The sequence below is a fragment of the Pongo abelii genome, chromosome 9 (genome assembly GCF_028885655.2).
Source record: "Pongo abelii isolate AG06213 chromosome 9, NHGRI_mPonAbe1-v2.0_pri, whole genome shotgun sequence".
Lineage (NCBI taxonomy): Eukaryota > Metazoa > Chordata > Mammalia > Primates > Hominidae > Pongo > Pongo abelii.
In genome coordinates this window covers 138,099,221-138,171,309 of record NC_071994.2, presented here as the reverse complement: position 1 = coordinate 138,171,309, position 72,089 = coordinate 138,099,221, and the positions used below count along the sequence as shown (strand labels likewise).

The window sequence follows — 72,089 nt, the reverse complement described above, 5'->3', positions numbered from 1 at the left end:
AAACTTCTTGTGGCACAGGTAGCATTTTTATGACATTGCAGAGTTGGAGCTCAGGTCTGTCTGGCTTAAGTTCAGGTGTTTTTACCTGTCCCAGGCTGCTGTCAGTGAAGAGAGCATATACAACTTCCCGGTCCCTACACTTCCTTTATCACACTCAATAAAGTCAATCTGATAGTCTAAGCGTGAGCCAGGTATGCATTCCAGTGGAAGGTGGCACTCATCATTAAAGACTTACCATTGTGTGGATTCAGCAGGAGCCCTAGAGAAACTGGTACAGGAACAATTTGGTGTCATTCTGCACCAGATGTGGATCTCTCTGACACACATGAATTGTGCTGCTTTCCCCCAGTTTCTGTCTGTTTAGGGACAGGGCTGGGCTCTCCAGGTTGCCATGTAATGAGGAGTGGGTTTCAGGGCAGACTTCAGAGGTGTAGGGAAGCCAGAGACCCCCTCCCCATCCTCCCTTAGCTATGATGTGGGCTCTTTGGCTGGATCTAGAAAACAAATTGACACTAAGTAGACTTTACATGTATGTGGGGATCTTCACAACGGATCCAAAGAAGTGGCCAAAGCAAGATGCTTTTATACTTTTTAGGCAAAAATGATGCGTTTGAGAAGAAACGACAGGACACAGGGGATCTGGCTAGGGGCAGCACATTTCCAGGAGAGTCACGAGGAGACATATATGGGGGTGGACGACTAGCGGAAGGTGAGGGTTACTTCAGCCAGCGTGTTTATTCAAGTCCATTGCAGCCCCGATGCCTGGCCTCTGGTAATTCGGGCTATTTTCTTGCCTTGGTGTGGACAGGGTACCTCTCCCAGAGGAAGCTGTATGGCTTTCCATGTGTAGAAAGAGACAGGTCAGTTCACACTTTCTGAAACTACAATTTTTTCAATGTTTTCCACTGGAAATAATCAGTATCCCAATCCAGCATATTTGGGATGGCAAGTCCTTCATGCCTTCAGAGGCTTTGCAAGTGCTGGTCGCCATTGGCCGCCCTGTATCCTTGCTCAGAGCTGCCAGGGAGCTCACTTCTCATGCTGCTCCAGGAGCCCTCCCTCCTCCTGCTTTCTGGCCAGGTTGGCCTTGAGCAGGTGCACAGGGAGGACAAGGGGGTCTTCTCCAGGCTTGGATTCCTGGAGCCCTGGAGAGAGGTAGCCATTAGTGTGAAATAAGACAATGTGGAAAAGGCCCAGAGAACACAGATCTCCTCTGCCCAGTTTTCCAAACCAGCTCCAAGAGACAGCATCTGGATGTTGTCTGCTCACATGAATGGCCCAAATGGTGACTACCTTGGGCCAGGCAGGAAAAGAAGGCAACTTCATGACATGTTAGTGAAGGGCAGGTGGGGGCTGCGTATCATTGAGGTAGGGGCACGGGCCGGGCCCTGCACACAGTAGACTCCGTGTTTGCAGAGGCCTCATTCAGGTGGCAGCCATGCACACTCAGGTGCCAGGAGCAGATGCGGTCTAAGACCCTCCTCAGAAGGGCTGCCCCTATGGAGCACTGAGGTCCCAGCCACGCTCTGCCTGCACTGACCGCCCAGGGCAGCAGGAGGACTGGATGGAGCACTGAGGTCCCAGCCACGCTCTGCCTGCACTGACCGCCCAGGGCAGCAGGAGGACTGGATGGAGCACTGAGGTCCCAGCCACGCTCTGCCTGCGCTGACCATCTCGGGCAGCAGGAGGACTGGATGGAGCACTGAGGTCCCAGCCACACTCTGCCTGCACTGACCACCTCAGGCAGCAGGAGGACTGGATGGAGCATTGATGTCCCAGCCACGCTCTGCCTGCGCTGACCACCTCGGGCAGCAGGAGGACTGGATGGAGCACTGGGGTCCCAGCCACACTCTGCCTGCACTGACCACCTCGGGCAGCAGGAGGACTGGATGGAGCACTAATGTCCCAGCCACGCTCTGCCTGCACTGACCGCCCGGGGCAGCAGGAGGACTGGATGGAGCACTGAGGTCCCAGCCACACTCTACCTGCACTGACCGCCCAGGGCAGCAGGAGGACTGGATGGAGCACTGAGGTCCCAGCCACACTCTACCTGCACTGACCGCCCAGGGCAGCAGGAGGACTGGATGGAGCACTGAGGTCCCAGCCACGCTCTACCTGCACTGACCGCCCAGGGCAGCAGGAGGACTGGATGGAGCACTGAGGTCCCAGCCACGCTCTACCTGCACTGACCGCCCGGGGCAGCAGGAGGACTGGATGGAGCACTGAGGTCCCAGCCACGCTCTACCTGCACTGACCGCCCGGGGCAGCAGGAGGACTGGATGGAGCACTGGGGTCCCAGCCACGCTCTGCCTGCACTGACCGCCCGGGGCAGCAGGAGGACTGGATGGAGCACTAATGTCCCAGCCACGCTCTGCCTGCACTGACCGCCCAGGGCAGCAGGAGGACTGGATGACCCACTGAGTCATCGAGCTCACCGCGACCAGCAGGAGGGCTCCCTGCTTTGCAGGGCTGTCACCAGCCATCTTGCAGGCACAGACCCAGCCTACCCCACTGCCAGGAAGCATTTTCCAAACTCCCTGTGCCTTGCTGGGCCTAGAGCACACTGATGCCCTTGGCTTTCCACTGGGATTTCTCTGCCAGGGAAGCTGCCCGCTCTGTGGCCTCAGTCCCTGCATGACAGCAGGTTCCCTTCACCACAAATTCCTTTTCCCTGATTGAAAGTCTCCTCCTCCTGCCAGGTCAGTTGAAACACTGCCTCCTCCGTGGAGCCTTCCCGACACGTGTTCTCTCATCCTGAAGTAATTGTTTCTTCCTCTTGGCTCCACTGTACTTTGTTTATAACATTTTTATGGATTTATCTTTCCTGGCACTGTGTCACTACCATCTGTATACACGTATTAGCTCCCCATAAGATTGTAAACCGCCCATGTGTAGGGATTATCTTTGACTCTTCTTTGCCCCTTCCATATTATCCTGTTGAAAACTGTTTCCTCCTAGGGCCCAGCACAGTGCCCGGCAGATAAAAAATGCCCAGGAAGTGTTTGTTGAGTGACTAGTAGATGGGAGAGAGGAACCTGAGGCACACAGCACACAAATATCAAGAGACAAGTAGTCAACTCTATAGGACTGTGAACCCAGAAAGTCTGAGACAAGTCTCAGTTAATTTAGAAAGTTTATTTTCCAAGGTTGAGGACACGCCCGCGACAGCCTCAGGAAGTCCTGATGACATGTGCCAAGGTGGTCAGGGCACAGCTTGTTGTTTTACACATTTAGGGACACATGAGACATCAGTCAACATGTAAGAAGCGTTGTTCGGTCTGGAAAGGCGGGACAACTTGAAGCAAAGGCGGGGAGACTGGAAGCAGGGAGGGAGCTTCCAGGTCACAGATAGGTGAGACACAAATGGTTACATTATTTTGAGTTTCTGATTAGCCTCTCCGAAGGAGGCAACTCAGATGTGCATCGATCTCAGTGAGCAGAGGAGTGACTTTGAATAGAATGGGAGGCAAGTTTGCCCTAAGCAGTTTCCAGCTTAAGTTTTCTTTAGTGATTTTGGGAGCCCAAGATAATTTCCCTTTCATAGGACATACCCACACTTGGGCCTTCTGACTCTGAGTCTGGTACTCTTTTTACCAAAAGAAATCCACTTAAAATTTTCGTCATTATTTTAAAGCCAGAAATGTTTTCCTGGGACCCCATCATCATTAACAAACATGATTTGTTTCTATTGAGGCTTCTGGTCACCTCTCTACCCTAAAGCATTGCTGCTCACCTTTAGGGAGGGTGCAGAACCTGACATGGGGCTTTGTCTATGCCAGGCTGTGTGCCTTTTCTGAGAATGGGGCCCGGGTACCCAGTTATTGATCCTTCCAGGCTTCCAAGGGGTTGAGCAAAGCACAGGTGGCTGGGACCATGGGGACAGTCACGCCCAAGCACCCAGGCCCAGTCTTAATGTTGTCTATGCTTGTATAATGTGAAAATGGCCAGGAGACAGTGACAAACTCTCACCAACAATCCCCCACCCCACCTAGCGTGCTCTTGTGCACTCACACACACCCGCACACACACACATACAAGCACCTGCCCCTTGAATTGGCACCGGCTCCCAGAATACCTTTCCAAGCTGGGTCACTAAACTCCATAAGAAATCTGTCAAGATGAAAATTAGTAAGATGCCCCATCATCATAGCTTTATCAAAGTTCCCTTGATAAAATAGTACAAGAGCAAACCTTCCAAGAGGAAATGCTCACCACTGGGAGGGAGACCCACTGAGGGGCTAGGAGCAGGCCAAGCCCCCTTTCATACTGAACAGGTCCGGCAGGGTTTTAGGAACTATGGATATAATAACTCAGGCCTGTCCAGTTCTCCACTCCCAGCCCCAGCGCATTCCTACCACACACTAGATTTGCAATCCTGAGATGGCTGCCTAATCTCTCCATTTCTTGGATTCTCACCTCCCGCGAGAGAAACGCCCACCTGCCTGGGGCTGTCCCAGCACATTCTGCACACGGGAGATGCGTTTCAGCTCCCCTCCCGCTCCCGAGAGTCTCCGTTTAGATAATCCCTAACAGCACCAGACGGCAAGACAGCCAAGGCATTTGATGACTCTGTAAGTGTCAGACAGAGCTAAGATTGAAGGTGAGGCCAACCTGTTCTCTTTGGTATTAGATCAAGCTTGAGTGTGATCAGGGGTCCAGCCACCTTTTCTTTCCTGTGGTTCAAGGTGTTAGAAATGTACCTTTCTCAGGCAAGAAGCAATTCTACATAAATTCAAGAATTTTTGCCTGTAAAAGTTCATGTTGGCCAAGAGATGAGAAATCTGAGCCAATTTAATATCTTCCTTCGAACATATGCTGTTTTTGGTTCCAATTGTCCCTTGCCAGCTTTCTCTGGCTCTGAAAAGAAGCAAACCAAAGGTTCACATTTGGACTGATTCGTGCTCAGGTCCAACCAACCTGTGCCGACCCAGGAGCCAGGCGCTGTGCCAGACACGTTGACAGTGTTTGATCTCAGAGACTGAGTTTAGATTTTAGAATCAATTGAGTGAAAGGTGTATTAAATAACCATATTTTGTCAAGTTTCTCTATTAATTTTTTGAAGCCTGTCTCCCTCTCTATTCCCACTGCCTCTGCAAATTTGAGGCCTTTATCATTTCTGTGGGCAATTCACAGGGGGTCCCCAGCCACTGGGCTCACCCCATTCACACCATCCTTCACACAATACCGACCATCCTTCTCCAAAATGCAAGTCCCCCTCTAATAAAAGCCTTTGTGGCTCCGAATTGCCTGCAGAATCCAGGCCTTCTGGATGCATCTTCTCAGCAGAGAAAGGGAGCTTTATGAGTTCAGACCGACACATGATTCTTGCTCCTTCTGCAGACCCTTCACCCACCCCTGCTCCCACTGTTACCAGTCTGTTTCCTCTCTTCAGGTGGCACGCACTTCCAAGTCCTATCTTCATGTCCCTCCTTTCCCTCGAGTAGCCTGGCCTCATCATTCACCCAGTCAAGTTCAACACATTTTTTTTTTTCCAGACGGAGTTTTGCTCTTATTGCCCAGGCTGAAGTGCAATGGTGCAATCTCAGCTCACCACAACCTCCGTCTCCTGGGTTCAAGTGATTCTCCTGCCTCAGCCTCCCAAGTAGTTGGGATTAGAGGCATGAACCACCACACCTGGCTAATTTGTATTTTTGATAGAGACAGGGTTTCTCCATGTTGGTCAGGCTGGTCTCAAACTCCCGACCTCAGGTGATCCACCTACCTCAACCTCCCAAAGTGCTGGGATTACAGGCATGAGCCACCGCACCTGGACAAGTTCAACACATTTTTTAAGATCAACTAGAAGGAATGACGGCCCTAACCTGAAGCTCTCCCCAGCACCCTCTCACACCCTGCAGGCTACACAAACCCCCTCATCCCCATTCCCACCGCTCTTTGTTCCTCCCCCTACTGCAGCCCTCTCCACCGGGCAGGCAGACCCTGCAGGGCAGGACCTCGGTGTGTTTCTCTTGATGTTGTATGAGGCATAACCTTGTTCCCTCTTTGCACTGCGAGAGACCTCAGAGATGAGTTATATGGAGACCTTAATTTCTCAGGTTAAGAAGCTGTGACCCAGCTATGTATTCATACATTCATTCTCTAATTGAACTGTGACATGGTAAATATTTATTGAGAACTTTCTACGTGGCTGTTTCTTGGTGCTGGGGATGCAGGCATTAATAAGACAGGAAAGGCTCTGCCCTCATCGGGCTAACAATCTGGAAGCAGTGGTCTCGAGTCATGGGAGATGAGTTGACAGAGACCCAAATGCAATAACTTTAGATAGCAAGGAGTGCACAGTGTCAGGAGAGAAAGTGCCTGGCTTTGGGTGACTTGAGTCTTCTTAATCCCAGGTGGTCAAGAAAAGGTTCTCTAATGCTAAGATCTCTGAGCTGGGATCCAGCAATTAGAAGTTGCCAGCCACATGAAGTGAGGGACTGGCATTCTGGAAAGAGAGACGTGCAGGTGCGCAGGTCCTGAGGGTGAGAAGGGTTTGGCTTGTTCTGAGACGCTGGAGCTTCATTAAGCGAAAAGGACAGAGAGGGTTAGGGGAGAGAGACCAAGGCCGGACTGCAGAGGTCCTTGCAGACCATGGCAAAAATTTTGATTCTATGACCAAGTCAACTGAAAAGCAGTTGAGAGCGAAGGCATCTGATAATTTTTTTGTAATCCTACAACTTTAGGAAAGACCGTTGCTTATCCATGGTTACAAGTTGCCCACAGAACTAATTTTAAATTGGCTCAAGCGGACAAGACCACAATCTTCAGTGAACACATCTCTGCAAGCCGACCAGGGTCAGGCCCTCCACTCAGAAAGTTGGGCCTGGAATGCCTCCAGTAAACACGCCTCCCAGTGCCAGCCAATGACAGCAGTAACCCCGCGTCTGCGGATGATAGCAGCGCTCTTTCATCCACTGAAAACCTTTGTGAGGTCACCCCTTACGCCACTCAGAATCCTCTCCCCTCTTCCATTTTCACTGTACTACTCAAGTAGCTCCCCGGGCTCCTCAGAAGACAGATGACTTTATAAATTCTTAAAAGCGCATGTGGAAATATCAGAGTAATCATTACTACATTACTCAGTCAGTTAAGAGTGCTTGGGGAAAAAATAACATAAAATAAATCTTCATTGTAAGGGCATCTTTCATTTCCTACAAGGGATTAGCTGTCACTGAATCCTCAATTTCATTTTGTTGTGTGGCTAAGACGAATTTTCTAATCAAGGCCCTTGCATGGTGCCAAACAGGCTCGCCTAACTCTGGAAGGGGCTCCGGTCCTGCTTTGTCTAATAATCCTGAATGAGCCGGGCAGGCAACTCCCAGGAGTGATAGGAGTCAGGATAGTGGGACAGGCATGTGGGGGTGGGTGAGCTCAATCCCACCCCTGTAGGAAGCTTCCAGCCCACCAGGACCCCCAGCCATGCACGCCTGAGTTCTGCCGTCCCTCCCCAGCCTGCTGCGCCTCTGACCCCCCAGAGAGGAGGCTGCAAAGAGAGCCCTGGCATCTCCTGTCCTGCTCTGCAGTGCAGACCACTCAGGGGACAGCAGCAGGCCCCACGGTAGGCACCTTGGGTTCTGGGCCACTCGGGAGCTGGAACTGCAGGGACCAAGGGCCTGGAAGGAGGTGGCTCCTGGGACTGGAATTCCTCCCTAGAGATGCAGGCTCAGCCCAGGCCTCCTCTCCTGGGCTCCAGGTACAGATGGGGAGGGGCAGTGCTGGGAGATTGGGGCAGGGGAGAACTTTTATGAAGAGGCTGCTTGTGAGAGAATCAGAGGTGACTGGGAGAGGTGAGAATGAGCTCTGACAAGAGGCATTATAGCTTTGCCCTGAGGCAGCCTCAGCTCTGCAAGTCCACCAAGCTCAAAAGGTGGGGAAAAAGCATAAATGGTTGTGCTCTTTGCCCAGGAGGAATCTGCAGCTGAGTCTTCACAGAAATGGTCCATCTCACTGTCTCCCTCTCCTCTCAGACCTAGGGTGGCCGCAACCTGGAGAGTTATGGGGGGAGCGGGTGGACAGGAGGAGCCCAGGCCTTAAGCAGAAAGCCTGTGAGCAGCAGGGAGCAGCGTGAGCCAGTGATGCCAGGCAGACACAGCTGCAGTCATGCAGTGGCTGTGAGCAGCGGGGAGCGGTATGTGCCAGTGATGCCAGGCAGACACAGCTGCAGTCATACAGTGTGCGCATGCGGGGTGGAGCCATCTAGACCCTCCTGGGGCTTTTCACAGACAGGACTGCGCTCAGGGCCCAGTCTTTACTGGGATCAGCCGCTCTGATGGGAGATTTGAATGAAAAATGTCTATGTTACTGAGCAAGGGGCTCATGCTCTGCATGCATAGAAGCCAATACCACGGCATGGGTTTCTGAGGAAAGAAAGGGCTTCACTGTGAGGTTGACTGTCAGGGAGATAAGAGATGCAGCTCAAATCTGATCTCCCAGATCTGGGGTCCGGGGTGAGTTTTAATGGGCTGGAGAGCAATGGAAATGATTTAGGAATGTTTGCTTGCGGGGTCTGATTGGGGCTTCAAATTTGACCCATGATGGTAAGGAATGGTGAGGTGGATTTCAGCATGGATTTTCCTAGCCAGCAGACCCCCTGCCTCTGGAACGGTTCACACAGTCAGGTCATGTCCAGGCTTCTTGGTTCTGCAGGGAGGAAGCACAGGTTCCAGGCATGGCTAGAGGCCAGAGCTCTCTGCACTGGATGTGTTCAGGCCACAGGACTTGCCGTTTGGGCTTTGTTACACCTGCGAGGCAGCTGGGCGTTCTGAGATCAGCAGAGTGGGGCCAGATAGGGGAGTCCTGTGGTGACATAGACTTACTACTGTGTTTCCCTGGCTTTTATCAAATGCCTCTTGGCAAACCCAGAACTTCACATAAGGAACCTATTTTTCCCTCTCAATGGCTTTGAGTGAAAATCTGGTCCATTGTGGGGCCATTGTGTGCAGGTCTGCTCCACACACCAGCCTTTGGGCTCCCAGATTCCTCCTTACAACCATGGTGACTTCCTTGACATCTCTACTGGGAGCGCCGTGACAGAGAACACGGGGACTTGGGTACAGATTTTATACACCAGGAATGGGGACTAGTGAGGATGCCACTTCCTGTGATTCCCCCGCCTGTGTGTCTGTGTGGGGGCCACATTTAAGGGGTTCCTTTTTCTAACCTCTTTAGAAGGCCGCTGTGATTGATTCCAGCCTGTCACCACCTTTCCCCTCTCTCTTCCTGCCACAGTGTGACTCGATTGGGCCCTGGAGTCTCAGTGCACCACCGGCACTGACCTCACCGCAGTCTCTCGGTGAGAGGAACATCTCGTCAGAGCTGATGTGGGAATCTGATCCCTCGATTCCACAGCAAACTCTGCCTTCGCTGGAAGCTGGAGGACCAGGTGGGAGCTCAGAGCATCTTCTCACAGACCTGGGATCTGAACCCTGCCTGGGGAGCCCCTCCCCAGCTGGGTGGGAGGAGCCAGTCTGTGCCCACAGCCCTGCTCTGGGGTGAGGAGCCCTTTGAAATTGAGAGGGAGGTCTCGTCACCCTGGACGCCTTCTTGTTTGGGAACCAGAAGGCATCTGGGGAACAAAGTTGTTCATCTCACTGAAGCTTTCTGCTGCTCTGGGGAGAAATGGGGAAGGAAGGTAGGAAGTAGCAAGGAAGAGGGACAGGGAAATGAGAGTGACTGTTGCACGGAGACCGCCTCTGGCTTCATAGAGGCCACATTCACAAATGTCATGGGAGCTGAAGGGGTGTTTGGATCGGATGACAGACTCCTTGCTGGGGGAACCAGCTGCCTACTCAGGCTGCAATCAGGATCACTCAGTGCCCAGGCAGCCGGCTGAGGGGGACAGAGGATACTTTGGGTGTGGACCAGAGACGGAGGAGTATGAAGCATGCTGAGGCATTCTGTCTGCAACGATGTGACACTGTCGTCATCTTGTGCCAGGTTCTTGCAGAGTAGCCCTGTTTCTGAACAGAGAAAGGTGTCCTGGGAAAGCTTCCAAAAGAAAATATGCTAATTAGACCTGGGATGCCAGAGCGGCTGTGGTCCCCAGGCCCCTCAGCCCTGCGGCACTGGGACTCGGGGGTTTATTTCCATTGCTCGCCACCTGCATGCCTTTCGTGACTGGGTTAACCCGGGGCAAAGAAGGCCTGGGCACACTTTGGCGGCCAGTAAAGAGGCTGCCTGACCATCCTGTCCCAGATAGGCTGCTCTGGAGTGGCTGCAGTCCTGCAGTTAGGTGAGAAAAGTTTGGGGTGGTGATGGTTGTGGTTTTAAGTCAGCACACAGAGGCCTCAATAGCACATCCTGACCACCATGGAGGGTCACCTTCCCAGGGCCCTCAAGATCCCTGCAGGGCAGGGCTGTGCACACTCAGAGCCCGGCTGAGGAGGGATGCCCTGGGGCCTGGTAGGCAAACACTGTCCTCTGTTCTGGCCACACTTCTTTCTTCTTGAAGTAGAATAAAGTGTGCATGCGTGTGCATACACACGTGTCTATACGTGCATGTGTGTTCACACGCAGGGTGTGTGTGCTCACGTACACAGGCCTTGCAATCTGCCATGTCTGCCTTATTTTCTATACTTTGATGCACACAGAATGAGGTCATGTTTGACATTAAGAGAAGAGCCTGAGAAACTCAGTGTGAGAACTTTGCGTCCCTCTCTCTGCTGCAAACATACACATTCACGGTACTTCACCTAAACACCAGTATTTGAGGGATGGGCCTTTTAAACGAAGCCAGCCTTGAAGGAAAGAAAGGGAAGCTGTCTGTTGTTCTGCCATGGCAGCCAGAGATGGAGACAGATGGGCTGGCAGGGAAGGGGCATGTGGTGAAGCCTGTTCTGGACTTGGCGAGCGGAGAGGCAGGACACATTGGGATGCAACGCGCCCACACTAGGCAGCGAGGGGAGGGCCCACAGGGCTGGATCCCTTGAAGGGCTCCTCCTGCTTCTCACCAGCTTATGGCGTGAGAGGGAGGGATTCCCTCAGGAGCTTGAAAAGTCAGCAGGCGGCAGATGACTTTATAAAGTTATTAAACCCATAAATCTCACAGCTTCAGAAAGCAGGAGGGTCCTGAATAGGGTCCTAGGAGTGTAAGCAAATCTCCTCTGAGTCTACCCTTCATTTCTAACTTATTGTGCTTCCTGGGATCACAGTACTGGGGTCACACACTGGAGTGTGTGTGTGTGTGTGTGTCTGTGTGTGTGGTGTGTATATGTGTGTGGTGTGTATGTGGTGTGTATATGTGGGTGGTATGTGTGGTGTGTATATATGTGTGTGGTGTGTATGTATGTGTGTGGTGTGTGTATGTGTGTATGTGTGTGTGTCTGTGTGTGTATGTGTGGTGTGTGTGTGAGTGGCATGTGTGTGTATGGTGTGTGTGTCTATGAATGAGGTGTGCGTGTATGTGTGTGTGTCTATGTGTGAGTGGTGTGTGTGTATGTGTATCTATGTGTGTGTGTCTATGTGTGGTGTGTATGTGTGTATCTGTGATGTGTGTGTGGTATGTTTATGTGTATGTGTGTGTGTCTCTGTGAGGGGTGTGTGTGTCTGTGTGAGGTATGTGTGTATGTGTGAGGTGTGTGTATATGTGTGAGGTGTGTGTATGTATGAGGTGTGTGTGTGGGTGTGTGTGGATAGACCCCCAGCACCAAGCGATAACTTCACAGAAAAAAAAGCGTTAGCTCTGACATGCGATAAATAAATAAGACACAATTCCTGTCCCCCAAAAATTTGCCATCTAATGTGGAGTACAAATATAAAACAAATAAAAACACATAGACATAATTAAAAATCATGGAAGCTATTTTGATGTAAAAGAACAGGCACTGTGGAATCACAGGGCAGACCTAGTTTAGTTTAGTTTAGCTTAGTTTAGTTTAGTTTTTCCTAGAGGGTAGGGACAACTAGTAGGGTTGACCTCTTTAAGGAAGTAGCATTTATTCACTCTTAAACATTTAGCAAATGTCTTTGAGCATCTATTCAGGGGCTGGGATGTAGCTGTGAACTAAACTTATGAAATTTCTTGACCTCAAGGAGCTAAAAACAAATACTATCATAGTAGAAGGTGGCAGCTGCTATGGAGAGAAGCCAGTCAGGATAGGAAGGGATTCACGAAGACAGGGTCTCAGTCTGACATAGGAGGAGTGCACTGAGGGAAAGGACTTTGGTGGCTGCCATGACACGTCACCCCAGCGCCTCTTCAGGGATGAAGGACTCCTGGCCCCAGCTCCTGGGAGGATGCAGCTGGCAGCCTTCAGTTCCCGGCCCTCTGGGGGCTGCCTCAGCTGCAACTGCACGACAGCCACTCGGGGCAGCCTTGAAAGAGGGTGGTGGCCAAAAACCTTCCCAATGAGAGAGCTTCAGGCAGTGCGCCTGGTCCTCCGTTCTGTACCAGAAGAGAAATGGCCTCAGGACAGAACAGACATGAACTTAAAGGCAGGTGTGAATGATGTGGCCAGCTGTCCAGGAACTGGGAGGGAGAAAGGCTGGATGACCCAGGGCACGTGGGCAGACATGTGGGAGAGCCTCTGTATCCCACGTGAATGCCCATCTGAGAACAGGTGATGAGCAACTAGGTGATGCGGGACTGTGCCCCGTGATGTCACTCAGCCTCTGCTGCTGGCCACCTGGAACAGCCGTTATGGTAGCAGGGATGGGGAAAATTTGGGGTTTGGCACTATGGGGCCCCACACACCAAGGCTGATACAGCCGGTCCTACTGCCGAATGCCTATAGTGCTAACAGCCAAGACTAGCACTGAGTGGGACCAGTTGGCCAACTGGTAGCAACACTGGACCCCTTCCATCCTAGACAGGCCAGTAATTCATTCAGGTAGAACGGACACACATTCTAGCTACAGGTTTGCCTCTCCTGCCTGCAGGAACTAGAGAGCAACATTGCCTGGGTAGGTATGGGATGCCAAATTCACTGGCATCAGATTCTCATACCAAGAGACTTAATTTCCAGTAAGGAGATGTGGGAGCAGACGTATGACTGTGGAGTTCAGTACACATCCCCCGACCATGCCTCCCAGAAGCGACCACAGGAATGGAATGGAAAAGGCTGCTGAGCGCACACTACTGTGTCAACTCAGAGCCAATGTCTATCATATAAGAGGACAGGGCATCATCCTCTGGTACCTTTAAATGGTACTGTGACCCCAGGAAGCACAATAAGTTAGAAATGAAGGGTAGACTCAGAGGAGATTTGCTTACACTCCCAGGACTCTATTCGGGACCCTCCTGCTTTCTGAAGCTGTGGGATTTATGGGTTTAACAGTCCTGGTCCCTAAAATGAGCAGGCTTTTCCCAGGGGACATAACAAGTATCCTCTTGGACTCCTTGTGTTGAGGGACTAGCAGGCAAGAAGAGTAGCCCGGCTGTAGGCCATTGAGGCTGAGCAGCAGAGGGAGCTGTTACTGCACAGCGGGAGATGAACTGTCTTTCACACAGGTGATCTGCCTCCCTCCTGCTGATTGTCCCGTCATCAGCAGCGGAAACATGGAAACTCACGTTCAACTTTCCTGACGTGTTCCTGTGGACACTGCAGGCTCTGTGGCAGATTCCCCAGTGGCTTGGGAGCCAGGGAGGGAAAGTTTCTACACCTCAGAGCCCTGCCCCAGGTGCAGGGGATCTCTGTGAATCATTTCCCTGGCTGCTGTGACTCACTCTAAACCAGAAAAAGTGCTGCTTAGCCTGGCATGGCTCAATCTGTGCTGCACCAGAGTGCTGGGAGAAGTGCAGGACGGGCTTTACTCAAATTGGGCAACCGTAGGTTAAGATCCTTCCTGAAGGTGTTGGGCTGGCAGGGACAGCAGCCGGCAGGCTGTAAGGATGAAGGCTGGAATCGTCCACCAATGTAAAAGATCTTGAATCGCATGGCCAAGGTCGGGGGTTTCAGATTCTACTAAAGAGTCTACATTTGGTTTATAAGAGGCCACACATCACTGAGAATCAAATACATAGTTTAATTCAGGCAAGTAAACATGCCAAGTGGAAAACAAATGGAGAAAGATGCTGTAGACAGTCCTCGGGCGGTAAGTGGGAGGGAACGGTCCCCAGGCGGTAAGTGGGAGGGAACAGTCCTCAGGCGGTAAGTGGGAGGGAGCGGTCCCCAGGCGGTACGTGGGAGGGAACAGTCCTCAGGCGGTAAGTGGGAGGGAACAGTCCCCAGGCGGTAAGTGGGAGGGAACAGTCCTCAGGTGATAAGTAAGTGGGAGGGAACAGTCCCCAGGCAGTAAGTGGGAGGGAACAGTCCCCAGGCGGTAAGTGGGAGGGAACAGTCCTCAGGTGATAAGTAAGTGGGAGGGAACAGTCCCCAGGCAGTAAGTGGGAGGGAACGGTCCTCAGGCAGTAAGTGGGAGGGAACGGTCCCCAGGAGATAAGTAAGTGGGAGGGAGCAGTCCTTAGGCGGTAAGTGGGAGGGAGCAGTCCTTAGGCGGTAAGTGGGAGGGAACAGTCCCCAGGCGGTAAGTGGGAGGGAACAGTCCTCAGGTGATAAGTAAGTGGGAGGGAACAGTCCCCAGGCTGTAAGTGGGAGAGAACAGTCCCCAGGTGATAAGTAAGTGGGAAGGAACAGTCCCCAGGCTGTAAGTGGGAGAGAACAGTCCCCAGGTGATAAGTAAGTGGGAGGGAACAGTCCCCAGGTGATAAGTAAGTGGGAGGGAACAGTCCCCAGGCTGTAAGTGGGAGAGAACAGTCCCCAGGTGATAAGTAAGTGGGAGGGAACAGTCCCCAGGCTGTAAGTGGGAGAGAACAGTCCCCAGGTGATAAGTAAGTGGGAGGGAACGGTCCCCAGGCAGTAAGTGGGAGGGAACAGTCCTCAGGCAGTAAGTGGGAGGGAACGGTCCCCAGGTGATAAGTAAGTGGGAGGGAGCAGTCCTTAGGCGGTAAGTGGGAGGGAGCGGTCCCCAGGCGGTAAGTGGGAGGGAACAGTCCCCAGGCGGTAAGTGGGAGGGAGCGGTCCCCAGGCGGTAAGTGGGAGGGAACGGTCCTCAGGCAGTAAGTGGGAGGGAACAGTCCCCAGGCGGTAAGTGGGAGGGAACAGTCCTCAGGTGGTAAGTGGGAGGGAACAGTCCTCAGGCAGTAAGTGGGAGGGAACAGTCCTCAGGTGATAAGTAAGTGGGAGGGAACAGTCCTCAGGCGGTAAGTGGGAGGGAGCGGTCCCCAGGCGGTAAGTGGGAGGGAACGGTCCTCAGGCGGTAAGTGGGAGGGAACAGTCCCCAGGCGGTAAGTGGGAGGGAACAGTCCTCAGGTGGTAAGTGGGAGGGAATGGTCCCCAGGTGGTAAGCGGGAGGGAACAGTCCTCAGGTGATAAGTAAGTGGGAGGGAACAGTCCTCAGGCAGTAAGTGGGAGGGAACGGTCCCCAGGCGGTAAGTGGGAGGGAACAGTCCCCAGGCGGTAAGTGGGAGGGAGCGGTCCCCAGGCGGTAAGTGGGAGGGAGCTACCCAAAGTGATTTTTAGGATTTCCTGCGCCCTTGAGATTCTATGACCACATGAGACTTTTGCTGAAGGGGCCCGTGTTGGAGCAAGCATTTCACCTGCTGCTCCACTGGCATGCCCAAATGCTTCATCTGCATGCCCACATCCTGCCCTCAGACATGCACTGTGGGATACATACAAGGGAAATCCTGACGAGAAAATGCCTCCAGTGTCTGCTAGCACTTTCCCGCATCTAGGAAAAAACAAAAACACAGCCGAATGCCCTGTGATTTTAAAACCATTCAATGAGGCTGCTCCAAATGTTGGCCCACCTTCAACTGACACACAATTTTAATTTCAATACAATTTTCCAGTGATCTAGTTCAGTGGTTTTCACACTTGGTTGCAGCAAAATCAAGTATGGATTTTCTGAACAGGCCTCTGAATTACACCCCTGACCTTCTGAATCAGAATTTCCCAAGATGGAGCTTAATAATATAATTGTGTAAATCTCCACGGCTGACCCTGAAGCACAGCTAAGGCTGAGAGTCAGTGATCTCATCTACATCCGTCTTCTGTAATGCCATGCCATGACACTCGTTCTGTCCTTGGAGAAATGGAGCTCAACTCAAGAATCCTGACATCATGTCTCCTTGATATTAGCCTGCTCAGCTCTGGTGCCCTGGAGCTCTCCTCGGAATCCTTCTAACCAACAGGTGTAGGACTGAGAGGAGGAAGCTTGGAGGATGGTATGAAGGGGATGAAAGGGGTGTCTAGAAGGAGGCTCGCTGGGCCATGAACAGAGAGGCTGAGGAGCATGGAGATGGAGTACACACACAACTGCTTCACTCATTCACATTGTTGATGGACACTTAGGCTTTTTCCATATCTTGGCTATTGTGAATGGGGCTGCAATGATACTGATTTCAAGTCCTTTGGATATATACCCATAAGTGGTATTTCTGGATCATATGGTAGTTCTAGTTCTATTCTTAGGTTTTTGAGGTACCTTTGTACTATTTTCCATAATGGCCATACCAGTTTACATTCTCACCAGCAGGGTTCCCTTTTCTCCACATCATCACCAGCACTTTCTGCCTCTTGTCTTTTTTGTACTAGCCATTCTAACAGGTGTGAGGAAATATCTCACTGTGGTACACACACACACCCACATACACACATCCACACAATGGAATATTACTCAGTGACAAAAGAGATCCTACCGTTTAAGACAACACGGATGAATCTGGAGAACATTGTGCCAAGTGAAATAAGCCAGGCACAGAAAGACAAATGCCGTATGATCTCAGTTACATGTAGAACCTAAAAAGTCCAGCTCATGGAAGCAGAGAGGAGAAAGGTGGCTGCCAGGGGCTGGACTTGGGGGAAATGGGGAGATGCTGGTCAAAATGCTCAAAGTTTCAGTGGTAAGATGAACGGGTCCTGGGGCTCTAAAGTACAGGATGGTGGTGATGGATGCTTTAATTACTGTGATTGTGGTGATCACTACACAATCATTACACAATGTTTACACATATCAAATCATCACATTGTATGCACTGAATATATTCATGCTTTATATCAATCAAACACTGTAAAATTTAACAAAGTTAGAGTACAAACAGAGGTGTGCTAGATATTGCTCTGAGAGTTGTGTATTGTTTTCTTTAACTCATTTCTTGAAACGTACCCTTTCAAAGGAGGCTTGGATAGAATTGATTCAGCAAATTAAGTCAAAAAGTCCATATGAGTTCACATTAATGTTAAAAGTCCTCCTCACATCCTGGGATTAGAGAGTAGCCAGAAAATGCTCCTTGTTCAGCTGGCAGCCACCACTCAGGTCACTGCCTTGGCCCATGCAATAAAATCAAGCATTCCTTAGTGGATTCGCCAACCTAAGCCCGAAGTAAGAAAATGAGCATCCAGTTCTGGGGTGTGCAGGCTGTGCAGAGCCCATTCCTGGGGGCTCCAGCCCTGCATCTCCACACAGAGGCGTTCCGTAGGCTTCCTGGGATTTTGTGGAAAGTCTGAAAGTCATCACCACATGCCTGGGCTCGTTACCCCTGACAAAATTGGCAAAATGTATAGAATTTTGAAAAAACAGGAGAAAGCTTAAGAATCCTTCCTCAAAATGCTCCAGCAAACACAGGGGGACACCTGTCCCAAGAGGGCATCTCATGTTTAAAAGAACAAAGCAGGCAGGGTCATTGGCAAAGGCTCTGAGGAAGGAGTACCTGCTTTCAGATGGTTTTGGGTATTTTTTTTTTTTTGCGGGGAGGGTGGGGGCAGGGCAGTATTTTATTTTTATTGGTGAGGTGGTAAATTATTGTCTTTTAAACAGACATATTTAGACCATTGCATATTTGCGTGGCCTGTGATAATTTGAAAAAAGATCATTTATTACTGGTTTGTACGTCTTGGAGGATTTCTAGCAACACAGGGAGGAGGCCTCCTGGTCTTGCTTGGGGCCCTCCCCTGTGGGTGTCAGGAGCCCTGACCCATGCTTGACTCCTCCTTTCTGCTTTGAGGGGGCGCTTATCCCTGAAGACATATCCCTGGAGGCCCAAGAGCTGCAGCTTCGTGCCCCTCTGTGAAGGGCTCAGGAGCCTGAGTGTGCGTGAGCCTCTTCACAAGAGTTTGCTGCTGGGAACTGAGAGGTCGCTGCCAAGGGAGCACGGCTTCTGCCCAAGACTTTGATGCCCAGGCAGCTCCCCATTGGTCCATGTGAAGCCCTCTCTGTTTTGCAGCCCCTGTTCGGTGGGACTGTGAACACAGGTGATTGGGCTTGGGGACTTCATGGCAAGTTCCTGGGTGGTGCTGACCTGGGTGCCAGGCTCTGATTGGACCCACTGAAGAGGGAGGACAGAGAGGGTGAGGTTTGGGGCATGTGAGCCACCTCCAAGCCCTCAGGCCAGGAAGCCCCTGGCAGGAGGCATAACCCTGGCTTCCACTGTTCCAGGGACACAAACCTCCCAGCTCCCGGGCTTGGAGGAGGAGGAGCTGAAGGAGTTTCTCCTCCTGTCCATTTCAGTAACTGGGGATTCAGGCCTCTGGGGTGCAGCTTCCACACAGAGTTGTGGAGAAGCCAACTAACCCACTTCTCCCACCACCACTGCTTCGGACCCACCTCAGGTTTCCTCCCCACAGCCAGGGAAGACCCAGACTCTAGGGGTGATGTCATGGGGCAGAGGGGTTAAGGTGTGAGGAAGCAGTACTTTAACCTCCTCTGACCCTCACCAGCACTGACTGGGGCACCCACTTCCCAGAGAGGGACACTGAGGCCCAGAGAAGAAAGTTTGCCAAAGATGACAAAGGCAGTCATTAGCAGCCCTTCAGTTGACTCACATGCCTCACTTCTGAGCTACATCATCTTCTCACTCCCCACCGCCAAAATGCCCCTAGCAGAGGATCAGCGCTGGGAGGCAGGCGGGCACCTTCGCTTTGTAGCTCTTTCCCCCAATGTGTCTGCACTGGGCCCAGCCCCTGAGTCTTGACGCTCTTACTTCAGCCCCTCGTGTGCCCCCAAGGACTTGTACAATGGGAAACATTCTGAGGGAAATTGCCATTTCCCTCAAAAGTTCTGAAAAGGTCCAGGCAGAGCCACTTTAGTGAGCGACAAGCTTTATATCAAATTCTAAAGGGGGTGAAAAGGGCAAGGGAGAGAAGGGTAGGATCGGAGAAAGAAATGGACAAAGGGCTCTGCTGGAAACCTGAGGCTATTCCTGAAAACACCAAGTCCACTGAGAATTTTCCTTGAGTTGCCCTTTGCTGCTGGAGTTAATTTTAGTGCACTCAGACTCCAGGGCTCCAGCTGCAGTTAGAAACACATGCTTTTGACTCTTCTTAATCTGATGGTTGAGAATGGGGATTTCTCAATGGGCCTTCAGTCCTGCCTCACTCAGGACCTGGGTTCAACAGGCCGCCCTGGTAGGCAATTGTGCAGGCTAACGCAGATGATGCCCTAGGCGGCAGTGGCCTCTATGCAATGATTAAAACAATTGCAGCAGCTGCAGCTGCCATGTACTGAGAGGACGCCTGCTGTTTTCCATCCATTTTCTCATTTAATCCTATACCAGCACTTTTCTCATGAGGAAACATTCCCAGAACCTGCCAAGGTCTCCCAGCTAGTCATGGAGGAGGTGGAGCCGGGAACAGGCCTGTCCAGGTGCCCACCACTCATTGCACCGCCCTGGGGACCAAATATAGCTTCTAACCCAAAGGGCTGCTGTGAGCACCATGGAAATCATGTGGGTGCGTGTACCAGCTACACTAAGCAGAGGTCTTGTGATGGTTTTTTGTTTGTTTGTTTGTTTTTAAATTTAATTTTTTTATTATACTTTAAGTTTTAGGGTACATGTGCACAATGTGCAGGTTAGTTACATATGTATACATGTGCCATGCTGGTGTGCTGCACCCATTAACTCATCATTTAGCATTAGGTATATCTCCTAATGCTATCCCTCCCCCCTCCCCCCACCCCACAACAGTCCTCAGAGTGTGATGTTCCCCTTCCTGTGTCCATGTGTTCTCATTGTTCAATTCCCATCTATGAGTGAGAACATGTGGTGTTTGGTTTTTTATCCTTGCGATAGTTTACTGAGAATGATGATTTCCAATTTCATCCATGTCCCTACAAAGGACATGAACTCATCATTTTTTATGGCTGCATAGTATTCCATGGTGTATATGTGCCACATTTTCTTAATCCAGTCTATCATTGTTGGACATTTGGGTTGGTTCCAAGTCTTTGCTATTGTGAATAGTGCCACAATAAACATATGTGTGCATGTGTCTTTATAGCAGCATGATTTATAATCCTTTGGGTATATACCCAGTAATGGGATGGCTGGGTCAAATGGTATTTCTAGTTCTAGATCCCTGAGGAATCGCCACACTGACTTCCACAATGGTTGAACTAGTTTGCAGTCCCACCAACAGTGTAAAAGTGTTCATATTTCTCCACATCCTCTCCAGCACCTGTTGTTTCCTGACTTTTTAATGATTGCCATTCTAACTGGTGTGAGATGGTATCTCATTGTGGTTTTGATTTGCATTTCTCTCATGGCCAGTGATGATGAGCATTTTTTCATGTGTCTTTTGGCTGCATAAATGTCTTCTTTTGAGAAGTGCCTGTTCATATCCTTTGCCCACTTTTTGATGGGGTTGTTTGTTTTTTTCTTGTAAATTTGTTGGAGTTCATTGTAGATTCTGGATATTAGCCCTTTGTCAGATAAGTAGGTTGTGAAAATTTTCTCCCATTCTGTAGGCTACCTGTTCACTCTGATGGTAGTTTCTTTTGCTGTGCAGAAGCTCTTTAGTTTCATTAGATCCCATTTGTCAATTTTGGCTTTTGTTGCCATTGCTTTTGGTGTTTTCGACATGAAGTCCTTGCCCATGCCTATGTCCTGAATGGTAATGCCTAGGTTTTCTTCTAGGGTTTTTATGGTTTTAGGACTAATGTTTAAGTCTTTAATCCATCTTGAATTAATTTTTGTATAAGGTGTAAGGAAGGGATCCAGTTTCAGCTTTCTACATATGGCTAGCCAGTTTTCCCAGCACCATTTATTAAATAGGGAATCCTTTCCCCATTGCTTGTTTTTCTCAGGTTTGTCAAAGATCAGATAGTTTTAGATATGCAGCATTATTTCTGAGGGCTCTGTTCTGTTCCATTGATCTATGTCTCTGTTTTGGTACCAGTACCATGCTGTTTTGGTTACTGTAGCCTTGTAGTATAGTTTGAAGTCAGGTAGCGTGATGCCTCCAGCTTTGTTCTTTTGGCTTAGGATTGACTTGGTGATGCGGGCTCTTTTTTGGTTCCATATGAACTTTAAAGTAGTTTTTTCCAATTCTGTGAAGAAAGTCATTGGTAGCTTGATGGGGATGGCATTGAATCTATAAATTACCTTGGGTAGTATGGCCATTTTCACGATATTGATTCTTCCTACCCATGAGCATGGAATGTTCTTCCATTTGTTTGTGTCCTCTTTTATTTCATTGAGCAGTGGTTTGTAGTTCTCCTTAAAGGGTATTCAATTAGGAAAAGAGGAAGTCAAATTGTCCCTGTTTGCAGATGACATGATTGTATATCTAGAAAACCCCATTGTCTCAGCCCAAAATCTCCTTAAGCTGATAAGCAACTTCAGCAAAGTCTCAGGATACAAAATCAATGTACAAAAATCACAAGCATTCTTATACACCAATAACAGACAGAGAGCCAAATCATGAGTGAACTCCCATTCACAATCACTTCAAAGAGAATAAAATACTTAGGAATCCAACTTACAAGGGATGTGATGGTTATGTATTAGGAAGGAGGACATGAGTTCTAAGCTCACTGGCTTTCCTTTCTCCCAATGCAAACCCCTCCCTGATTCACTTGGTTCTTCAGTTGGAAATGTTTGCAATGGGAGTTGCTGATGAAGAAACTTGCTTTTGTGGTGGGCTGGCTGATTGATCAAAAAGACCATACGGGATTCTGTTTTCCCCAAGTAGGAACTGCCCCGGCTCTTCAAGCTTCATTAAGTTTTAATTTAATCATTGCCACTTTGCACTGGAATTGTGTTTTATGAGCACATTACCAGAAGTTGAAATCTTGTAAAACAGAAGCTTTTGAAATAAAAATAAAAGGATACTGAGGTCCATTACTGTTGGCAAAATGGGAAATGGAGGCCACTTGGTAGCAATGTGCATGCTATAATGTGATTGTGCTGGCTGCTGGTTTTCATCCAGGCCTTCATCTGCAGCTCCAGTGTGAGCCCCTTGGAAAGGGGTCACCTGGGGTGCTGGCTGCTGGTATTCATCCAGGCCTTCAACTGCAGCTCCAGTGTGAGCCCCTTGGAAAGGGATCACCTGGGGTGCTGGCTGCTGGTATTCATCCAGGCCTTCATCTGCAGCTCCAGTGTGAGCCCCTTGGAAAGGGGTCACCTGGGGTGCTGGCTGCTGGTATTCATCCAGGCCTTCATCTGCAGCTCCAGTGTGAGCCCCATGGAAATGGGTCACCTGGGGTGCTGGCTGCTGGTATTCATCCAGGCCTTCATCTGCAGCTCCAGTGTGAGCCCCATGGAAAGGGGTCACCTGGGGTGCTGGCTGCTGGTATTCATCCAGGCCTTCATCTGCAGCTCCAGTGTGAGCCCCATGGAAATGGGTCACCTGGGGTGCTGGTTGCTGGTATTCATCCAGGCCTTCATCTGCAGCTCCAGTGTGAGCCCCATGGAAAGGGGTCACCAGGGGTGCTGGCTGCTGGTATTCATCCAGGCCTTCATCTGCAGCTCCAGTGTGAGCCCCATGGAAAGGGGTCACCTGGGGTGCTGGCTGCTGGTTTTCATCCAGGCCTTCATTCGCATCTCCAGTCTGAGCCCCATGGAAAGTGGTCACCTGGGGTGCCGAATGCTGGTATTCATCCAAGCCTTCATCTGCAGCTCCAGTCTGAGCCCCATAGAAAGGGGTCACCTGGGATGCTGGCTGCTGGTATTCATCCAGGCCTTCATTTGCAGCTCCAGTCTGAGCCCCATGGAAAGGGGTCACTTGGGTTTGCCCCAGCCACATGGAACTGTGGAGTGATTTTGGAAGCCTACGTTGACAGACATAGCCCACCTGAGCTTGCGTGGCCTTCTTGAAGTGTGCTGAGCCTCCAAACCATCAAATGAAGCTTCTAGCCCCTGGGGCTCTGGTCTTCAGCCCCCTGCTCACTTCCCACTCCTTGTTACCACAAAACCACAAAAACAGACCAACAAACCTAAATACTGGCCACCTTGTGTAAGCCAACGAGGCCTTCACCTCTCTGAACATTCTTGATGTATGTGAGGAGATCAGTGTGTGGGACTTGAGCAGTCAGGAGATGCCATGGACAGAGGGGACCTCGGATGGAACTGTGGGTGGCCATGCGGCTTTCATACCCAGAGGGTAGGTCAGGGGTCCAGGTCTGTGCCAGGTGGGGAGCTGGAGGTCAGAGCTCTAGATCTGGCCTCCATCCTCCTCCTTTGGGGCTTAGTTTTTCCCCCTGCAAGGGCATCTTCAGGGGGAGTTGGGCTCATTGTACCCATTGCTGATCCTCATGGTTCTTTATTGCCCTCTTAAAATGCTGTTTCAACGGGGAGGCCTTTAGACTGGGGTGGCTGCAGCACTGTGAGTTCCCATGTGAACAAACTGAAGTCCAACGTAGACAGCAAAACAAAACTAGAGACTTCACCAATCACAGACCACCAGAGGCTGAGGTGAGTGGTGACTGCAGCCAGTGAAAGGAAACAGAGAAGAAGATGGGGAGCTGGGGTGAAGGTAGGAAAGGGAAAGCCAGAGGCCCCGAGGGCCCAGCACCAAGAGTTTCCATAAAGGGACTTAGGTGGGGAAGCCCCAATTTCCCATAAAGTGTATAATTTGGCCAGGCATGGTGGCTCACGCCTGTAAGTCCCAGCACTTTGGGAGGCTGAGTTGGGAGGATCGCTTGAGCTTGGGAGTTTGAGACCAGCTGGGCAACATAGTAAGACCTCAGCTCTACCAAAATCCAAAAAATTGGCTGAGTGTGGTGGTGTGCACCTGTAGTCCCAGCCATGTTGGGGGCTGAGGTGGGGGTATTGCTTGAGTCCAGGAAGTTGAGGCTATGATGAGCTCCGATCATGCCACTGCACTCCAGCCTGGGCAGGAGAGTGAGACCCTGTCTCAAAAAAAAAAAAAAATTGTGTATCACTCAATGTTTTGTAGTATATTCACAGATGTGTGCAACCATCATTTCAGTCTATTTTAGAACATTTTACCACCCTCAAACAGAAACTCCGTACCTTTAGCCATCACCCACTGCTCCTCTATTCCCCACTCCACCACCAGCCCTGAGCAACCTTTAATCTACCTTCTATCTCTGTATATGGCCTTTACTGGCTGGCATCTTAGCATACAGTTTTCAGGGTTCATCTCTGTTGTAAACTCTGTCAGTACTTCACTCCTTGTATGGCCAAACAAATTCCATTGCAATAATAGATCACAATTTGTGCAACCACTCATCAGTTGATGAACATTTGGGTTGTTTTCCTCTTGGGTACTATGAAAAATGCTGCTATAAACATTTGTGTGCAACTTTTTGTTTAAACATGTATTTTTCTTTTTCTTGGGGATGTACCTAGGAGTGGAATTTCCGGATCTTATGGTAACTGTATGTTTAATCATTTGAAGAGCTGCAAGACTATTTTTCAAAGTCGCTGCTCCACTTTACCTTCCCAGCAGCTCTGTGTGTGGATTGCAGTTTCTCCGTATCCTGTCTTTTTAACTCTAATCATCCTAGTGAGTCTGAAGTGGTATCTTATTGTGGTTTTGATTAGCATTTTCCTGATGACTGATGATGTTGAGCATCTTTTCATGTGCTTTTTGGCCATTTATATATGATCCTTGGAGAAATGTCTATTCAGTTACTTTGCCCATTTTTAATTAGGTTGTCTTTATCACAGAAATGTAAAAGTTCTCTATAAATTCTGGTTACAGGTCCCCTGTCAGTTATGTGATTTGTAAACATTTTCTCCCATTCTGTGCATTCTTTTTATTTTCTCAGTGGTGTCCTTTGAACCATAAAGTTTTTTTTTTCATTTTAATGAAGTCTAATTTTGTTGTTTTTTGCTCATGTTTTTGATGTAATATGTGGGAATATTTTGCCAAATTTAAGTTTCTGAAACTTTACTCCTCTGTTTTCTTCTAAGGGTTTGGTAGTCTTAGTCCTTACTTTAAGTTTTTGATCCATTTTGATATAATGTTTGTATAGGTGTAAAGTCAGGCTCCACCTTCATTCTTTGGCATGTTGTTCTCCAGTTTTTCCAGCACTGTTTATTAAAAAGACAATTTTGTCTCCATTGGATGGTCTTGGAGCTTCGTCAAAAGTTGTCTGATGGTAGATGTTTAGGTTTACTTTAGGAGCACCAATTCTATTCCCTCGGTCTGTGTGCCCATTGTTTTGTCAGTACTGCACAGTCTTGTATAAAATTGCTTTGTGGTAAGTTTCAAAATTAGAGAGTATGATTACTTATACTTTGTTTTTCTCTTTCAAAGTTGTTTTGGCTATTCTTGCCATTCCATGTGGATTTTAGAATCAGCCTGTCAGTTTGTATAATAAAGTCAGTGGAGGTACTGATGGCGATTGTGTTGAATCTATAGATCACTTTGGGGAGTATTGCCGTCTTAGCAATTTTAAGTCTTCTGGCCCATAATCCTGGGATGGTTCACCAATTATTTAGACCTTCTTTAACATCTTTTAACAATGTTTTATGGTTTTCAGAGTTTGTATTTCCCTTTCTTTTGTTAAATTTGTTTACAATACTGTAATATTTTAATAATACTGTAAATAGATGTTTTCTTTATTTTTGGATTGTTCATTGCAATTGTATAGAAAAGTAATTGATTTTTATGTATTGTTCCTGTGCTCTGCAACCTTGTTGAACTTATCTGGTCTAATTTTTAAAATAAACTTTATTTTTTAGAGCAATTTTAGGTTCACAGTAAAAGTCAGCAGGAGATAGAAAGATTTCCTACACACCCTCTTCCTCAGCACATGCATGGCCTCCCTAATATCTACATCCCCCACTAGAGTGGTCCATTTGTTACAATTGATTAACTTACATTGACAAATTATTATCACCCAGGCTCATAGTTTATGTTAGAGTTCACTCTTAGTGCTGTTCATTCCATAGTTTGGACAAACATATTCACCATTATAGTATCACAGAGTAGTTTCACTGCCCTAAAAATCCTGTGTGCTCTCCCTCCTCAACCCTCTTGCCCCCGAATCCCTGGCAACCATGATCATTGTACTCAACACATAGTTTTACCTTTTCCAGAATGCAATATAGTTGGAATCATACACTGTGTTGCTTTTTCAGATAAGTTTCTTTGACCTGGTAATGTACATTAAATTTTCCTTCATGTCATTTCACGGCTTTATCATTCATTTATTTTTAGCTCTGAATAATGTTCCATTGTCTGGATACACCACAGTGTATTTATCCTTTCATCTAGTGAAAGACATCTTGGTTACCTCTAAGTTTTGGCAACTATGAATACAGCTATTATAAACATCCATGTGCAGGTTTTGTGTGAACATAAGTTTTTACCTCCTTTGGGAAAATACAAAAGAGCGTGATTGCTGGACCATATGTTAAGAGTATGTCTGATTGTTAAGAAATCACCAAACTGTCTTCCAAGGTGGCTGTACTATTTTGCATTCCCACCAGCAATAAATGAATGAGGTTCCAGTTGCTCCACATTCTTGCCAGCATTTGGTGTTGTCAGTGTTCTGAATTGTAGCCATTCTAATAGGTTTATTGCATTGCTGTTTTAATTTGCATTTCTATGATGTGGTGCATTTTTTCATCTGTTTCTTTGGCATTTTGATAATTTTCTGGTGAGGTATCTGTTAGAGTCTCTGGGCCATTTTTTAATTGGGTTGATTTTGCTGTTATTTTTGAGTTTAACAATTCTTTTTATATTTTAGATAACAGTTTTTAAACTAACTTGACTTTTGCTCATATTTTCTCCCAGTCTGTGGCTTGTCTTTTCATTCTTTTGACAGTGTCTTTTGCAGGTCAGAAATTTTTATTTTAACAAAGCCCAGCTTATCAATTGTTTCTTTCATGTACTGCTTCTTTGGTATTTCATTAAAAAGTCATCATCAAAGCCAAAATCATCTAGTTTGTCTCCTATTTTATCTTCTAGGAGTTTCATAGTTTTGCATTTTACACTTAGGTCTGTGATCATGTGAAGTTATTTTTTGCAAAGGGTGTTAGTTCTGTGTGTGTGTATATATATAGTTTTGTGTGTGGATGTCCAGTTGTTCCAGCGCCATTTGCTGAAAAGACTATCTTCGCTACACTGTATTGTCTTTGCTCCTTTATCAATGATCAGTTGATTAAATTTATGTTGGTCTATTTCTGGACTCTCTATTCTATTCCATTGATCAACTGTCTATTCTTTTGCCAATATCGCACTGTCTTGATGACTGTAGCTTTATAGTAATTCTCCAAGTCAGATACTGTTAGCCCTCCAACTTTGTTATTCCCCTTCAATATCGTGCTGGCTAGTCGGGGTCTTTTGCCTGTCTATACAAACTTTAAAATCAATTTGTCAACAGCCACAAAATACATTGCTAAGATATTTATTGGTATTGTGTGAATCTATAGATCACATTGAGAAGAATTTGTATCTTTACAATATTGAGCCTTCATATCCACAAATATGAAATATCCCTCCATTTATTTAGTTCTTTTTTGATTTCTTTCAACAGGGTTTCATAATTTTCCTCATATAGCTCTTCTGTATATTTTGTTAGATTTATACCTAAGTATTTCATTATTTTGGATGCTAGTGTAAATGGTATTGTGTTAGTAATTTCAAATTTCATTTGTTCATTGCTGTAGTATAGGAAAATGATTGATTTTTGAATTTTATCCTTGTATTCTTCAACCTGCTGTAATTGCTTATTAGTTCCAGGAATGTTGTTTTTGGCAGTGTTAATTCTTTTAGATCATCTACCTAGACAAAAAGGGAGTTTTATTTCTGCCTTCCTGATTTGTATATATTTTATTTCTTTTCCTTGTCTTATTGCATTAGCTAGGACTTCTAGTATAATGTTGAAAAGCAGTGGTGAAGCTGGGTGTGGTGGTTCATGCCTGTAATCCTAGCTCTATGGGAGGGTGAGGCAGAAGGAGTACTTGAAGCCAGGAATTCAAGACCAGCCTGGTTAACATAACAAGAGCTTGTCTCTAAAATTTTTTTTAAAAACTTAGCCAGGTGTGGTGATGCATGCCATTAGTCTTAGCTACTCAGAAGGCTGAGGTGAGAGGATTGCTTGAGTCCAGGAGTTCAAAGTTACAGTTAGCTATGATAGTGCCACTGCACTCCAGCCTTGGTGACAGAGAAAGACCCTGTCTCAAAAAAAAAAAAAAAGGAAAGGAATGAAGGAGGAAAAAGGAAAGGAAAGGAAGAGGAGAGGAGGGGAGAAGAGAGGAAGGAAAGGGGAAAGGAAGGGGAAAGAAAGGGGAAGGGAAGGAGAAGAGAAGGGAAAGTGAAAGTAAGGGAAGGGAAAGGGAAAAGAAAGGGAAGGGAAGAAGAAGAGAAGAGGAATAGGAAGGGAAGGAAAGGGAAAGGGAAAGGAAGGGAAGGAGAAAGGAAGGGAAAAGCAATGGTGAGAGGGGACATCCTTGCATTGTTTCTGACCATTAAATATGATGTTAGCTGTAGGATTTTTGTTGATGTTCTTTATCAAGTTGAGGAAGTTCCTCTCTATTCCTAGCTGGCTGAGAATTTTTGTTATGAGTAGGTATGAAATTTTGTCAAATGCTTTCTCTGTATCTATTGATATAATCATGTGATTTTTCTTTAGCCTGTTGATGTGATGAATGACATTATTGATTTCCAACTGTTGAACCAGTCTTGCATATCTGGAATAAATCCTACTTGATCATGTTGTATAATTATTTTTATATGTTTTTGAATTTAATTTGCTAATATTTTGTTGGGGATTTTTGTATCTATGTTCATGAAAGATGTTGCTATGTATTTTCGTTTGTTGCAATGTCTTTGTCTGGTTTAAGTATTAGGGTGATAATGGCCTCACAGGATGAGTTAAGAAGTATTCCCTCTCCTTCTGTGTTCTGAAAAAGATTATAGAGAATTGGTATAATTATTTATTAAGTGTGAGGTAGAATTCACCCATCTGGGCTTAGTGCTTACTGTTTTTGGTTTTTCATTGTTGGTTCCATATATTTAATACATATAGGCCTATTTAGATTGTCTGTTTCTTCTTGTGTCAGTTTTGGCAGGTGGTATTTTTTTTAAGGAATTGGTCCATTTCATCCAGGTTATCACAGTTGTAGGCATCAAGTTGTTCATAGTATTTCCTGATTATCCTTTTGATGTCTATGGGATCTGTAGTGATGTCCTTTCATTTCTGATATTAGTAATTTGTGTCTTCTCATTTTTTTCTTAGCCTGGCTAGTAGCTTATTGATTTTGTTGATATTTTTGAAAAAAAAAAAAAAAAGCTTCTGGATTCATTGATTTTCTGTGCTAATTTCCTGTTTTTAATTTCATTGATTTCTCTAAACTTTTTATTATTTAGTTTCTTTTCCTTGCTTTAAATAACTTTGCTTTTTTTCTTAAGGTGGAAGTTTAGGTGATTGATTTTAGATCATTCTTCTTTTCTAATATATGTGTTCAATCCTACAACTTTCTTCTAAGCACTATTTTTATAGCTTACAAATTTTGATAAGCTGTACTTTAATTTTGATTTTACCATTTTCTCAGCTTAATACAGTTTGCTTTCACCTGCCTCCTTTATGCTGTTATAGGCAAACATATTACGTATATATTACACTTCTTTATGTTACAGGCACAATGATACATTATATGCACACTATTTAATATAATTGCTTTTTATTATTCATTTTTTATTTTTTGATTTTTTAGATGGAGTCTCATGCTGTTGCCCAGGCTGGAGTGCAGTGGCACGATCTTGACACACTGCAACCCCCACTGCCTGGGTTCAAGTGATTCTCTTGTGTCAGCCTCCCAAGTAACTAAGATTACAGGCTCACACCACCATGCCTGGCTAATTTTTGAATTTTCAGTAGAGACGGGGTTTTACCATGTTGGCCAGGCTGGTCTCAAACTCCTGACCTAAAGCAATCCACCCACATTGGCCTCCCAAAGTGCTGGGATTACAGGCGTGAGCCACTGCACCCGGTCACAGTTGTTTTTTAAATAAGAGAAGAAAGGAGAAAAACACAGATTCCTGCCTTCCCGTAACCTCAGATCAATTCACTAGGATCATGTTACTCACATGGGTCATATGTCATGTTTGTTACATGTGATTCAAGGGCAGAAGGGTGGCCACCTTTGTATGAGTCTTTGAGTTCTACATATTTTTAGTCATCATCTCATTTGGCTCCTGTGCATACATGTGTTACAGAAATTGGTGTCTGTGTCAATCAAGTCTGGCAAGAGAGAGATTGCACACTCAATGGAGGTAATTCAAATGACTTTAACAAAGGGGATATTTCCAAAATAGGGAGAATGTGTCAGAGAACAAAAGGATAATGCCGTACTCTGTGACTAGAATATTATGGTGTCTTTACCTCCTCCAGTCCTGAAGAGGTAAATGTAAGAGAAGTTTATTTTGATGTCTGAAGTGACTCCATTGATTCTGCTTATTACATTGGTCCCTATATGCTACTTTTTGAGAATTTCAGGAGTCGAGAATTCAGAGGCCTGTACCAGGAGTCCACAGACCTGGGTCTTCATTTCATTCCAACTACTGATCTTCATCATGACCCCAGAAAGGCTGCTCACCTCTCTCCCTTGGCAAATCCAAGGCATCTTGAGAAGCTCCACACAAGAGCCGCAGGGTTGGCGACGCTTATACACACACACGTATATATTATGTAAATATTTTTAAATATACGCTTATATATATTATAAATATGTATTATTCAGGAGACTCAAGTCCATAGACTCAAATCTATACTCACTCCTCTCCCCAACACATACAAACACAACTGTGGGAGTTCAGAAAAAAAGAAAAATTCACTTTATTTGAGGAAAGTAGCCATTTTGGCAGGACTTGAAGATAGTTTCTGAGTGCACAGAGAAGGGAAATTTGCAGGCAAGGGGATGGGAGGTGATAAGTAGGGTGACCACACAACTCACTCTAAAACCTGAGAGTGAAAGGGGCCACTCTAGGTAATCACACTCAGATGCAGTCTGGACTGTCAGGAGCCTAAAGGGGCACATGTGTGTTCCCTGTAGTGGCAGCTTTGTTTGTGTGGTAGAGTGTGAGGGAAAACAGTATCCTCTCTGTTGAGAAATATTCTTGATCTCCATCTTAGAAGAGGCTGTGCTTCTTTCAGGAAAAATAAATAATCTTGTGGACACTGTGAAAAATATTCAGATTCGCATCTTTGCTATAGCTTCTAGAAATCTTGGAGCCAAAGGTGGGCCAACACACAGGAAATACACAGGAGTATCCAGATACGAGCTCCGTAGGCTTTGCATTCCACACCTAATTTCCCTCCTACCCTTCCCTTAGGTTTCCTACCCTCATTTTCTCTATGTACATCTTTTTTATCCCAATAATTTAAATTTTAATTTAACTCGTTGAACTATGTGCATGTTTATTGGCTGCCTTAAATTGTTTCATGAATAAGTCAGGCTATAAATAAGTACATAAATGAGGCAGACAGGCTAGTGGATAAATTATAAGACTAATAATGGATTTTGACCTCATTTTACAAGGTTGCCACAATACTACCTTGTGGATCTGTCTACAGTGAAGGACAGACAAAGAATTTTGACTTATTAAGTTCTATAATCAAGGAACTGTGCTTGCCGTTTTTCTCGTTATTCTGCTTAATCCCCACATTAACCCATGAGTTGGATATTCATTTCCCTAAGTTACAAATGAGAGCACCAAAGCAGTATATAATCTGGTTAAAAATAGCAGGCTTTGGAGTCAAAGAAACCTGGATTCAAAACCCAGCTCTTACACTCATTAGCTTGACCAGCCTAAGTTACACTCACTTCTGTGAGACTCAGTTTCAGTCTGCATAAAATGGGGATACTGTTCTACCTATTCTGAGGATTGTTCTGAGAGTTTAATTGCATGCTAAGTTTTTTCTCCCTTCCACAAGATCACATCACTAACTGATGTCAGGATGTGAGTCCACTCTGTGCCCCCACCCTCCCTTTCCATAATTGCACTAGATTCCAGAAATTACGCCACAGCAATTAGACCCAGGACCAGTGAATTGTAAGTGCCAGCCCTACTGCATAATTGATGAATTTACTGCAAAGTATTTATGGGGCACGTACTATGTGCTGAGCAACACTGGCTGACCTGACTGTCCTAACTCCCTCAGTGCCAGATGTTTTGCACATCCTCCCCAAAGAGGCATAGGGTGGGCAGTGACACTAACATAGGACTTTGCTTCAGCAAAGAAATGATCCCTCCTAATTCCTAGGGGAAGCTAGACTATTTTCCAATCCAGAACCTCAGAAATCATATCATAGGCCAGTGGATTGTCAGCTCATTTATTGCACCTGTGGTGGTTAATACTGTGTCAACTTGATTAGATTGAAGGATACAAAGTAGTGATCCTGGGTGTGTCTGTGAGGGTGTTGCCAAATGAGTTTAACATTCAAGTCAGTGGGCTGGGAAAGGCAGGCCCACCCTTAATCTGGTTGAGAACAATCTAATTAGCTGCCAGCGCGGCTAGAATATAAACAGGCAGAAAAATGTGAAAAGAGAGGCTGGCTTAGCCTTCCCACCTACATCTTTCTCCCCTGTTGGATGCTTCCTGCCCTCGAACATCAGACTCCAAGTTCTTCAGTTCGGGACTTGGACTGGCTCTCCGTGCTCCTCAGCCTGCAGATGGCCTATTGTGGGACCTTGTGATTGTGTGAGTTAATACTTAATAAGCTCATATATATAAATATATATATATTCCATATATATATATAAATATTCCATTAGGTCTGTCCTGCTAGAGGACCCTGACTAATACAACCTGCATTTGTACACTGAGTAGCAAGCAGGCCCGTTGGGAGCAGGTGTAAGGGATGTGCCCTAAATCCAGATGCCTCCTGGACTACTTCCCACTTCACAGCTGCAGGAATAGATGTTTTTCCAGGGAGAGTTTATGGAGGAGCAAAGATCTGAGGACTCCCAAGGGTATTCCTCACTTCTTCTGGGCTACTTCGTTCTGATCATTAACTCCTCCAGGTCATGGCATCCCGCTCACTCCATGCTTCCTGCTCGTTACCTCCCTTCTGGGAGGTGTGTGTGTTTCTACCTCAGAGGCAGCTGGAATAGTCACTTACAGCCTCATTTGGTGTGGTTAATTGGTGAAAATGATGATGCCTCTCATTAGTGAGCACTCGGCAGCCCTGGAGTATCAGAGGAGAGGGGCAGGAAAGTCTGAGGCTGAAGCAGGGGCACCTGGCACTGGGTCATGTCTACAGTTGACTTGTTGCTAGAAGTAGGAGAGGATCCTTCATCTCTGCAGTCTCCCAGTTACTGGGGAATGGCTGTTACCAACTAGCAAGAGAGTGAAGATTGGAGCATGGAGTTTAGTTAGGAAATCCATTGGAATAGTTCTCACACATGCCAGCCACTCAGGAGTCTCTCTGTGTATCTTCCACTCCCTACTCTACCTGTGCACCACCTGCACTCAGAAACCCCTTTCTGGGAAAAGCCTCGGTGCTCTGAGTAGAATGCAAAGGGGAAGATTCAGAGACCGTAATCCCCTCAACTGCAGAAGGGCTGGAGTACACAGAGCTCAGCTGAGGATTCAACAAGGTGGGAAGGAATGGCCTGTGTGTGTGTATGTGTGTGGATGTGTGCACATCCCTGGTGGTGAGCAGCCACTCATGCCATGCCTGGACCTTGCAGAGCTCAGGCTAGGTCAGAAATGGTCAGCAAACAAGATGAATGCACAGAACAGGCACAGGTGTAGCTCCAAAGTGTGCATTTAGCCAATTGCTTTGTGAGGATCTGTGAGCACAGAGAGAGAAAAAAGTCATTCCTTGATCAAGGGATCCCTCAGTTCAAGTACAGGAGATGGACCTGTCAACTATCACCACTCATGCCGTGCAGGAAGTTCCAGGTAATGAAGGCAGCATGGAGAAGGGAATCATTACATAGAGGGTGGGAGAAGTCCAGGAAGAACAGAGGGAAGGGGATGCTCCATGTGAGTTCCTGGGGGAGGAGAGGAGAAAAGGGCAGCCTGGACACAGATGAGGGGCCTGATTTGGGGGCAGGAGCCTCTCATTACAGCTGGGGTTCAGAGTGGTCCAAGATAAAACTGGAAACATCCCCAAGTATGAAGAGGCCAAATGACTCATTTAAAATATTTTCGACTTTCGTTTTTCAGCCACCAGGTTCACCTGAAGTGGCCTCAGCCCTGAAAGCAGGGATTTGCTCTCTAGCCTGAGTCATCCTTCAGCTGCTTCCAGATCACTGTGGGCTCAACCTCAAAGGAAGATGCTCATGGCTGTTGCCACCAAGACCAGGAGGGAAGCACGTGTCCCAAAGTCCCTAAGTGGTTGGCAAGCTTGCAGGTGGCAGGGCAGCCTTCCCCATGGGAAAAGAGCCCCCCAGGGCAGCATCTGTAGCTCCAGGGCTGCTGACCAAGGGCTGGAGATCACTGCAGTGTCCTGAAATGGACATTGAGGAAACCCTCTACCCCGTTGTCCCTGGGGAGAGGGGCTGCCGGAATGCTGTGGCATGGGTGGGTGGGGGAGAGGCTTCTCAGCAAAGCTAATGAAATTTCAGAGGAAATTTCCCCCCACGACTGTATTTTGTTCCAGAGCCATTAGGATGACACTGCCATTCTTTCTATGCCAGCGGCACCTCTGCCTCATTTGCATGTCCTGCGAGCTCCTCCACTCTGGTGCTGAGAAATTGCTCTGTCAGTAAAAGACGCTTTGAAAGGAATCAGCATAAAGCCCATTTGCCAAAGCCAGACAAGGAACCGTCTGGTTCCTCTTCTCCACTCATCAGGGCCCTCCCCAGGCAGGGAGCTCTTTGAGAAGTCGAAATGCTCACCACTCACACCAGTTAACCCCGGACTGATGTAAGATAGGGTCACTTTTAAATACATCAAACACAATCAAAGCACAGAGATCCAAAAAGGCCCACAGCTGGGAGCTGTGTACCTAGGGAGGCCCCTGTAAGGTCAGACTTAGAAGAAGGAGCTCAGGCTTGGTGTCAATTGTCAGAAACAAAATGAGTTCAAGCCCTACCTCAGCAACTCACTGGAGGTGTGAAATTCCCTGATTCTTCCTTTCCTCATCTATAAAGTAAGAGTGGCCATTTCTGTCCCCTTTGCATTGCAGAATTACTCTAAGTATCAATTGAGAGAATGTAGAGCTGAGTAAACTGCAAATTCTGAGACAAATACTGAGTATCAAATGAGTTTGAATCCTAGGTGTACCACTGGAGGGGTGTGTAATCTTAAACGATTGCTTTATTTCTCTGTGCCTTGGTTTTAATGCAAATAAACATTACTAGTATAAATATTTGATAAGGATAACTGCATAATATATGTGGTACCTGATTCATGCTCAGTGATTTGTACATATTTGCTGTTGTCACTGTTGTTGTCATGGTCCTGAAGACAGAAATTCCTGCCAGCCCCTCCCTCTGGTAGCCTATGGTCCCCAAGTCATCATGGGTGCAGGATCCTAGAACTTCCTTCCTGGTATATTGATGGCGTCACACGATGCTGGAATTGGAAGGGACAGCAGTAAGCTACCACCTGCTCTGTGCCAGGTTGTGTGCTAATCCTCTCAGCAACATTTTGAGATCGGGTGTTATCAACTCTGTTATAAATGAAGAAACTCTCTCAAGAGGATCAACAAAAGACACAATGACCTAGTGCAGAGACACAGAGATAAGAACTGCAGAAAGTAGCTTCCATCTCCAGGGCAGAGAATAGCATAGAGAGAAGTTGGGGTGACTAGAACCTAGAAGGGTGAAGGAGGCACGTCGCAGAGCTGGCTGGGCTCTGCCTTCTGAGGCGGGGGCTGTGCCGCACCTCTGGGGCTCAGAGGAGGGACCGTGAGGGTTGAAACCCACCTCTGGGGAGGGTATGCTCGTCCCTCTGAGGAAGGGTGAAGAGACTGGCCCTGGGAGAGCTGGTAGGAGCAGGAGACCAGGACCCGTGGCTACTGCAGGCAGCCACTGCTGAGGGACCACCTGCAACTCCTGGAGGGAAGAATTACCTCTCGGCAGAGCTGGCAGGGTGGCAGCTGAAAAGGAAGGACCAAAAGCAAGCTAGCAAAGGAGGAAGGTTATTGGCAGAGCTCTATCCCCAGCATGACATCACAAAGCAGCCTGGAGCAAGGTTGGTTTAAAGCTGCCAGTTGATAGCTTAGCAACTGCAGGCTCACCCTTTCGGCTGCATAGCGGCCAGGCAAATCAAATGACCACTAGGAAGTTCAGTGAGCAACAGTAACACCCCGAGGCATTCTCCAAGCAAGATGCAATATCCCTTCATAAAATGAAGATGCACTGATTCTCACCTCAAAATGGGACTTAAAAGGCAAAATAATCATCGTATTCATATTTGATGACAGCTAAGGTATCCATCTCTGAGTGATGTTAGTTATTCCCAAATTTAGTCAAAATAACCTGAATATCATTTAATCTATAGACTAAATTATGAAAAAAATAAAAACTTCTAACCCAAATGCTTATTTAAAATAATTAGGGAAGAAACAGGAGAGGATGAGAAATTTGTAAATAAATACATTGTGTACACACAAACACACACACCACTCAAATAAGGTGTATGTTGCTTCCAAAATGCAAAAATATTACCAAGAGCAGTCTGCCATGTGTACTGGTCTCTTTATGGTTTTTTGTTCGTTTGTTTTGAGATGAAGTCTCGCTCTGTCGCCCAGGCTGGAGTACAGTGGCGCGATCTTGGCTCACTGTAACCTCCTTGAACTCCCAGGTTCAAATAATTCTCCTGCCTCAGCCTTCTGAGTAGCTGGGATTATAGGCACGCCACCATGCCCTGCTAATTTTTGTATTTTTAATGGAAATGGAGTTTCACCATTTTAGCCAGGCTGGTCTTGAACTCCTGGCCTCCAGTGATCCACCTGCCTTGGCCTCCCAAAGTGCTGGGATTACAGGCGTGAGCCACTGCACCCAGTGTGCCCATTTATGTATTTTTTATTATTATTATTATTATTATTTTAGTAGTAGGTCATGCAAAGTGATCTAACTTGACTCACCTTGGAGAGGAGGCGACAATGTACTTCAGCACTATAGACGCTCAGGAAGTACATGCAGTGTCAGGCCCATGATTTTTTTAAGCCTTCTTATTTTGAGATAATTTTAGACTTTCATAAGAGTTGTGAAAACAGTAGACAGAATTCCCATGCATTTATCACCCAGCTTCTTCTTATGTCATCAGTTTACATAACAATAGGAGAAATATCAAACCTAGAAAACTAACCTTTACCTAATACTGTTGTTTAAACTAAAGAACATATTTAGATTTTATCAGCTTTTCAGTTTTCACTGTTGTCAGTTTTTTCCATTTCAGGATCCAAGATCACACATTTCACAGTTGTTATGTCTCTAAGTGTCCTCCAATCTGTGATGTTTTCTCAATCTCCCTTTATTTCATAACCTTGACACTTTTGAAGAGTACTGGTTAGTTATTTTACAGACATCCCTCAGTTTGAGTTTGTCTGAAGTTTTCTTGTGATTAAATAATGTGGTGTGCAGTTTTTCTTAGTGCAATGGTATCAGGGATACCTAAAGTCAGTATGTCCTTACTAATGATGTCGACCTTGATTGCTTGGTTAAGACAATGTCTGGTAGGGTTCCATGCTGTAAAGGTGTTATTTTTTTCTTTTTAAGTTGCTAAATGTTCTGGGGGAGATAGCTTCAAACCATGTAAACACCAGTTGTATCTTAGACTTTTGCCCACTAAATTTGGCATTCATTGGTGGATCTTGCCTGCAGCAATTATTTTTCATCCGTCCCTCCTCTTGTAGCTGAAGATGGCACTGATAGAAGATGCGGAGCTCGGAACTGTTTTCTCCCCTTCCTCTCAGGGTAGAGGATTTCTCTCTCTCTCTCTCTCTCTCTCGCCCTTGCTCACTCTCGCTCTCGCTCTGTCTCTCTCAACAATGAGTCTTTACCAGTACCTTGAGGGTGACAAGATTGGAGAGAGGGGTCTGCGCAGGGGGTCCAGGCTTCCAAACTCCCCACAGCCAAATTGACACCTCTTCCACACCTGCACCACTGCAGGAGGCTCTCTCTGTGCCTCCACCAACTCCTGTCTTTCTCCCGAAAGGCGAGATCCATGAGAAAGAGCCTGCGGTTGTGTGGGTTCCCAGGGCCTTGAGGCTCCTGTGCTAGCTCACACTCAGCCTTTACAGGTTTATTAAAACCATCGCTGATTTCTAACGCTTTCCTCTTGGCTGCCACCCCTTCCTCCCAGGTTGCACCTTCCTGTTCACCTCTTTTTGGGACCAATGGAATTCTCCTCCTTTGCATTTCAGATGAGTTTGTTGCCTCACACCCTCAGCTTTCTGATGGATTTAACACAAGTTTTGGTTCCACATACAGGCTTTCCAGCTTTCCCTTAAGGCTAGGGTGGGAGAGAGACTCCTTCCACGTCTGCATCTTGGCTCTCCAATGGCACATGAATTCATTTCACATGGCTGCCATAAAAATTAGCACACACTGGATGTATTAAAACAATGAAAATTCATTCTTTCACAGTTCCGGACGCCAGAAACCCCAGATCAAGGTGTCAGCAGGCCAAGGCCAGTGCTCCCTCTGCAGGCTCTAGGGGAGAAGGTTTCCTTGCTTCCGACAGCTGGTGGCTCCAAGGGTCTCTTGAAGTGTGGCTGCATCATTCCAGTCTCTGCATCTGTGTTCACGTGGACATCTCATCTGAGTCTTAAATCATCCTCTGCCTTTCTCTTATAAGAGCACTTTTCAATGGATTTAGGTTTCACTTGGATAATCCAGGATGATCTCATCTCAATTTTTTAAGTTTAGTTACGTCTGCCATGACTCTTTCACTAAACAGAACAAGGTCATGTTCACAGGTTCCAGGGTTTTGAAGTGGACAAGTCCTTTGGGGGACTTGTAGCCCCCACATCTGAGAACAGGATGGGCCTTTGTGTTGGTAACTTCTGTCCCTCAGTGGATATCAGGTGGGAGCACAGCAAGTACTGAACTCCAGGATCTCAAAGGGTTTGCTTCCTCCTCAACAGCCCGCGCACAGTAGAGGTCTACACCTCCGTCTCAGCCTTTCCTGTGCAGGTCTCCCTGTCTGCCCATTCCTATCCTGGGCAGTCACAGGCCCTGAGGCAAGACACATTCCTGACCTGTGTTCTCACTGCTGGTTTTTTTTGAAACTTCTCCTAGATGTCTCCCTGTCTCAGCCTTTCTAGTTATTCCACTATCTGCTCAAACTTTACCTCCTTGGAGGGCCTCCCTGAATACACTGTGTACAACGGCACCTCTGTCCTCACCACTCGCTCTGCCCCCGACTCCTGCTTTGTCTTTGTAGCACTTGTCATTATCTGTCACTGTATTCTCTGTGTTTGATGTTTATTGGTTGATTGTCTCTTCTCCAACAGAATGTAAATTCTAAGTGGGTAGGGAATTTGTTTTGTGCATGGCTTTCTATTATATTCAGTACTTAATGAAGTGCCCAGGACATACTTGGTGCTCAAAAAATATTCATTGAATCAGCTAATCAATTGATCCGTGCCATAGCCAAGTGCATGCCATCCTTCAGAGTGGACACACTGGAAGGTATATGGTCATTTCAATGATGTGAAGATGATGTTAAGATATTTTCATACTATTTCCCATTTATGGTGCATCTGCTACGGGCAAGAAATACGCACACAAGCTCATACACGCACACAATTCTGTTTTCATCAAGTGACATTGCAAGGAAAGTCGTTTCATTCTGATTTTGAGGTTAAAAAGCCAAAACTTTAAAAAGTTAAGTAACTCATCCTAAGCCAAGTTTTCCTTGGAATGGGGAAATTTATCCTCAGCCTTACTTACATGATGTTATTACCTAGTTTCGATATCAGAGTTATGCTGACCTCATAAGTTAGGAAGGGTACCTTTTCCTTTATTTTTATGTAATTTTTGCAGGATTGGTATTTTATTTTTTAAATGCCTGATAGATTTTACTAGTGAAGCCCTCTGAGCCTGGGGCTTTCTTTTGGGAAGATTTTTAATTAGGAATTTAATTTGTTTAACTAACATAAATCTAGTCAAATTCCCTATTACTCTTCTCTATGTGTTTTAGTAAATACTGTTTTTAAAAGTGTCCCTTCCTCTATGTTGCCAAAAAAAAAAAAATCTGGCATACATTTGTTCATAACATCCTCCTGTTATTCATTTAACATCTGTAGGGTCTGTAGTCGTAGCTCCCTTTTTCAATGACTATATAAATAATCTGTCCCTTCCCTTTTTCTTGATTATATCAGACAGAAAGTTTATCAATTTTATTGAATCTTTTCAAAAGAGTAAGTTTTTAAAAATTTTTCTCTAACATTTGTTTGATATCTGTTTCATTGATTTTGGCTTCTCTCTTTTTTTTTTCTACTCTTATTAATGTGGATTTTTTCTTTTTAACCTAATTAGGTGAAAACTTAGATTGCTGATTTTAAATGTGTCCTATTTTTACTGTAAACTTTTAAAGTTATGTATTTTAAAGTATTGTTTTAGCTATCTTCCACAAATGTGGATATACGTGGTTTATAATTTAGTTCAAGTGTGTTCTCATTTTCATTATAATTTATTTTCTGACTAGTGAGTTCTTTAGAAATGTCTGACTTAAATTTTGAATATTTGAGAAATACCTGGATATTCGTTGTGGTCCTTGAATAGCCTTTCTGTCATGCAAACCCCATGAAATTTATTGACTTTGTCACTCAACATATGGTCAATATTGTCACCACATTGTGACCATGTACTCTCAATTAAAATGTGCATTTTGTGGCTACTGAGTGTCATGTTTTCTAAGTTTTAACTACTCAACGTGATTTAATAATGCTGTTCAGAATGTATACATCGCTACTCATTTTTAGGACAATAGTTCCGTTAATTACTGAGAATGAAAATTAAAATCTCAAGCTGTAATTGTAAATTTTTCTGTCTGCCTTTTCTTGTGTCAGATTTTCTTCACCTACTTTGAAACTTTGTCAGTTGAACATACATTTAGAATTTTTTTGTTTTCATGAGTTAACCTTTTATCTTTATGAGAGACCTAATCTCTATCTCTACATAATACATTGCCCGAAAGGAATACTTTTACAGATATTAATATAGTTTTTCCAGAATTTTTACAACTAGTGCTTGTATGGTATAGCTTTTCTTTTTTCTTTTACTTTTAGCATATTAGTATTTATATTTAAAATCCATCTTTTTAAATCAATATCTACTCAGGCTTGACTCTTTAACCCAGTATAACAAAACATTTTTAATTGGAGTGTTTAGTCCATTTATATCTAATACAAATATTGATATTGGTCCTTGCAAAATCCTTCTAACTTGACATTGTCCTGAAATATCTAGGCAATCTCACTGACATGTAACATATGGGGTTGGTTGATTAACCAACCCATTTTCAAAGCCCATACTCTAACCCACATCTTTATTACTAGCTTAAACCATAGAGACTAATGAGTCAGATACTGCCTTTTCCAGCTTTTCTTGTACTCAGGAGTACTCAGGAATACTTTTGACCCAACTGTGTATAATAAGAGGTTAAAAAAAATCATTTGAGTTTCTGGGGCAAGCTATATTTTTGGTAGGAGTAAGAAACTGAACATAGGCTGGGTGCAGTGGCTCACGCCTGTAATCCCAAAACCTTGGGAGGCTGAGGAGGGCAGATCACAAAATCAGGCATTCAAGACCACCCTTGATAACACAGTGAAACCCCATCTCTACTGAAAATACAAAAAATTAGCCAGGCGTGGTCGTGGGCGCCTATAATCCCAGCTACATGGGAGGCTGAGGCAGGAGAATCTCATGAACCTGGGAGGTGGAGGTTGCAGTGAGTCTAGATCACACCACTGCACTCCAGCCTGGGCAACAGAGCAAGATTCCATCTCAAAAAAAAAGAAAGAAAGAAAGAAAAAGAAAAGAAACTAAATATAAAGCATTATTCCTCCACCTCCTTTTTCTGCATTAATCATGGACTTAGTGATGTGTACTGTGGCAACCATGTATGACCAAGAGAGAAGGGACAAGAGACTTTTAGGTAGCTGCTCCTAAATCATTGATTCAGCAGCTACCTATTTCCATACTTCTTATTCTGGAGAAAGATAAACCTATAAGCCACTGAAAGGATTCTTGACTGATTCACCTGCACCCCCTCAAAACTTGTTTATTTATTACTCATCATTGCCACCAGTGAGTAAGAGCGGTGTGGATGAAACACTGAGAGGTCCCCTCCTACCTGCCACCGAGTGTCAGCCACCATACAGCAATAAGAACCACTCCCCTCAAGTCCTCAGTTCTGTTTCTGAGCCTAACCAGGGTACTTCTTCACTTATGGTAGGGGTTGAGGTGGGAGAAAGGGTCTCCCTCTATCATATAAAGGGAGCAGCTCTCACTTCCAATCTTCCAAAGTGTGAAGATTGACTCTGAGGCAAGAAACATAATGTTGGCACTGTTCATGTCACATTATGTGTAAATTACAATGTCTCAGCTCTTCCTTCGAGCCTTCTCAGCTTCCATCAGAACAGCACCAGGACCTCTCAGTTGTGCACATTGCCTGCAGCCCTCTTGTGACACAGTTCAGGAGTTAATTTCCCCTCATATTTCTCTGACTCCAGTGTACGCTGCAGCATGCATGCTTTTGCAGAGGGGCACCACCGACCTTCCTGTATTGAGCTCATCTGAGTCCCTGCACTAGTCCAGGACCTTCATGTGATGATGTGAGTTCCCCAAGCTTGGAGCTGCTTCTTAGACCTTGAAGATTCTCCATTAATATTGGTTAGCTTAAAGAAGTTTGAAATGAAGACTCATAGAAGTCATTCGCTAAAAGACTCTTTATGTTGATGAAAGATTCTGGGAACTTCTGCCCAGCCTGATTCAGGAGTGCCTCAAAGACCCAGAGCAACATGGAAGTCCAGGTCATGAAGGCAGAGGCTTCCAGGGCCGATCTCTGTTTCAGAAGATTCAGAAACCCAGAAGTGTCTACTTATGATGGGAGAGATCTCCAGGATGCTAATTAGCTGTTGACAGGACCCCACCCCAGCTGGAAATCAGGAGGAGCTGCCAGACTTGTAGTGCCATTAGGGCAAAGTGTTGGCAGGCTGCTGTTTATCTATTCCTTCCAGAAGTGGGCCATGGAGGGTATACGACCCTCTACTCCCAGCTCTTGTCCCGTCTCTGGCCTGTAGAACTGCTAGAGTCTTTCTTCACTGAGGGCTCAGAGCAGCTGGGGAGACTCAGTCCTCCTAACTTCAGCTGTTTTTTTCTGTTTTTGTTTTCTGTGCTTATTTGGTTTCAACATGTAGCCAACATTTAGCCAGTCCTAGCATCTCCCAACCATCAGACACTGTAGTTAGACTCCTCCTAATTCTTTCCTGGCAGGTTGCAGCACAGTGTCCCTGCATACACTGGTCCTCATCTTGCCCATGAGTGATACTCTGATCATTTAAACATCTTCCTGAATTTTTCTCCCATGCTTCAGCCTTAGCTGTGCAGGGCTGAGCCATCTTTTCAAATTCTGCTGTCTCACTGACTTTTGGGGGTGATTCTGTTTCCTTTCCCAAGTGCCTGTGCACATAGACCTTGCCATACCTTACCCCTGAGCAAATTGTTGCATGAAAGCTCCGGGTCCAGATGTCTACTCATTATCATCAGTGGAGCAGAAAAGTCACGTGCTCTCAGTCCCAATGTGTGGAATGCAGGAGAGACGAGGAACCAGATAAGGCTGCCTCTGTCCAGGTCAGGACCCTTTATTATGACATTCTCATTATTTCTCCTTCCTGCTTCAATCTGCCTCAATAAAGCAGCACTATATATACATCTATATAGTCTTGGAAAACCCCAGCAAAACCAAAGACCCATGAAAGGCATCTGGAGATGAAAAGATAAGGAGAGAAGAGACTCCTGAGGACTTGCCTTCCAGATCCTATGTTTAGGTTTCTACAAGAATTTCAAAAAAACTGCCATCAAGCTGTGTGTAATCCACAGAGTATAAATGTGGGGTCATAAAGGTTGAACACAAAGGCATGCTTTTCAAGGCCCAAGGCACTGGTGATACTAATAGGATATTTACCATTTCAGAGAATCAGTGTGTCTCGGCTTCCAAAGGGTCAACTTAGCTTGGCAGTGCAAGAAATGTCACTGTGAGCAAACATATAGCAGAAAACTCAAGTGAACATAATTATTACAGTTATAAAAATTTAGGTCAGCATTTCATATCAATATAGATCCTAGGCTGTAGGCAAAAATGAACCCTGAACACATGCAAAGAGAGCAATATAACAAAAGGAAGCAAATTTCCAGCCCTTTCCCTCTCTGTCTCGTTCTTTCTCTCTCTACGTGTATATATATATACATATATATATACACACACACACCCCCCTATATAATATAGTAGATACATATAAAATAGTATATATATACACACATATATAATATAGTAGATATATATAAAATATTATACATATACACACACATATATAGTAGGTATATATAAAGTATTATACACACACACACACACACACACACACACATATATATATAGCTATCCACTTAATGCCAGAGACAGTCCTCTAAGACAAGTACACCCATAAACTATTGGTGAGAGTATCGTAAATTTTTATAAACTTTCTGAAAACAACTAGGGGTTTATATCAAGAACCATAAAAACATTTATATTTTTACCCATAATTATCATATTATTGCACTCAGAAATTATTAGAGATGTTTCAGAATATATTTAAAGTGGGGTTAAATAAAATTAAATAGCATAAAGAAGAGGCTAAAGGGAAATGTTTACATAAATTACAGTGAAACCACAAACTATTTGAAATAGTAATTTCTGCAAATGTTTAATAACATAGAAAAAATAACTGTAATTAATATTAGGTCCAATGAACAGGGTACAAAACTGTAGATACAGAGTGATCTCAACTGCTAAATGCATGTTTGTTTTTGTTTGTTAGTATGTTTTTCTTGAGACAGGGTCTTACCCTGTTGCCCAGGCTGGAGTGCAGTGGTGCAATCATGGCTCACCACAGCCTTGACCTCCCTGGGCTCAAGGGTTTCTCCCATCTCAGCTTCTCGAGTAGCTGGGACCACAGGTGCACACCACCATGCCCAAATAATTTTTCAAATTATCTGTAGAGATAGGGTCTCCCTATGTTGCCCAGGCTGATCTTAAAACTCCTGGACTCAAGCAATTCTCTTGCCTTCACCTCCCAAAGTGCTGGGATTACTGGCATGAGCCACCATGCCCAGCCTGAAGTATGTATTTTTTTGTTTGTTTGTTTGTTTGTTTTTTGGAGACAGAGTCTTGCTCTGTTGCCCAGGCTGGAGTGCAGTGGCACGATCTTGGCTCACTGCAACCTCCACCTCCTGGGTTCAAGCAATTCTCTGCCTCAGCCTCCCAAGTATCTGGGACTACGGGCACATGCCGCCACAAGCTAATTGTTTGTATTTTAGTTGAGATGGAGTTTCACCGTGTTGCCCAGGCTGGTCTCCTGAGCTCTGGCAATCTGCCCACCTTGGCCTCCCAAATTGCTAGGAGGACAGGCGTGAGCCACCTCGCCCGGCCAGTACATGTTCTTTATGATAAAAACTTGATGCACATGCACCCAGCCACTAAGCATTATCCTCTCTTGGCAAGATTATGCGGGGTTTATTTTCTTCATAATCCTTTAGGAATTATTGGATTTTCTAAAGTATGTGTGCGTTATTAAAATAGTAAGAGGACACTCACCATTATACTGGCAGTGTTCCCAGCTGCATCTTTCAGAGAGATGGGGACAGTCTTCACGTAACCGTTGCATGTATTGACAAATCATCGACAGAGTCAAGGAGCATGGCACCAAGGCTGGCTGTGTGGAGGCGTTTCTATGAAGGGTGACTAAGCTCTGGCCCTAAGACATCGCTTTGCCTGTTTGGAACACTTGTGACTGTCATGTGGCTGGCTTTAGTAGAAGGAAGCCAGGTCTCTGCAGTTTAATCTTAATCTGATGATATCGGAAACTCACGACCAACGAATGCCCGGGTCTTCCTGTCTTCAGGTGGAGAGCTCAGTCTCTGACCCCTCAGACCCACCCCATGCAGTCTGCTCCTGCCACCCTCATCTCCCACATCCCCTCCTCCTCCAATTCACTCTCATGCTTTATCTCCTTGACAAGGCTTTCATATCCCAAGGGAAGTAAAAAGAAAATTAGCTTTAGTTTAAATTACCTAGAGAACTTCTGACAAGGACTATTTCCGAGAATGAGTCATATACGCCCTCCCTCTCCCACAAGCTTGCCCCTCTATTGTCTGTTTATTCAATAAATTTATATAAACCTTTTGCTGGTCATAGGATATATATGTGTATATTTGTATACATATATGTACTTACATAAATACAAGCATATTACTGCAAATAAACATGTTAATCAATAAATGTATGCACATACATCTTACATGTGCAAGCATATACCCATAAACACATACACTTAAAACTGAAGATGTACCTACTCATTGGCACATCCAGCACATCCAATGCCCCCTGCATGACAATTTCTACCCTGAGTATATATTTGGAGAAGCTGTAATTCATAAGGTGAAAGCCAGTATAGTATTCTGATTAAGAGTTTAGGCTCTAGAATAAGACTATAATGGCTCAAATTTCGACTCTGCCATTTGTTACCTGGAAAATAGTATGTAAACTTTCTGTACTTTTAATATGAGGCTCATTATACTATTATACCATAGGCTCGTTATAAGGCACAACCAAATTAACATATAAAAATCCCTTAGCAGGCTGTGCCACATAGTAAGTGCTCAACAAATGTTTCCCATATATAGAAACCTTCTGAATGGAGCTTAACATATAACCCATGATGACATGCTTATGGCTCTATTAATGAGTCAGTTTACCCTATCTCCTATGCAAGGCCATACATGGTATAATATGAATCCACAAGTCTCCAAAGTGAGGTATGCAGTGGAGAGATGTTCTGCTGTCTGACAGCAGGTCCATGGCCCAGCTGAACTCCCCCTCACATGAAGTACAGTCCCTATGAGGTTAAATAAGTGCTAAGAGTTCCAGTGGATGGAAGAGTGACCTTTCTCTAAAGAGCAACTCAGTCATTTTCAATTTTTTAGAGAAGAAAAGTTTTGCTTAGTAAGAGGCCCTCGATGCTGGGAGTCAGATATTCAATAATAAGCCAACAATTCTGGAAGCAAATAATCCCATTGAGCAGACCAAACAGATCAGGGATGTCATATTAATTTTATACTAGAAATCAAATTTATTTATTCTTATTCTAAGAAGAAGGTCAACAACCTCATTTTTAGCAATTCACTTTCATTCAAGAGACATAAGTCTGTAGCCACAGCCATGAAGCCTGGGGAAGAGACCCATAGAGATATAGTGAAGAAAACAATCCCCAGAACATGTTGTATTTCAATTTAGTTCTGTAATATCTTTTAATCATTCAACAAATAAGCATTTTTCAGTGCTCTAGTAGATTTAGACATTTCCGAGGCTAAGGGATGTCTTGCTCCATTAATGAAAAAAAGACAAATATATATATAATTCTCATGCTTTTTATATATCTGTTGGCAGTGGTCTCAAAGGACAATGAACATGTGGAATTATCTATCCCATTAATATGACTTGGAGGATTTTAGATTAGGTCAAACGTCATCTAGAGCTTTGAGGAATTAGTCCTGTTTCTCATATTCATAAAAAATGAACCAAGCCCAATACATTCACCTGCAGAGGGTACTAAGGAGGCCTGGATGGAACAGTGAGACCTGCTGCCTCCTTCAGCTGGGTGCAGTTCCAGTGGCCTCCCACTGAGGTTTATACTTGTAAAGAAATAATGCCAGCCAGGCACGGTGGCTCAAGCCTATAATCCCAGCACTTCGGGAGGCCGAGGCAGGCAGATGACTTGAGGCCTAGAGTTCGAGACCAGCCTGGCCAACATGGTGAAACCCCATCTCTACTAAAAATACAAAAATTATCCAGGCATGGTGGCATACACTTGTAAGCCCAGCTATTCAGGAGGTGGGAGGATTGCTTGAACCCAGGAGGTGGATGTTGCCGTAAACAAATTGTGCTACTGCACTCCAGCCTGGGTGACAGAAAGAGCAAGACTCTTTCTCTCAAAAAAAAAAAAAAAAAAAAAAAGTAGCAGGAGGTGGGGGAAAGACATAATGCTTACAGGGAATACATATACATATATATAGGAATCACATTAGATTTATGCTTAGAAACAAGGGTTTCTTTAGGGTCCAGAGTATACATTTTTAGACAATCCCGGTCTTCCCTCAATTAATATATTACTTCAGTAATAGTATAAGAGCCATATGACAATATTCTTCTCTCTAACCTTTAAAGTGAGTTGACAATGTTTTATATTTAACCACATATTTACAGTTCCCTGTAATCTTCAGTCCCTTGTGTTGATCCAGATTTCCAGCTGTTATCATTTTACTTCTGTCAGAAGAATTTATTTTAATATTTCTTGCAATGAAGTTCTACTAGTATTGAATTCTTTTAGCTCTTGTATATCAGGAAATATCTTTGTTTTTGAAAGCTGGTTTTCAAGGGTGTGGAATTCTTAGTTGACAGATTATTTTCCTTCAGTAGTTTAAAAATGTTTTTGCATGGGCTTGAGGTGAAGGAAGGAGGGATGACCAGGTGGAGCACAAGAGGCATGGGCTTGAGGTGAAGGAAGGAGGGATGACCAGGCCAAGCACAGGAGATTTGGGGGCAGTGAGATTATTCTGTATGACCCTTTGACCCTTGAGCAATGTGGATTTGACCTGTGTGTGGATCCCCTTATACATGGATTTTTTAAAAATAAATATAGTGGGCCTCTATATTTGTGGGCTCCACATCCACAACCAGATGCTGATTGAATTTACAGTGTTCTCAGGGAGAAACACCTGCCTATAAGAAAGGCCGGCTTTCTAGACCCCTCGGTTCCCCGGGGCCAACTGCAGGCTTGAGTATGCATGGATTTGGGTCTCAGTGGGAGGTCCTGGAACCAATCCTCACAGGTACCAAGACCATGTAATAGCAGATACATGTCATTAGATATTTGTCAAAACCCACAGAAGGCATAACGCAAAGTGACCCCTAGTGTAAACCATGGGCTTTAGTTAATAACGTGTCGCTCACCATTGGCTCATTGCTGGTAACAAATGTACCACATTAATACAAGATAGTCAGGGAAGGTTGAACCATCTTGCATAGTGAGGGAGGTATATGGAAACCCTAAACTTCCCACTCAATTTTTCTGTATGCCTAGAACTGATCTAATAAATAAAAGCTATTAACTTCTGAAAGGGTTTGCACCTTGCCATGATTCCAGAGGGAGTGTTCAGTAGAAGAGCGTTTCCCCTTCTTGCTGTCCAGCCTGATGAGTTATTTATTGCTAATTCAAAGCTATTGTCAGGACTAATGATCTCTCAAGTTTTCCTCAGGAACTCTCGTGCCTAATATACTTTGGGCTCCTTATGTTCTTGATCTGATCCTGCTTGTGTAGGGTTGATTCTAAGCAAGCTCTTTTTTAATCTGTTGCTTGCTTAGTCGTGGGTGAGGAGCACAGGTGCTGCATGTGGAAATGCCCAAAGCTGCTCCCTCCACTTGGTTGTGAGCTCCCCACAGATGGCTATCCTTATGGAGCCCAGTTGTCCTTGGTTCTAATTAGCAAATCTGGAGACCTAGTTGATGCTCAGTGACAGCAGTGATGTGCTCATCAGTGGATGCGCTTAGTAACGCTCACTCCTCCAGTTATTTCTGATTCTATTTATCAATCATATTATAATCAGTTATTATCTGTTTTGTTTTCATTTCTTTAAGATGCTGTTAAACATTTGGGTGTGTGGTACATACACATATTAAATATGCTAATTAAATATCATTAGTAATTTATGCAAAGCCCTAGGCTCAATTTCTCTAAATGTTGTGGCATCTGATGTAGGTGGATAGAAATACATAAGGTGATCCAATCTTCCACTTATTGCTTTTCCCAGAACTCTTCTTAATGGCATCAGACAAGACACTGATTTGCAGAAATTGCCAAAGTTCTTTGTGAAGCAAGGATAATGCATTTTATAAACAGTTACAGTAATTTTAACTAGAATTGTGAAAACTATTTTACATCAAGTTAAACAAACTTAGAGAAAGGATCCCAGAGTGAATGCAATCTGAAAAGTAAATTAGGGGCAAACTAGCTGCTGGCAGAGGTCACTGGAGAAAAGTGACAATCAGAATGTCCTTCCTGGGCCATTCCCTTTGCCTAAATGAGAGGCCATCTCCAGTTTGATGGGCTTCTCTATCAGAAATCAGAGCTGTGACTACAGCTACATTTCAAAGCTGGAGGAAAATTAAGGGCATGGAATTCATACAGAACATGATCAGATCACCTTCTCCTCTCTATCTCCACTGCCGCCTGTCTTCCTCTTATAAGGACTGTTGTGATTATCTGAGCACGCTTGTATAATCTAGAATAATCTCTACATCTCAAAGTTCTTAAATTTATCACACCTGCAGTGTCCCTTTTGCCATATATTATAAAATAGCATTCACAGATTAATTCACAGGGATTAAGACATGAACATCTCTTTTTCAGCCTATTACAAAAGCTGTATTTATAATGACCGGAATGTCCATCAACAACGCATGGATAAACAAATGTATATTCAAACAAAATGGAATACCATTCAGCCATAAAAGGCAGTACTATCTGATATACTGAGAACAATGACTTGACCTGGTAATAGAATTGCACTCTGGTTACAGCCAAGAAGTTTTTGAAGTCAATGCTCTGTCTTCCTAATTTTGCCCCTCACAGCTACTCCAGTCCCCTAATCATAAACCCACCTTCCCAGAGAGCAGCTGGGTTGTCCTCTTCAATCCAAGAAGATATTCATTTATCCTGAGCAGCCACTGAGAGGAGGCCTCTATCCTGAAGATTCCAGATTCTCAAGAAAGAAGAAAAATTGACATTTCTGGTAGATGAGGAGGCTATTAATGAAAATTCAGTAAGAAAAACTGTAAGAGGATTCAAAAGCTATCCATCCACTCGGAGATGCTCTTTACGGGTAGCAAGTTGAGAAGGTAGGAGTGGAACAGCTGTGCCTCCATCAACAGTATCTCCTCACTGCTCACACACATCATTCCCCAGGGCACATCCATGTGGCAGGATGGGAGGAAGGATCTCAGTCGCTGATCATGCCATGGCATCCAACATCCCTGTAGGTCAGCCTCCATGGCCTCCAACCCCCTCCTTTCCTTCTCTCTACCCTTTCCATTGCTTGGTCCTTTGCTTCTTCTCCTTAAGCTCCTTGAGCGGTTGCTGCTACAGCTGCTTTGATACATGTAGGGGTATGTAGGGCTATGTAGGGCTGAAGTTCATTCAGCCAGGACCAAGTTTCTCTGACTCTACAAGAGGAGGCATTTTCTGGGGTGGGAGCCTGGAAGCTCAACTGAGTCCTGACAGGGAGATCCAGCTCTGTGTGTTGGCCATCACCCCTGTATCCTTTCCCAGTCACTGGGAGAGTGGGAAGAGGGCAGCACCAGGGAGAGCTCCTGACACGTGTGACTCTCACGCAGGTCACTCAGCGGTTCCCATTATTTACTTCTGGTCAGGAGCCTGGGTCAGCATGGAGAGAAGGGAAAGACGTGGCAAATGCTTCTGTGTTATTATGATTTGGAGCAGTTCAGTAATGTATTAAAATAATTACCTGTGAGAATATCACCGTAGATCATGCGAGCATTAGGAGAATAAGGAAATACCATGAACAGCTCTAGACACAGAAATTGAAAAATTAGATCAAATGAATCAATCCTCATAAAGCACAAGCTTACCTAACATGAAATAGATATTTGAAAGTGCCTAAATTACTTAGGAAACTGAGTTCATAATTTAAAACTCAAAATCTCCAGGCCCAAATGGCTTACCACTTACATGTAGTCTTCTCCAGAAAGTAGAAGTGGAGGGACGCTTCTTCCTAATTCCTAATTTCTTTTTCCAAAGCCAATATTATCCACTCAGATCTCCAAATCAAATAAAATAATACAAAAGAGCTCATAAATAAAGATGTAAAAATCCTTAACAAAACATTAGCAAATAGAACCCATTCATTTGTTTGCTTATTTATTTATACACAGTAACCAGGGATGCAAGGCTAAAGAGTAGTTATATGACTATGTCAAACACTGGACAAAATTCAGTACCAATTAAATTTGTAAAAAAAAAAAAAACCTCAGAAAGCTGGAACTAGAAGCCAACGCCTATCACTTGATAAAGATCATCTGCAAAATTCCACAGCTGACAGGACACTGAACAGTGAATGCTGAATGCATCCCACTCCCGTCATTAAGAGCGAGGTCAGGGTGTTTGCTCTCACCATTCTCATTCCACTTGCTACTGGATCTTCCAGCCGTAAGTGCATACAGATCAGAAAGGAGGAAATAAAACTCTCTCGACTTGCAAATCACATGATCACCTCAATAGAAAATCCCGAGGAATTTAAAACCCCGAAACAAAACAAACCCCCAAGAACGAATAAGTAATTTCAGCATGGTTACAAGGTTAGCCATATAAAAATCGATTGCATTTCTATATACTAGCAATGGACATGTGGAAACAAAAATTTAAAATACAAAACCACTTATAATCACCAAAAGACATGAAATACTTAGATGTAAATCTAATAAATCATATATGCAAATTGTATGATGATGACTACAGCATACTGATGAAAAATTTAAAAAATGTTTAAACACATGGAGACATGCTGTGTTCCTGGATTGGAATACTCAACATAATAAAGATGTCAATTCTCCTAAAATTGGTATACAAGTTTAATGTCATTCCCAACAAGATCTCAGCAAGCTATTTTGTGGCTATAGAAAAGATTGTTATAAAATGTATATGAAAATGAAGAAAATACTAGAATAGCTACATTCTATCTGATGTTAACACCTACAATAGACAGATGATCCCCGACTTATGATGGCTTGACCTAGGATTTTTCAACTTTACAATGGTGCAAAACCAATATGCATTCAGTAGAAACAACACTTCAAATTTTGAATTTTTATCTTTTCTTGTGCTAGTGATATGCCCTATGATACCATCACAGGGCTGGGCAGCAGCAGGGAGCCTCAGCTCCAGTCAGCCTCGAGATCACGAGGGTAAGCAACCAGTACTGATTCGTGACATCTTCCTGAGGAACACGACTCCTGCTAAACCATCAACAAGTGTAGGTGCCCTAGAGCCTTCCAGCAGCAATTCCCAAGCCATATCAGAAAGGAGAGAGGTTGATGGCCCTGGCTCTGCAGCATAACCATCGTCCAGCAGTTAATTTTAGTTCAGGGCTTTGAATGTTCTTCAGGCCCAGCGTGCCTCCAGCTGTGTATGTTAATGGTGAGAACCCATGCAACCATTCCGCTTTTCCTTTCAGTACGGTTTTCAATAAATTGTATAACATATTCAATACTTTATTATGAAATAGGCTTTGTGTTAGATGATATTACCCAAACATAAGTCTTCAGAGTATGTTTAAGGTAGGCGAGGCTAAGCTCTGATGTTTGATAGGTTAGGTGTCAACTTATGATATTTTTAACTTATATTGGACTTATTGGGAGAAAACCACATCATCAACTGAGGAGCATCTTCATCTGTAGTAATCAAGAAAGGGTGATACTGGACAAAAGACAGATCAATGAAACAGAAATGGAACCATGCAGATATGCCCATTTGAGTTTTTACTAAGTTGCAAAAGCAACTTACTGGAGGGAGGAGGGTCTTTTCAGCCAGTGATGCTTGAACAATAAATAGCATTGGGAAAAAATGAACCTCAAATGAAACCACACTCTTTATGCACAAAATTACCTGAAAATGGATCACGGATATAATTGTAAATTGAAAAACTATAAAAATTTTAGAAGAAAACAAAGAAAATTTTTAAAACTAACAGCTTGGTAAAGAATTCTTAGATATGGCGCCAAGACCCTGATCTGTTAAAAAAAAATCAATAAATTGGACTTTATCAATATTTAAAACTTCCACTCTACAAATGACCATGTCAAAAGAAATAAAATACAACCTACAGGTTGTGAGAAAACATGTGTAAAACACGTACATGACAGTGGACTACTATCCAGGGTATATAAAGAACTCTCAAAACTCACTGTAAAAATAGAAACAGCTCAATTAACTAGTTAACAAAAACATAGATATTTCACTGAAGAAGAGATACAAATCGAAAATAAGTACATGAAAAGATGCTCAGTATAACTAGTCATCAGAGAAATACAAATTCAGACCATAATGAGCTATCACTAAATACCCACCAAAAGAACAAAAGTTAGAGATAGCTACAATAACACTTGCTGCTGAGGATGTGAAGGAACTCCATTTCTCATACATTGCCGGTGGGGTTATAACATGGTACTGTGGAGTACAGTTTGGAAATTAAAAAAAAAACTAACATATACTTACCATATAATCCAGCAATTGCATACCTGGAGAGAGAATTGAAAACCTATGTTCACACAAAACACAGAATGTAACTGCTTATATTACATTAATTTGCAATAGTCAAACACTGAAAACTATCGAAATGCCCTACAATAAGATAATGGTTAAACAAATTGTGGTACATCCATACCATTACTGAGAATTACAAATAAAAGAAAGTTTTGATACACACACCCAGTTGGATGCCTCTCAGGGGCACAATTCTGAGTGAATAAAAGCCAGTCTTTAAAGGCCACATAGAGATTCTATAACACTCTTGAAGTTATAAAAGTATAGATATGGAGAAAAAATTAATGTTGATGAGGACTCGGGATTGTGGGGGCAGGAACCTGGATACGGCTGTAAATGAATAAGACTAGAGAGACCACAAAGAGCGATGATGGAACGAGTCTACATCTTGATTGAGTGGCAATTACACAAATCTACACATATGATAAATGAACAGAGAACTATACACACATCATTCCAATGTTAATTTCTTGCTTTTTATATGGTGTGTAGTTGTGTAAAATCCAACTTTTGAATAATACAGGGAAACTCTCTGGATGGTATTTTTGCCACTTCCTGTGAATCTATAATATTTCAAATTTTGTTAAAGATTAAAAATAGTCTTCTGTGAATCATTGATTTCATGAATCAGGTGGAGATCAACATCAGCACAAAGAATGAGCCTCTCTCATCTTCGTGTACCTCCACAGACTTCACTCCCTTAACAAAGGCTGGTGGAATGACATTCTAAGCAAGTAACAGACAACAGCCTGCAGGCACCAGTGCCCTTCCAGCATCCTCTAGTGAGGAGCAGGAGATCCCAGACAAAAGAGAAGTCTGCTGCACACTGGCCATGGGCCTTCAGAGGAATGTGACATAGCACAACCGCCAGAGCTGGAGGAGGCTGTGTCACCGCATAACAAGCAGGCTGGAGTCTGTGGGGCTGAGGAGCCATGCAACGCGCTTACATTCAGGTTGATTGAAAGGCTTCATTCACAGGGTATTGTATAACCCAGTAAGGTACAGCAATGCAGACTCTGTTCAAATTGAAAATAGAGAAGAGCACTAGGATCAGAGAAAAACTTTTCATCAGAAGGAAATGACATTCTTTGGTCCACAGGAGCTGGGGGCCAGGGGATGAAGCAATGAGGATAGATGGCCGCAAACATGCATTTCTCTTTGTATTTGCAGGTTGCGATGAGCTCATGACATTGCTGCTGTGCTTGGGTACAGATTGTGAATTTCTCAGTATCATATATGCTGTAGTTGATTTTATCTGCCCGGGTCCACTTTTTTTTGAGGGCACGCAAATCACATGCCCCAGACAAAAGCTCCTCTCCCTCTCCACTTAGCCACCCCACCTCTCACATGTCCTCCACCATGTCTCTCTCCTCTCCCTCTCCTTTTCTTTCTCCCATCTCTTGAGCTCATCCTCTTTTTTTTGCTTCTTGTCCAACCCCCTACCCCACCCCACCCGCATCCCTCTCTTCCCCTCCCTCCCTTCCTCCTGCTCTGTTTCCTTCCCTTCCTCTGCCCTGACTTGCTGACTGGCCCGTGTTCTCGAGTCCTCACTGCCTCAGCCTTCTCCCATCTGGACCTGTAGGAAACATGGCCTTGGTGCTCCCGTATCTCTTATTTTATAATTGTGTACTTCAAGCCAAAGAGGAGAACCAGGAAGCTTGAAAAGCACACGGGCATTTAGACTGGTTCTCCAGCCTGGCAGGTTCATTACTGTTAGAACTGGTAACTGAATTGTATCTGAAGTGGCCAAAGAGAGTGTGATCTGGACACAGCCTCCTGCCAGCATCGGGGGGGAGGCAATGCTGCTGGTGTCGCTCGCAGTTTCCAGTCGGTCATTTTGTCTCCCTCACTTATATGCATCACCTCATTTAGGAAATAAAGTTAACATTTCAGCGCTCACATCTAAGTCTTCTGTTTCCCTCATTCCTGCTGCAGCTGCTTACACCGCAGACCTCGTGCAGACACTTGGGGCCACCCTGGATAAAGGGCCAGCGTCCCTCTCACCCGCAGCTGTCTGTGAGGGAGGAATCCATGACACTGGGCTTCCCGATTGCTCTGAAGTTGGTACTACCCATTCTCATGGAAATCAAGCCGGCACTCCACACTGAGCTCCTGAAAAATGTCAGTCTCCAAGCACCCGCTGCCCACTCAGTGAATGCAACCATTCCCCACGGCTTCAGCTTCCGACAGCTGGTGCACACAGCACTGTCTTCCCCTCCCACGTGCTGCTATCAGCCAAATGTTCAGACACAGAGGGCAATTCCAGGCAGCCCCTTGGACCCTGCAGAGAAACTTAGACTTGGATAGGCCTCGTGATTAAAATTTTCACCCACGAAGTCCCCATTTTACAAGGTAACTGCTGAGGCACCATGGGGCCCTCTGTACACATAGCAGGTGCCCACACAGTGATGCTGGGAGTGAAAACATCACTTATTATTCTGAATTCAGACCCATGAAGGCTGCCTGTCTCAATTCTCTCATATAAGGGAAAGGTGCCCGGTCAAAAGGGGCACAGAGGCTTTCCCAGAGGTGGAAGGAGAGGCGGCGGCTCCGTGGGAAGCAACCCTGGCCCTGCATCCTGGTCAGAGCTTCCTTCCCCAACTCCACAGCAAAGCTGCTCACTCACAAACATGACGAGTGAAAACAAGAGAAATCCATGGTTATGATTTGCGAGGTGACAGGAAAATCCAGGTCTGGATGCTGTGGGAGACGGCAGAGGAGGCGTGCTCTGTGGCCTTCCTCGAGGTGATCTGCACGTGGGCTCTGAAAGAGGAGCCAGGAAAGCCAGCGGGAGGTGGGGACCCAGGCTGTGTCCAGCAGGGTGGACGGCACTTTTCAGTCCCGAGGCAGGAAAGCACCGCAACTCCAAGAGACCAAGAGCAGGCCGTGGTGGCTGAGGGCAGTGGGCAGAGGGCAGTGGGCAGAGGGCAGTCGGCAGAGAGCAGAGGGAGGCAGCTGCGCCACACGGCCACGTTGACCAGGTTGGGGCTCTGGGCTTACTGTGTTGATAAGAAGAGACTGACAAGTCTTCAGCAAAGAAGTAAATGGTATCTATGTATCTATCTATCTATCTGTGTGTATAATATATGTATATATACGTATGTATATATGTGTATTATACACACATAATATATACACACACATATATTTATATAAATATAAATGAATATATATATATATATATACAGAGAAAGAGAGAGAGACAGAGCCTCCTTCTATCACCCAGGCTGTAGTGCAGTGGCAGGATCATGGTTCACTGCAGCGTTGACCTCCTGGGGCTCAAGTGATCGTCCTGTCTCAGCCTCCCGAGTTAACGTGTATTTTGAAAGGTCACACTGGACTTTCTATGGTGAATGAATTAGAGGAAGATAAGGTTGGAATCAGGGGGAGCAGTGAAGGAACCGTGCTTAGATTTGGCCTCACGGGGGAGGCGTGATCTGCCGTGAAGGATGACTGCAGCTCAGGTCCTGACAGTGGCTGTGAAGGCACAGAGAGAAGGGAGTCTATTCTGGAGGTGGAAATGACAGAAATTGCTTATGGATTAGAAGTGAGGAGAAAGGAAAAGGAGGCGTCAAAGTGACTCTTACATTTCTGATGAGCCATTTCTGGCTTCAGTTCTTACATGTCTGGCTTGGTGTGATTTTTGAAGATAATGAAGGCTGAAGTCGGAACAGATCGATGAGGGAAGGAGGACGTGGATCAAGGCTTGCATTTGTGTGCTTTACGTCTGGAATGGCAGTGAGTTATTCTGGTGAGGCTCTCACATAAACAGCCTGCAGCTCAGAAGATGGGTCTGGGCTGGGGTGAGGCTGTGGGTGCTGCTGCCACGCGGGTGGGCAGGGGGCTGGGATCACCCAGGAGAAGCGAGGGTGGGATGTGAACCTGTGCTGCCCTCCCAGAATGCTCTGCAGAGTTCCACACTTTACCTTTGAAAAGCTTATTAGCCCTCCGCCTACTGAAACAGAATGCCAATTATTTATCAGATCAGCATTGGTCTCAGGTCTGGAGGGCTCATCCTATAGGAACCTGCTGGCCCATCTCACTCTCCATCTGCAGGAGAGGAAAGAGGCAGGAAACAGGGTGGAAAGGGACCACTGCTTACAATGCTAACGACCTACACCTGGCTGCAACAATCAGTTTATTAAGGAAAGGAAAAGCAGGTTTTAGAGTGACTGGGCGCAAGGCTGTGTTAATCACATTTGCATATTGTGCTCTATTTCAGAAGACTCCAACGCAATAACTCACAGCAATCCATATTTATGATTTGAAAATTGCTGACTGAATAATTATACATTAAGTAACTTCTGTTTCCTTGTATATTATTGTTTCTAATTAGCAGTGGGGGAAAATAAAGTCATTATTATTTATGGATACAGTTTAGGCTTGGCATTTCTACCGGGCTTGTAGTCTTCACATCAGTCTCCAGCTCCTTCTGGGCACCTCCGTGCAGCCTCCAGGAGCTGGCCGGCCAGGGCAGGCAGATTCCATCCTCCCTCCTTCACTCCCCCCTCTGCTCCTCTCCTCTAAGAGTTTGTTCATGGCCAGGCGTGATGGCTCACACCTGCAATCCCAGAATTTTGGGAGGCCAAGGCGGGCAGATCACGAGGTCAGGAGATCGAGACCATCCTGGCTAACATGGTGAAACCCTGCCTCTACTAAAAATACCAAAAAATTAGCCAGGTTTGGTGGCACGTGCCTGTAGTCTATGCTACTGGGGAGGCTGAGGCAGGAGAATTGCTTGAACCCAGGAGGCAGAGGTTGCAGTGAGCCGAGATTGTGCCACTGCCCTCCAGCCTGGGTGACAGAGTGAGACTCTGTCTAAAAAAAAAGAGTTTGTTCTTACAGACCACAGCGTTCCTCCATCCACGTGTCCGCACCCCCGTCCAACACCAACCTTATGGCCTTTGACTACAGTTCACGGGCCATGAGAAAGTCCTCGTTCTGAAGTTTAACTCTCCAACACTGTCACATGAAACTCACTCTTCACAGTGGATTACTCCCTCCTGTGTTTGCCATTGTTGCTCCAGAGAACCATTGCTGGAGACTCGGCTACATAGACCTCATGGCCTTTCTAGCCCCTGCTCTTTAGACCCATGCAGGGTAAACAATACGCCTTAAGTAAAACACAGAATTTACCTATTTAATTAAAAAAAGAAAAGCCAGAGGGCGTCAGCTGGCCACACAGTGATTAAGCCCAGACGCAGAGGCCCTGCACTGACACGGCAGCCTGCCCCCTGCTCGCCTCTCCATAGCTGCCCAGTTATGTGGCCGTTCCCTTTCAGCTAGAGCACCTCTGAGGCACGTGGCTGGAAAATTCCAGTCCACTTGGCTGTTGCATAATAAGTATTGCACAATACACTTTACCTGGCTCGGTTTACACTTAAATAAAGACTTTTGGCTTAAATCAATGGGTCTTCACCTGGGGGTTGCATCAAATTCACCAGTGAAATTATTAATAACACACAGGTATCCTGGCCTCACCACCAGAAACCAGGGCTTGATGGGCCTGAAGCAGTCCCGGGTGGTGGGAGAGATGAAAAGTTTCATGGGAGTTTCTGATGCTCACTAAGGTTAAGATACTTTGGTAATCTAGAAGCTTCTCACCTTTGGCTTCAAAATGGCATCACCAAGGCTGGGGGCAGACTATACTCCAAGCAAGTTAAACAGAATGTCCAAGCATGGGATTGGGCCTCACTGGTTTTTGTTTTATTTTAGCTCTCCAGGTATTTGCAATATGAAGCTAATGTCCTAACTACCATTCCACTCTGAAAGATCCTAGAATACCTTATGATTCTCTGATTCTGAGAGTACAATCAAGACAAATTGTTTTAAAAGAAAAAAATCTAAATAAGTACGTAACTAGAGAGCCTGATAGCAAGATCTGAGGTTCCGGTGTTCAAATGGAGAAAGGAAAGTTGTACAGCCTCTGGCTCTAGTCTAAGTCCCCTCAGTAGAGAAAAAAAAATTCCCTATGTATTCCATTCCATACTTCTGAATTCAGGCTTGCAAGAAAGACTCCAGCTAAGAATAAAATATTACTTTTTTTTCTGCTCCTGTGAACCCATGCAGATATTTTCTTTAGAGAACTTATGAGGAGGAGAATAAAATGTTACTTTTTTTTTCTGCTCCTGTGAACCCATGCAGATATTTTCTTTAGAGAACTTATGAGGAGGAGAATAGGTAAAAACAAGGGATTTGTATATTTCTACATTTCTGGTACAAAACACCATCGGGATGGTGTCAGTGGAGATGGTACCAACAGAGGGGCCCTCTGTAGGCATGCAGCCTGTCTTCACCGTTACTGGATCCTCCCCCACAGCCCCGTAGAGAGACTTCACAAAGGATCCCAGCCCTATGCATCCTTCAGCCTGCACTCCCCTGATGCCGACAGCGGGAGAGAAACACAGATCCCTTCAGCTGGAAGTTCTAAGATAACCTGATGGATACCTGATGGAGCCAGAGCTTCCAGGGTAGAGCTTTCAGGAGTGCATATGGAATTTACAACAAAAAGACAAATTCAGTCATGCATTGCTTCACAACGGGGGTGCATTCTGCAGAATGCAGAGACAGGTGACTTCATTGTTGTGAGAACACCATAAAGTATACATACACACACCTGGATGGCATAGCCTACACACCTAGGCTGTATAGTGTGGCCTACAGTTCCTAGGCTACACACCTGCACAGCACATGACTGTACTGAATACAGCAGGCAGCTGTAACACAATGCTAAGCATTTGTGTATCTAAACATAGAGCAGGGGCCGGGTGTGGTGGCTCATGCCTGTAATCCCAGCACTTTGGGAGGCCGAGGTGGGCGGATCACTTGAGGTCAGGAGTTCAAGACCAGCCTGGCCAAGATGGTGAAACCCTGTCTCTACTAAAAATACAAAAAAATTAGCTGGGTGTGGTGGCAGGCGCCTGTAGTCCCAGCTACTTGGGAGGCTGATGCAGGAGAATTGCTTGAATCTGGGAGGTAGAGGTTGCAGTGAGCTGATATCACGACACTCCACTCCAGCCTGGGTGACAGACCAAGACTCTCCCAAAAAAATAAAAAATAAAAATAAAAAATAAACATAGAAGAGGTATTGTTAAAAAAAAAAAAAAGATGGTATTATAAACTTATAGGACCACCCTCACGTATCCCATCCACCATTGAGGGAAACATCATAAGTGACAGATGACTGTAATATTCAGACAAACAGGCTGTGCCTTTCGTTTCTCTCCAGAAGATAATACTCCTCCTCTAAATGTGCCCAGGCACTGGGAAGGATGTTAAAGTCATGGGGACAAGAGGCAGCTGTGATACTCCTATCTCCAAGCTGGAGACCAGGCTGGGCAGGAGGGTGAGGGTAGACCCAGGATCTGTCCTGGGAGCTGCAGAGGGGGAGGGCTGCCTCTCCATACGTTCCCTGTCTCTGCAGGGACAGATGGCAGACAACCAGGCCCCTCCACCCAGCACCCGGGTCAGTCAAGTTCTGCGTTCAGAGGGGGCGACGGTAGCAACCACGTCCCTCTGCATGGCTGCTGGCTTCAAGGGGATACGTACATGTCAGTTCTCCTCTGGAAGCCATGTCCTCCACCCCAGCCTGTGCCCTCTGTCAGCCTCCTGGGCACAGGAAACAGTGAGAGAAAGGAATGGGTGAACAGAAGAGCGCCGGGCCTGTATCTGAGCTGCCAGGTGGGTCTGTGGGCTGGAGTCAGTTCCCTGCTCCACCTACCCTGATCCAGGATGGGGAACCCACCGTCAGTGCTACGCTTCCCAAAGCAGCAGATTTTAGTTTGTACTTAAATGAAATCCAATGATGACAATTTCTAAATAATATACATCACCAATGCCACATTATAATAATTTTTGCAATGAATGTATCCCATTGTTTTATCTTCTACACTGGGGGAAAATAAATGAGATACCGAATGTCACACATCAGCTAGAGCAAACTCGGGTCCCCAGAAAGACAACACAGGAGAGGCCAGGGAGCATCACTGAGAGTGTGAATTGCTGGGTTTCCTGTTTATTTCCACAGGAATCTGGAATCATGCCTGCCCCGGTTAGGATTTCCCCTCTGCTCTCCAGACTCAGTTTATGATGAAGCCTCCTAGCAGTCCTGTCTAGTTGTTGAGGATGCGGCTGTGCCTCTGCTGATGACAGCCTGGTGAACAACAGCAGTTCTACTGGACACAGCCTTGGAGAGAGGAACCCATGCTGCTGGGCTTGGGCAGAGCCTTTGCTAGACCACTGTGCCAGAGCCGCTGGCAACGGAGGCCAAGTGGCACCCCCTGGATAGCCCTGAACCCCGGTGATCACGTGACTTATTTGCAGTGGAGACTGGAAGGGGCTGCCCATCCCCACATGGCCACCATGTAGCACTTCTCCAAACATCTACCATTTTCAGTGAGTTATCGTGTTACTTAATTATGAAAACATTTTTGTAATAACCGCTCATTCTGATGAGTTGGCTGTGAGCAGTGCATGGTGCTAATGGCCCATGAGACACTTCAGAGGGACTGAGCACACCAGCCCTGCCTCCTCCAGGTAAACAGAGCTGCTCCCACCTCCAAGCAGTAGGTCTCACCTGGCAGGAAAGGCCATTGACGTGTGCCCTGGGGAAATGAACTATCTTTTCCTCCAAAAAGTACAATGACAAGGATATGACTTCAGGCGAGATTCATAACGTCAAAGCCGTGCTGATTCCACCTTGAACTGCGCGTCAGAAACCCAGAGGAGCAGAGAGTGATCGGGAGTAAGGAGCCTAATTACCAGTTACTGTAGCAGCTGATGGGAAACAGAGGCCTGGATTCTGAAGACCCCACTTTCCATGTTTATGATAGGAATAAAGCACCTTTGGAGGTAAGAAAGCTTGGCTGGCCAGGCCCGGTGGCTCACTCCTGTAATCCCAGCACTTCGGGAGGCCAAGGCGGGTGGATCACCTGAGGTCAGGAGTTTGAGACCAACCTGGCCAACATGGTGAAACCCTGCCTCTACTACAAATACAAAAATTAGCCAGGCGTGGTGTTGGGCACCTATAATTCCAGTTCAGGACACTGAGGCAGGAGAATCGCTTGAACCTGGAGGCAGAGGTTCAGTGAGCCAAGATTGTTACAGAAAAGTAAACAAATTATTTCAATAAAATTAACCCTCCTCTCTGCCTCAGACTAGGCTGGAACAGGCCAGGAACCACGGGAAGGGTGGATGTGAGGTCCCCTGGAGTCCCACCTGGAGTCCTTCTGAGAGTTCTGGGAAGGAGAGTGGATGCAGAGGCTGGAACCAGGCAGGGCTGAAGGCCTGAAAGCAAGGGTTTGGCATTTAGACCCAGAACGTTTGGCTACAGCTGCTGGGCCTCAACTCCTCATCCCAGAGTGTCCCAATATCCTTCAGGCCACGGCCAGTGGGCACAAGATTCTCCCAAGCCCAGGAGCCAAGCCTCTTGGACCAGCCAGCACGGGTGTGACCCTCGGAGCTCTAAGCCATCTTCACAGTCGGCGTTTCCCTCACAGCCCCAGCTTTGACGCAGCATTCACATCCCACAGCCTGGTCACTCTCAGCCAAACATTTCATGTTGTTTACATTTCTCTTAAAAGGTGGCACCCACCTTCAATAGTAAAGGTGTGATTTTTAAAAGGATTATTTTTCTGCTTAATTTCTTTAAAGTACATGTGACGCTTACAGCAAGAATCACACTGTTACACTGTAAGGCTTGTAAGTATTTAGATGTAACACACGGACCATTACGGCAGAATGGGAACATGACCTTTCTTAACACTTTGTGACAGTCGGCAGGAGAGCCAGCTGAGCTGCTTCCTAAACAAGCGGCGTTACCTAATCCCATAAAATAATTCGAAACAAAATATCACATGCATAGTATAGGCTTTTTTAAAAACACAATGAAGAAACCTGAGGGAATAAATCACAGTGACCCTGGGATCCAGCAGGGCAAATTCAAGCCACACCCTCCAGGTAATGGTGAGGTGCCTGTGAGCCGCTGGTGATGGGTGCAGGTTAATGGACCTTGGGTATCTATGAGCTTGTTACTCTAAGAATATTAACGGGAAATCAAATAGCAAGTCAATTCAAAATTAGCTTAAATTATATTTTGAGACAGAAGCTGCCTCTCAAATCTTCCTAATGCAGATATTTCAAAACAAGAACACAATACTAATTTTTATCAAGTGTCATTAAGATATGTTCAAATATCATTTCTCATTTGACAACCCTGTTTCAGAAGACTTGGGTGATTCATCTAAGTCACACGTGAAGATAGGAAAAGATGAAAACTTGGTGTATGGGTTTGAAAATATAAACCTCATCCGACAGTGCCTCATCGTGCTGCCCCCAGAAAGAGCAGCTTCTGCAGAGGGCGGGAGGAGCCAACCCCATCAGTCGTTGCTACTGCCTGCGTTATCAATGTTATTATTGCTAAGTATGACACACTGCATCCGTGTGCTGTGTTACAGGCTGGGAAAGGCTCAGGGCCAAACCACAGGTCTGCCGGGCCTGATGGTAAACCAGGCAGATTCAGCTCAAAGGCACAGGGGCAACTGCAGGGGCAACCCTCAGCCGGGGGAGACAGCAGCTGGTGTGTAAATCCCCACCTCCTCTCCTTCAGGTAAACAGCTCTGGTGTCATACTGTGAGGGTCTCAGAGGCCCCTACAGAGAAGACCCCGTGGTCTACTACAGCCATCATTAGGACACACCCTTGGCTGGCTTTTTAAAATCAACGTGAGTTAGTTCTAACTTTCATCTGATTATACACACCCATGCACTGTGACATGGTTTGATAAACGTACGCCTGTGTCACCACCCAGTATAGAGCCTTCTCCTCACCCTGAAAAGTTCCTCATGCCCTTGGCAGCCCATTTCTCTCTATTCCTATTCATGCTCCAGGTAATTGTGGATGAGTTTTTCAAACCCTAAAATTTTACACAAAAAAATCAGTATGAATTGATCAGTTCATACATCCCAACATACTGTTTTTGGGATTCATCCATGTCATTTTGTGTATTGGTGTGTTCCTTTTTTTATTACCAAGTAGTATATCGGTATACGAATATATCGTTTTTCACCATTTGCCAGCTTAAGGATATTTGGGTTTTTCCAAGTGTGGCTGTGATGAGTGAAACTGCCATGAACAGTCACATATCAATGTGATCTTGAAAATTTGTGTCAAATTGAAATTTAGATTTTTCATCTATAAAATGTTAGATAATTGTCATAGGTACATTTCAGGGTTATTGTTAAGAGTAAATAGAATAATGCGCTCCACGTATCTGGAACCTGGCCTGTGGCTTTTTCTTCCCACTATACAGGGACCTGGAATCTTTCAGGAAATGTCAGCTTCTAGGTCTGGGCAGGGAATGTACAAGATAAGCCTGGAAGCTATTCTTGTGCCAGAAAGGATAAAGATGAATGAGCCTGTTAGTGTCATGTCAGAAAAGACACAAAATATGCTTAACGTTTCTCAAAATAAAATGTTTGAAAACAAAAAGACATAGTCATTTGCTGAAGAAAGCACCGCTGGCCTAAGATGTAACAATTTGACCATAAGATGAATAATGCCTGCAACAGATTGAAACACATCAAATTATCAAATATACAAATCCACAAATTCTTAATAAATTATTTAAGTGTTTAATGGATCCAGTCATTATAAAATGGACACATTAAGACAAAATTTGAAAACTAAAAGAAAATAACCTTTATTATACACATTTATACTTTACAAGTTTAAACTTTACTATACAAGTTTGTATTTCAAAGTAGCTATGGTTGAAGAAAAATTTTCCTTTTTACAAGTGTTTCATGTACTCACTTGTATGCACGAACTAAACACATCAATCTCAAGGAGGTAGAGAATAGAAGAACAGAATAGTGGGTACCAGAGACCGGGAAGGGTGGTGGGGGAAGGGGGAAAGATGAAAAGAGGTTGGTTAATGAGTACAAAATTATAGCTAGATAGAAGGATTAGGTTCTAGTGTTTAACAGCACAATAGGGCAACTATGGTTAACAATAATTTCCTGTACTGTTCAAAAATAGCTAGAAGAGAATATTTGGGATATTTCCAACACGAAGAAAGGATAAATGTTTAAAATGATGGAGATCCCATTTACCCTGGTTTGATCACTGCAAATTGTGTGCATGTATCAAAATATCACATGTACCCCGTAAATATGTACAACTATTATGTATCAATACAAAGCTATTCTTTTTAAAGAAATACAACCCATGAATACAGAAGTAAACTATAGAATTGGAAAATCAACATTTTGAAACTTCAAATAAAATAATATCCATTGATGGATGTTAAAACCACTAGTGGAAAAAATGATGGAATTTTATAATGGAGAGAGCAGAGAAACACGGAGCACACTGATCTTTTTTTTATTTTTTTAAAGGAATCAGTCTTTGAGTCACTGAAAGTTATACAAGCAGACAGCAGTTGGCTCACTGTGTGATGAGAGAGGAAGGTCCCAGCACCACCAGGATGGCATCCCTGCCCTCGAAAATGGAGACTGAGTAGAGCCGGTCTAGCTCCAATGATCTGATTATGATAACTGCAGGGATGAAAACACGAGTTGATACACTACACAGCAAAGCAAACCACCAAATCCAGAATGTGAGACCTTCTACATGGAAAATGACGCGTTTCTCCAATAAAGCAGCAACAAAGGAAAAAACAGAGAGGAAGGAGTCAGGGACCGTCTCAGAGGGAGAGAGATTGAAGAGGCAAATGGTCAAATGCAATTGGTGGGCTTTGGGCGCTGCTAAGAAACAACTGCAGAAAGGCGCCTCGGAGACAATGAGGGAAATTTGAACAGGGGCTTGTATCAGATTATATATTTATAATTAAAATTTTCATTTAGGAATTAAAGTTAATAATTATAAATTTATAATTAAAAATTGAAGTGTTACAATGAAAAGGAGTTTATGGGGAAATATTATGATTAGTTAGAGATACCTGGTGATGTACTTACAGAACAAATGATAGAATGTTTGGGAATTTGCCTTCAAATACCCCAGAAAAAGAAAAGTGGAGGTGTCAATTAAATATGGCAAATTTAATTGACAATTTAATTGGCAAATATGGAGAATTTGGATAAATTATTGAAGCTCCGTGATAAGTACAAGAAGATTCACTGTTCTGTTCTCCCTCTTTTTTGTGTGTATTTTTAAAATCTTACATCATACAAAGTTCAAAAAATGAAAAAAATCCTGTTATGAGTGCACCTTGCAGAGCAGGCACCCTGCACACATCACTGGAGGGCTGAGCATCGGGGACTTCTGCCCTTGACAGTCTCCTGACTGGAGCCAGATGAGTGGCCTCCCTCCTGAAGACTCCATCGCTCTTCTGCATCCCAGGCAGTGCTCCACAATGCCCAGCCCTAGGCCAGGAGTGGGATAAAAGCCCAGGGCTCGCCACGCTCCCACTCTACTGATTGTCCAGCTTGGGAAGTGGTGGCTTAGTGCTTGTGCCGTGGTCCTTTAGAGCTCTCATAGTTGCCGGCGGCCATGACTTGAAGCTACTCTTCCAGGGCTAACAAGAATTCTGGACAGAAATATCGTTGTAATTAAAAATTCATCAGGTTGCACTTTGACCTGCTTCCTTGTCATTGAAAGCCACTTAGTATATAGTTTATTCGTATCATGACCTACAGTACATAGATCATTTTGAAGCAAATCACACCACTTTATTTGGAAGTATTTTTGTTATATAGCTCTAAAAGATAGAAAGATCTTCTTTCAATTATTATTAAAAAATAAAAACATACACATGCATATAATCACCTATCTAAAGTATATGAACAGTCTGGGGCCTGTTGTGGGGCGGGGGGAGGGGGGAGGGATAGCATTAGGAGATATACCTAATGCTAAATGACGAGTTAATGGGTGCAGCACACCAGCATGGCACATGTGTACATATGTAATTAACCTGCACATTGTGCACATGTATCCTAAAACTTAAAGTATAATAATAATAAAATAAAATAAAAAAGAAAATAAATAACACACATCAGGACAAGTTGGCCCTCAATGTGCCAGCATCTGTCTCCTAAACACAAGTGTTACGATACATACTCACACTTCAGTGGTCCCATTTAAGAAGCTTAACACTGATCTCTACTTACTATCCATATTCACGTTTGCCCAATTTTTCCAAAAATGTTAGCAAGAGCTTGTCTTACAAACATAACTACCGTACCATTACCACACCTGAAATTGTTAACAGTAATTATTGAAATCATCAATTAACTCATCAGTTTCATATTTTCCACATAACCTCTTTTTTTTTTTTTTTTTTTTTTTTGAGACGGAGTCTCGCTCTGTCACCCAGGCTGGAGTGCAGGGGCGTGATCTCGGCTCACGGCAAGCTCCGCCTCCCAGGTTCATGCCATTCTCCTGCCTCAGCCTCCCAAGTAGCTGGGACTACAGGTGCCTGCCACCATGCCCGGCTAATTTTTTTTCTTTTTTGTATTTTTAGTAAAGACGGGGTTTCACTGTGTTAGCCAGGAGGTCTCAATCTCCTGACCTGGTGATCCGCCCTCCTCGGCCTCCCAAAGTGCTAGGATTATAGGCGTGAGCCACTGCACCTGGCTCACATATCCTCTTTAATCTTCTCAAATTCCCTCTCTCTCCAATCCCCTCAATTTATTTGTAGAAGAAACCTGCAAATTTGTCCTGTAGTTTCTCAAAGTGTAGATTTTCTTGAGTGTTTCCTGATGGTCTGTTTTTGAAATATATTTCTCCATCTCTGTATTTTGAAGATATTAGCAGATATAACTCAAGGCTTGAAAAATAAGATTCAGTTTTCAGTAACCCTACTTTACAGGCAATGCTAAGTACATCAGTCATGTAGCACCAAATGTCTGACTGTCCTTGATTTGGGATCTGACCAGCTGTTACCTAGTTCCATTAATTTATTAGGAAGTTGCAAAATAGTAATATTCTACATATATCATTCCTTCATAATCTACCAACAATAACACTGTTAGGAAGGTTTCTAAAAGTTCTATTATCTATTACATTAAATTATGCCATAACTATCATATATTATATTTAACCATTTTATACAATGGTTTATACAGAAAAAAAATAAATGCTTGGTTAGTGCTAGTTTTCAAAATAATGAAATTATTTTGTTTGTTCACAAACATCCTCCACTGGCAACAATTAGTTTTCCTAATATTCTTTTTAACATTTCATTATGAAATGATGAAGTTGAATATATTTGCTGGGTTTCATTCATTGTGGTTATTAAATTTAATGATGTTTAAATTGTCCCATCTTCAGCTGGTGGCAGCCTCTTAATGCTGCCTCCTGAGCCTTTCTGACACGATCTTATTATTCTGTAATCTCTTCCTTGCGTTCTAGTAGGACAAAATGTTTCAGGCTCAAATTGTACATTTCCTGCCTGAGACCTATAATCAGCCATTTTTCCAAGGAGCCGTGGGTCCCTTTGATGATAAATGATGTATAATGATCACAATTTGGATGTCACAGGTTTTCGTCACTACTGAATTGTCCATTGTTTCTAGCTTCCAGTAGATGGAGATAGATAATATGCATTTATAAATTACAGGGTTTTTACCTCACTTCCTCAGTCTTACATCTGATTCTTCTTTATCTTATGCTGAAAATCCTGGTTCTCAATGACACCACTTTAATTGATCATTTTCTTCTTATCACAATCCGTCACAAAACAGTCACACACAGCAACCTTAAATAACAATACCAGAATTAGGAAAAAATATGATTCCTGACTACAGGTGAAAATCTGATTTCAGTTCTTTTTTTCCTTTGTTGTATTCCATGAGAGATATGTGGTAAAAATGCTGAGGCTCAAAGCCACTTGGAATAGTCCCTTCCTTCGATGCCACTATCTCAACGTGTACGACGCACATGCCACCGTCCCCATCAGCAAACCCAAGGCTCATTAAGTAAACTACATGGAGAGAGTGTCTGTATATTTTTCTCCTAATCAAAAATCACAAGAGGAAGGATGACCATCTGTTCCTTTTGTGAGCGTCCGCTGAGCTAGTGAGGCTGGAAGCTGCTGGTCCTCTGCAAGGCTTTCAAGGCCCCAGTTTTGGCTGGACAGCAGCCCTTGGCTGGTCAGAGCACCTGCCCGTCAGTGGTCCCCTCTCTGAGCTACATCAGATGTAGTAGCTACTTCATATATTTCTTAATGTAACTGAGGATTTTTGTTCAGATATGTGACATGAAAAATAGGAACATCACTTTGGAAGAGGTGAGTGTTGAATTCAAGAACCAACGCATGGAGATATTTACTTTTCTTCTGGGGTTGAGGACCAAATGCCTGTCTGTGGCCAACGGAGCTGGGTTCGGTGACTATGCTGAAAATCTGCCATCCGCTGCTCCTGAGTATGGTCTGTATGCCATGTCCTTTAGCCTTGGTGCAGCTGAAAGCTGCAGATCTGGAGACAGGCATGGGAAAGGCTGGGATCTCAGGAATAGTCTGAAGAGCAGTGAGGCAGTGGCATAAATGGGTGGAGAAAAACACATAGGGCTCCCCTGGTGATGTCCATGCAGTGAGGAGGAGCACAGTGGGAAAGAACCAGGGTGGGGTGGAGCGCAGGTGCCGTCTGTCCAGGCACAGGCTGGGAGAAGACCTGCAAGCCACCTTCCTGTAGCATGGCACTGGGCTGCAGCAGTCCACTAAGGCTGGACTCCAGGAACCCTCCCAAAGTTGACAGGAAGAGGGCTGGCGAGGCCAAGGGGAGCCAGATGAAGCATCAGGACACAAGGCTGGCAGTCTGAGATGCAGGAGGATAGGAGGCACATGCTGGGGTCCTGAGGGACCCACTCCAGTGAGCATTCTGGTCCACCTTGGGAGCCCCTGGACTCAGGTGAACTCATTTTGAGAAGAGGTACCTTTTCCTCAAGGCACCCGCAGGCCCCGGCATTAAGCCGACGTGGAGCCAAGCACAGTATCCTGCTGATACCGTGGAAAGTGCCAGAGTCAACATTTTTATCAAATGCTGGTCTCAAGAGCTTATTTCAGCCTTGGAGGAATCAACTGACTAGCACCAATGAAGGAGGTGACTAACAGACTTCTGATCGACCACAGGCATGCCGTTTGATGTGTGGCCTGCCCCGCCCTGGGAGTGACAAAGTGAGAACCACAGCCCCCAGGAGCTGCCTCTCCCTTCAGAAGGAAAAACCCAGCTGACCCACCACGACACAGGTGCATGGGGCCGAGGGCTTTCCTCTCCCCAAACTCTCCCTACCAGTCAGTTTTGTTTGGGGTCACACCCACAGATTAAATGACAAGAACATCAATGATAATAACCAAACAAAGTGGTTTGAAGGCTGAAGGCCCAGGCCCAAGTCCTGGGGTCTCCTTTTGTAGTTTGATCCCTTGGACTCAAGCCCTA

At 45.0% G+C, this 72,089-nt stretch overlaps 1 long non-coding RNA gene across 2 annotated transcripts; it reads right to left on the bottom strand.

Moving 5' to 3' along the window:
- Positions 1–32,456: 32,456 nt before the first annotated feature.
- LOC129048848 (uncharacterized) lies at positions 32,457–38,093 on the bottom strand. 2 transcript variants are annotated; one of them, XR_008511537.1, is made up of 4 exons: positions 37,181–38,093; positions 36,018–36,190; positions 35,493–35,664; positions 32,457–33,476 (listed from the first exon to the last, which is right to left on the bottom strand). It is a non-coding gene; the product is annotated as an uncharacterized LOC129048848 (long non-coding RNA). The 2 variants fall into 2 exon arrangements; XR_010135617.1 differs by lacking the exon at positions 32,457–33,476 and having other exon boundaries at positions 35,413–35,664.
- Between the last annotated feature and the right edge of the window lie 33,996 nt (positions 38,094–72,089).